General features: G+C 36.7%; 2 protein-coding genes across 3 annotated transcripts; one reads left to right on the top strand and one right to left on the bottom strand.

The window, feature by feature from the left end:
* Window positions 1-26,847: 26,847 nt before the first annotated feature.
* On the top strand, window positions 26,848-29,932 carry LOC113297735. The gene is made up of 2 exons (XM_026546313.1): window positions 26,848-29,205; window positions 29,310-29,932. Exons 1-2 carry the CDS (start codon window positions 28,714-28,716, stop codon window positions 29,427-29,429), a joined length of 612 nt encoding a protein of 203 aa, XP_026402098.1. The 5' UTR covers window positions 26,848-28,713; the 3' UTR covers window positions 29,430-29,932.
* A 982-nt stretch (window positions 29,933-30,914) lies between these two features.
* Window positions 30,915-35,907, bottom strand: LOC113297734 (xylose isomerase-like). 2 transcript variants are annotated; one of them, XM_026546311.1, is made up of 21 exons: window positions 35,769-35,907; window positions 35,420-35,487; window positions 35,209-35,316; window positions 35,039-35,113; window positions 34,830-34,959; window positions 34,639-34,730; window positions 34,161-34,211; window positions 33,676-33,752; window positions 33,542-33,596; window positions 33,361-33,462; window positions 33,054-33,105; window positions 32,867-32,912; window positions 32,732-32,787; window positions 32,508-32,559; window positions 32,341-32,420; window positions 32,129-32,199; window positions 31,987-32,027; window positions 31,756-31,855; window positions 31,586-31,657; window positions 31,416-31,493; window positions 30,915-31,184 (listed from the first exon to the last, which is right to left on the bottom strand). In XM_026546311.1, the coding sequence occupies exons 2-21, from the start codon at window positions 35,477-35,479 to the stop codon at window positions 31,149-31,151; spliced, it is 1,434 nt and encodes a 477-aa protein (XP_026402096.1). In that variant the 5' UTR covers window positions 35,480-35,487; window positions 35,769-35,907; the 3' UTR covers window positions 30,915-31,148. The 2 variants fall into 2 exon arrangements, with proteins under 2 accessions (XP_026402096.1, XP_026402097.1); XM_026546312.1 differs by having other exon boundaries at window positions 35,765-35,900.
* Window positions 35,908-69,135: the final 33,228 nt, after the last annotated feature.

Here is a 69,135-nt window from a genome sequence, read left to right as displayed (position 1 = left end):
TGATGAATTTTGGGAGTTTCCATGAATTGAAGGAGTTTTCATGAGTTCAAGGAAGCAAAAGATATTAAAATAATAAAACAAGGGCGTGTGGGACCGTGGAAGGCATGACTGGCCGGCTAGGGCCCGGTCCCACAAGTTTTTCTAATTTTATAATGATTTTATGAAAATTCATGAATTTTGAGAAATTTGATGAATTTAGGGAGTTTCCATGAACTGAAGGAGTTTTCATGAGTTCAGGGAAGCAAAAAATATTAAAAACAAGGGCGTGTGGGACCGTGGAGGCATGGCCGGCCGGCTTGGGCCCGGTCCCACGAGTTTTCATATTTTTTTAATATTTTTAGGTATTTTTGATGATTTGAAGGGAATTTTTCCTAATTTGAGAGAAATACCATGAAATCAAGGAATTTGATGAATTCAAGGAAAACTAATAATAAAATAACAAAACAAAGGGGCGTGTGGGACCGGCTAGGGCATGGCCGGCCGGCCAAAGCCCGGTCCCACAAGTTTTCATAATTTATATTATTTTATTATTATTTGATGATTTGTGCAAAATACCATGAAATCAAGGAGTTTTTTCATGAAATTAGAGAAATAGTAATAATAATAATAATAAAATAATAAAGAACAGTGGGTGTGGGGAAGGTTGGGATCAAGGCATGGCCGGTTGGCCAATGGTCACGCCCCACACTCCTTTCCTTAATTTTATATTATTTTTTATGGATTTATGGAAGTACCATGAAACCGAGGAGTTTCCTCGAGACGAAGGAAATTTGATAAAATGAGAGAATTTTCATCAAATCATGAAAAATAATAAAAATGCATTAAAAATATAAAACTGGCGTGGGATTGACCACGACACGGTCGGTTGGTCGTGTGTTCGTGCTCCCAGCACCCTGGTCAATATTTTAATTATTTATTATTTTCTTCTCTATTTTGCATAGGTTCATCGTTTCGTTGTATTTTTGAAATACTCGTTCGTGCGGTGACTGTTAGTGTATCATCGTTGAATACACTTTCACCATTTGAATCGAGGCTTACTTAGAGGTAGCTCAAACACCCGGTTGTTGATTATTTATTATTAATTGTGGAATTCGATGGAGAATAATTCACAAAACTGAGCAATAAGATGTTTATTATTAATTCATAGGATCAGCTGAGGATTCGACTACGAATTCAGAATAATAAAGTGAGCATTAACATTCCATGGGATCGTAGATTCGACCATAGAATCGGAGTAATTAAGATTTATCTATTACCATTTATGAGACCAGTTTTGGATTCGATCATGAAATCGGAGTAATGAGATAATATAGTTATTGCTATTCTATGAGATCAATTCGTGGATTCGATCATAGAATCAGAACAATTGTTATCGCCATTCCATGGGACCAGTCATGGATTCAACCATGGAATATGATCAATTAGGAATAATTAACTTTGTGGCTCCATACTGTAGAGCAAGATATCTAGGAGCATTAATCATCCCGATATGAGCTTGTCGGTAAGTCATATCCTTTATATAGTCAGGGTAAACTTGTTGTTTGTTCTTGAAGACGTTACCGGATTTAAAGAGCACGAGCAAACCACGACTTGATGAATGCTTCAATGTCATGATTGGAGCATCTTTTGATGAGCATAAATTGGTGTTGAACCGCTGGTTTGGACGACGAGTCCGTGGTCGATTAGGATTCGCGGGTCGGGCCCAATAAGGAAATCCTTAGAAAATTAGGTTTTGGAAATAAAATTGATATAAAAGGGATTAATCCTTTTTTTTTCCTCCACACACGGCCAGCACCTTCATCACCTCTCCATCACCTTCACGTCAGCAGTGAGTGGAGGAAAATTTCTTGCCGGAGCTTCGCTGCCGTCCGACTGCCGACGCCGGCCAACTTCCGGCCGATTCGCCCAGGTGCGTTTTTTTTTTTTTTTTTTTGCTGATGTTTATGATCCTCATGAGCTGTTCATGCTTTTATCATGATGAAGTTATATACATGTGTGTATATTAGTGTGAGTTTTATGAAAAACCCTCGTTTTTGAAAACGTATGTTCGTTCGATCGTTAGTTTTGAAAACTAATTATAATCCCTGATTTAGGAGAGATTTTTTTTTAATATGAACCTAGGTCCAGTGATAAAACTTAGTGTATGAGCTTTCATGTATACCAAGGTTTCATCATAAAAGAAGTGAATTTTCATGAAATTGGAAAAATCCTTCGTTTTAAAGACAAATAATGATGACACGAAGGAAAATATGTATGATGAACTTGTGTCCAGTGATAAAATTTTTCTTATGAGCTTTAATGTAAATACAAAACTTTATCATATGTATGAGATGTGAGCTTTCACAATATTTTTTGAAATAAACCTTCGTTTTAAAGACAAATAACGACGATACGAAGGAATTTATATATATATATATATGTAGCCGTGACATATATTGTGTAAAATATGATGGTATATTTTATTTGCATGAATTTGTTTTCATTAGATAAAATTCTTTGAGAATTTATATATGCAAGTTGCATTAATTGTTGTTTTTTCGAAAAATCAGAAACGTGGGTTTTGAGGAACCTTCGAAGATAGACAATATATTTATGATGAAATATTTTATTGTTTCAAACTTCATAGGTCAGTTTTGTGAATGTTCACATTATGGAAATTGTGTCTGTGATTTCATGAAAAATCACTTTCGGAAATTAAATAAAGTTTCGTTCGTTTTTGCAGTTTTCGAAGAAACGAACGATTTGGGGTGTTAACTCTAGCATTACTATCACTATTGTTAGTGGAAGTATAAAAGGTAAGAGTTAAGAGTTACCATTTTTTGCTGATGTTGGTTTGTTTACATGGTAGTGATCTTTGATCTTCCGGTTCCAGAAAATGTTGACCAACAGTAACAACAATTACGATTACTGGTATTCCTTTTCTTCCTCTGGATATTCTGATGAGGATTCCGACGCTCCTGTAGAGAAATCGAAGGCTAGGTTTACCCAGAAATGGGCGAAGCCTAATGTTCCTTTGGCTAAGCGAAGAGTCTCTTTTGCTGAACTCGAAAAGAAAAGAGATGAAGAAAAAAGGAGGATACCCGTCAACGTGAAAAAGATCGCACCCGGCGTAAGAGACAGAGGGTTGAGGAGAAGCGTCAATTCTTGGATGGGGTGCCTTCTGATTCTGATGCTGATGCTTCTGAAGGAGAGATCGCATGGGAACCATCCGAGCTTTACATTAAGCCTGATCGATATGAAAGAGAGCATCGGAGGACGATGAAGAAAATTGAAGCTGAAGCTGCAGCAGAAGATAATTCGGATTCAGATGATGATGTTATCTTCCGTCCATCGGACTTCACCAATGATCCTGATAGTGACTCTGAAGAAGATGATTCCGAGAAGGACAGTAACGATGAAGCTGACAATTCGGATGAGTCAGACGAGTAGTTTTACTTCCATCTTCTTATAGATGGTAGAGCATTCCCTTTTTAGTCTTCATAGTAGATATCTTTCTTTTGACTGTTTAAACGACTTTACTTCAATTAGACTTTTCTTCTGAATGATGAACATTTTATTAACGTCGATTTCTTCTAATCCATGACATGGACCGATGCCCATATATCCAAATTCATCATGACTTGTCGATTTTCATGAGAAGTAACATAACACACGGCCGAGAATTCATGACATGTACAAGGTGCGTGGCCTATCCTTTGACCCGTGATGTTCAGTCCCCAGTGTGTAATTTTCCTCCGTGTCTCCAGTATCGATCTTTGAAGTCTAGGGTTTCAGTGGAACTCGTAACTGAGTTGACTACATAACTATCGCCTGATATATATATATATATCCTCAAGAATCCAAATCTATGATCCACACAAATATTTCTTCCATTCCTGAGTCAGTTTCATCGTGCAGAGAAGTTTTGATCCTACCTCCTTGTCGTCATGTCGAGCAATAGCATTTATTCTCAAGATGATCTTCAGTCGAAGCGTGAAATGGTAACGTCTATCTCAGTAAGTTGTACACTTCTTCTTCTCCTTTCTTGTCCCTGTTCGATTGTTGATCACAAGAAAATGATTTGTCGTAAGACTGTAAGAAGAATACTACTCCTCATAATGCAAGTCCTAAGCGGACTGTTAGAGATCCTGCCCGGTATGGATCGGATCGTGCTGAAGCTGGATCGTATGTAAGTAAACTTATGACTCTTGAGATTCTACTGAGTCCCGGGATTAACACTCTTTCATTTCATCATAGGCGGATGTCCGTGTCATCGTCGACGCTAGACGAAGAAAGAGTGGAAAGTCCGTGACCGTGGTTGAGGTCGAGGAAAGCAGCAACCAGGCGTGTGAATATTCTGCAGGATCCGTGGAGACCGGAGACGGTGTCCATGCTCGTGAATACCCAACCGCTGGACTTTTATTTGAAGCCCCATTGATTAATACCTTCCCAGACAATGAAATGGTCGGCGGATTCGTGGTTCCCAAATGTCATGTATCTCTGTACACCAAGATCTGGAAGAAGTATGGTCATATTGCCACCAAAGAAGTGTGGAAAGGTTTTCTTCCAACCCTTTTAACCACGGTAGCGGGGTTATTGCCGATCATCGAGGAAATGAATCAGATGCACTTGCGAGACGTCAAAAACCATGAGCTGCACCAATGGGATGAAATGATCTCGAATTATGAGATATTGCGATTTAATGTAAGCTGGATCCGTCATCGTCTTGAGATAATCAAGGTTCATAAGGCGGCAGAGGCTGCTGATGCAATTTCCATGAATGCAGCTTTACTGGATGAGGAGAGGATACTGGCTCTGGAGTTAGCAAGGGTTGAGAAAGCGGTCGAAGATTTAAAGGAAAAGACCAAGATTTTTCAGAAGAAGCTTGATGAGGCTTCTTACAAGAATTATCCGTTGTTGGATGGTTTGCTCTGAGTGAGCATTTGTGGTTGTTATTTTTTGAGTAAACCTGAGTTTCTAGTTAGGTGAAACAATTGATCGTGGTATGAACGAATTTTGCTCATTTTTAAAATGTTTAATGAACAAAGGAGCATTCGCGTGCTCTTTGGAGTAATGAAATTACATTTTTGAAAATACTTGAAATGATGAAGAGGTAGTTTGTTTCATGGATCAGGCATAATAAGCTTTGATCCATTTTCCATTGATGATGTTTCCTTCCTTTCCTCCATTGATTGCTAAAATTTTGTAGTATCCGCTAGACACTGCTTTGATAACAATATATGGCCCTTCCCATTTTGGAGAGAACTTAGGAGCGGACATGTCTTGTTGAATGTGCTTTGCCGTCTTTAATACCAAATCTCCTACTTGAAATGTTCGAGGTCTTACCATTTTGTTTTAGGCTCTGGAGATTCTCTGTTTGTAGGCTTCCACATATTTTTCCACCTTGGTTCTCCTTGATTCCAGCATATCTAGCTCAGCGATTCTTGATCTGGATATTTCGGCCTCATCCCATTGTACACCACTGGATGCTGCAATCCTGGCTGAGGGAACTTTTATTTCTGCTGGAAGTATGGCATCGACTCCATAGACAAGGGAATATGGCGAAGTACCGATCGAGCTCCTTGGTGCAGTTCTGTAAGCCCATAGAGCCATGGGTAATTGCTCATGCCATGATCGAGGATTGTCATGAATCGTCCGACTGACAATCCTGACCAAAGTCTTATTGGTACTTTCTGCTTGACCATTTCCTTGTGGATAGTAAGGCGTGGAGAAGATTTGTTTGATCCCATATTTATTGAGCAGCTTCTCAACATCTTGATTGGCAAAAGGAATCTGTTATCTTTGATGATATGTTTAGGAACTCCGAGTCTGCATATTATGTGCTCTTTGATGAAGGCGGCAATCATAACTCCAGTGGTGCTTCGAAGAGGAATAGCTTCGACCCACTTGGTGAAGTACTCTGTCGCAGTGATGATGTATTCATGTTGTTTTGAAGATGCTGGATTGATCTTCCCAATAATATCTAGTCCCCAGCTATAGAAAGGCCACGGACTATTCACAAAATTCAATGGGAGACAAGGAGTGTGGATGAGATTACCATGAGTTTGGCATTGGTGACACCTCTGAACGTGTACGGCCGCATCATCTTCCATGGTTGGCCAATAATATTTCTCATGAATTTGACTAAATAGTTTCTTCTTTCCTTGATGTTCTCCATCATTTACTTCCTTCAGGATTGTAGGGATTTCATGTTCGGCTAAGCACCTTAGTAAATTTCCACCAAAGCTTTTGCGGTATAAGATCCCATCGAGATGGACAAATCACTTAGCTTTCTGAATGAGTTTGACTGCTTGCTTCTTTTCCAGTAGTAGTTCATTTTCCCGAAGGTATTTGATGTAAGGCTCCCTCCAGTCCCCAGTGTGGTGGATCGTCAAAACCTCCAAGTGATGAGGAGGTGTTTGGCAATCAGGACAAGATCCTTGTAAAGCTCTCGATTGAGTCTCCATGGATGGCCAGTAGTACCCCATTCTTTGAAACTTTCTGTAAAGTGTTACCACTAACGTTTGCCCACAGACTTCCTCATGTATGTGTTTGAGTTGTTCTTCCGCTTCGTCGCTCCCAAGACATCGTGATAGAGATCCATCAGGGTTTCAATATTATAGCCCTCCATGAAGCAAGAAGTAGTTTTTTAATTCCTTGAGGCTGACTTGGCCTTCTGAAATAGAGCTGCTCAATTCATGAATGATGGGTGCTCTCCAATCGTTCGCTGGAATGTCTTCGATCTGAGTGAGACAAGTTGATGATACCGTACGTCTCTGTACAGTGATTGTTTTCTGTGCTCCTTCGAATTGTAGCTTGGAGGTGAGAGTTGCTAGGCAATCGGCATGCCTGTTGTTAGTCCTTCCAGTATGGACGATCGTTGCGTCAGCAAAATAGGTCGACAGTCGCTGAGCTTCGGTTCTAAATGGAGCAAGTGTGATTTCTTTGAGAGAATACGTTCCATTCATCTGGTTGACCAATAATTTTGAATCTCCCCTTATCTCGAGGTGTGTTGCTCCTGCTTGCTTGGCCAAGGATAATCCTAATAGGAAGGCTTCATATTCCGCTGAGTTGTTGGTGCAGTGGAAATCCAACTTGAACGAATGTGAGAAAACTTCACCAGATGGAGAAACCAACACTATGCCCGCTCCTCCGGTGTCACTACTAGGGGTGGCAGATCCATCAAAGTATAGAAACCATGTTTCTTCCTTGATGACTAAGATGTCTGGGAATTCGCCGGGTACTTCTTCATGTAGTGTTGTTGTGTCTTCCCCTGGAAAAGCAACGAGCAAGTCTGCGACCGCTTGACCTTTGATGGATTTAGGTGGAGTGCAAGTTATGTCAAATTCTGACATCTGGAGTAGCCACTTCGCTGGTCTTCCTATCAAGGCTGGCTTTGATAGCAAGAACTTTATGGGATCAGCTTTGGAGATGAGTACGACCCTGTTAGATAGTAAGTAATTTCTGAACTTCTGGATTGCATGTACCAATGCCAGGCATGCCCTTTCGTCCTTTGGGTATCGGAGTTGAGCATCTCTCATTATGCGGCTGAAGTAGTAAATCGGTCGTTCGACGCCTTCGTCATCTTTCTGAGTGAGGAGTGTGCCGAAGGCGACGTCACTGGAGGCTGTGTAAAGAATCAGAGCTCGTCCCTGCACTGGAGACCTCATGACGGCCGGTGACAATAATATATGTTGTATTTTATGGAAAGCTTCTTGTTGAACAGCTGTACAGGTGAAGCTTGCTTCTTTCTTCAGCAGAGGCATGAACGAAGCAATGAGTTTAGCTAATCCAGGAATGAAGCGTCGAATATAATTTACCTTGCCCATAAAGCTCTGTAGTTCCTTCACGGTACGTGGAGGAGGCATTGTGGTAATAGCTTTTGGCTTGTCGGGGTCGACTTTGATCCCTTCAGTCGTGACCAGGAATCCTAAGAATTTTCCGGAAGAAACTCCGAATGCGCACTTTAAAGGATTCATTTTTAATTTGTATTCTCTGCATCTTTCGAACACCTGCCTTAGAACTTCGAGATGAGATGCTCGAGTCTTCGATTTTACCACCACATCATCAACATAGTCTTCTACTTGCTTGTGCATCATGTCATGGAATATGGCAGTCATGGCTCGTTGATAGGTGGCACCAGCATTCTTTAATCCAAAGGGCATCACAGTGTAGTGAAAATTCCCAATGGGAGTACGGAACGCAGTCTTGTTGGCGTCATGTTCATACATCTTGATCTGGTTGTTCCCACTGTAGCCGTCCATGAATGAGAACATACCGTGACCGCTGGTTGCATCGACGAGCGTGTCAATGTTGGGTAAAGGGAAATCATCCTTCGGACAACATTTATTCAAGTTCCTGAAGTCGACACAACATCTGATTTGACCATTTTTCTTCTTAACAGGTACCACATTTGCTAGTCACGTTGGATGAAGAATAGGTTTGATGAACCCTGCTGCCAACAGTTTCTGGATTTCGACCTTGATTTGCTCCTCGACTTCGTGTCTAAATTGTCTGGGCGGTTGTTTGACAGCTTTGGAACCAGGGACGATGTGCAGGTGATGGGTGACGAGTTTTTCATCCAGACCCGACATTTCTTCGTACGTCCAGGCGAAGACATCTTGATATTCTTTTAATAATTTCACCATCTCGGTCCGTTCCTCTGGTGATAGCGCTGAAATGATCAGGATTGGCCTTGGATCGTCTTCATCCCCAATGTTGATTGTTTTAAGATCGTCAGTAGTAGAGTCAGTGCCGTCCTGTAGTTGTTGTGGGGCATCTTGGACTTCTTCAAGTGATTGCTCACTCTGACATGATTCTTCATGGTGGGGAGACTTTTCATCGTTCTCCCCGATTAATTTCTAATCTTTCCGTCGGCGATAAACGACTCTCCCTTTTACGTCTCGATCGGTCGTGAAGTTTGTCCCTGGAGTTGAGACTTGATCATTATGGTGTTTAGTCGGTGTAGTAGGTGACTTGATCACTTTAGCAGCTGAGGATGACGGATCGTTATCATCCTTCTCGATAGTCTTCCATTTTGGAAGTGGAGTACTGTGAATCCTGTTTGGAGGTTCCGGGATGCCTTTTTGAGATTCAAGGAACTTAGTATCATAGACGGGAGCATATGGAGATGATGAAGCCGGAATGCGAACGATCTTGTTGTCGAGCAGGGCCTTCATGCATTGATGGTATGTTGAAGGAACCACCTTATTATCATGGAGCCATGGGCGTCCCAGTATTATATGGTAGTCAGGTTCTTGCTCGATCACATGAAACTTCGCTTTCGATCGAATCGTCCCCACCCTCAAATCTATGTATGCATATCCATATGTATGGCTTTGACTTCCTTCAAATCCTGTCATTAGGATGGAATAGCGAACGATTTTACCTTGTGGGAACCTGGCCATCCTGAGAGTCTTCATGGTGACAATGTTGGTAGAAGCACCGGTGTCAACAAGAGCTCTTCTAAATTCGGTGCCTTTGATGAAACCAGTGACATACAATGCTCGATTGTGTCCTTCATCCGTCATGCGATCTTCTTCTCCAAAAGAGATGTTGTCGATCGAATGCTCAGGTACTAGGGAGACTTCTTCAACTGATGGTGTTGGTGGCGTTATTTGCACGCTGGATGATATCTGGTTGAGTGCTGAAAATGTGTCTGTGCGCTGATCCCTGGAGAAGTGCAGGAGTTCACATATAATTTCGATCAAATGTGTGACCTCTTGTTCCACCGGCTTCTCGTATGTGGTGAAGCTGTTGATTCGAGGGTCAGATGACGCTTCAGTCCCCGGTGTTGAGACTTCTGGAGCAGAGGTACCGCCTAACTCAGATGGTAATTTGATGAGAAAGTCGAGGATGTGGTTTATCGTCTCCTTCATCAGGTCCATGTTCCTGGTATATACCTCTAGGATTTGAGCCAACTCTGCCAAAGTCGGGACCCCTCTGCCTTCCATGCCGCCAGGTGTAACATGAGGAACGTTTCCGTTTGAAATATTCTGATCTGAATTAGTTGAATTAGTTCTAAGACCAACCATCTTGTGAAATTGTGAGATTGCAACCGAGAGAATGATCTCCCACTGTGGTCGCCAATCTGTAGATGGGGGAAAACGATTTGTTGTTTTTTAAGGAATTGAGGAGACGACCGTACGGAGGAGACTCCTCGGACCGATAGAAATGTTAAACCTCACACAGATGTACCGCTGCAAAGGGGTGCTTTAGATTCGAGAGATCAAACTGTAGTACTCCGGCCTAAATCAAGACAATGACCGTTCCAGAGTAAATTCGGTCACAAGAGAGGATGGGTTGATCTGTAGGAGGGAAGCTGAGAAATGTGTGGAATCAATGGTAATCAAAGATTGTGGGTGTGTGAATTCTGAATGCAATAAGCTCTGAGTGATTGAAATTTCTCAATTGAGAGTAGTTGCTCAATTGATGAGTTGATGATCTCGTGTTGTCAGTTTGACGTGAGATTGATGATACTGATGATGATTCAATCATGATTTAGAGACTTATTTATATTGCCGGAATTGTAGACACCATGATTCCATTAAGTATGACAGTTGATGGAATCAAGGAGTGGGGAAGTGGAGATCGTGTTTGAAACCAGTTGCTCAACGTGTGGAGACTTGGTCGATTTTCCACCCACTACCTCGTGAATTCCTTCAACTGATTTCACGACTTGCTCACATTCCATCGTGTGTTTGAACACACGTGTCGTAGACCAAAAACCCTAAGTGATATCCCCCAAGTGACACGATTGACGTCTCGTGGTTTGTTAGTCAATTGATGACTTCGTGGTTTGATGGGACGATGAGTCCATATAGTCGTTGAGTTGAACATGATGTTCTGAAACTCATGAATTGAACATGTCATGAGACGGAGGTATAGTTCTTACGATGAAGTGAGCAAGTATTGCTCATTAGATGGATCGTTGAATATTGATTGTTGAACCAATATTGAGCAAATATTCCTCATCTGAGCAAGTGCTGCTCATATGATGAATTGTTGAATATTTGATCGTCTGAGCATGTGTTGCTCATATGATGGATTATTGGCAGCGTACCAAAATATTAATTAGAATACTGGTCGATGAACCGAGCATAATTAATGAAATTAATGACCATGAGGCCGTCGTAAAATTATTAAGGTTGGAATCTGGAATGATGATCTTTGGATTCAGAAACCCTAATTTGATCAATTGATGATCAATTCATGGTTGTCAGAATTTCAACCATGGGACGAAGGAGGGAGCGACTACATGGGACCGTGGATCAACCATGTAGTGTCCATATGCTCACGTGAGCAAATACAAAGAACTCCTGAAGAGTTGACGATTTGTTGGTGGAAGAATGATTAAATGCTGGTTTAATCATTTATTCAAAAAATGCTCGTCTGAGCCTTAGGTGAGAAAACCTAATTAATTATGACGAGGCGAGGGACCGACCATGGAGTCATGAGACCGGCCCTGGGTTATCTTGTGACCGCATGACGATCACTTCATGAAAATCCAAAGTGTTTGGGAGAGTTTTGGACCTAATAAGAGCAATTATGCAAATTAGGTCAAAACTGTGAAAATTGATGGGATCGGATTCCGTGAGCCAAACAGCCAATCTTGGTCGGTCAAGATAGCGTGCTCGTGTCCCCAACGCGTCCGCGTCTCAGTCCTGAGAATTTTGATATTTTTTGGCGTGCAATTGAGCATCCATTCGAGAAAATATGCCAAAATTAGGGTTCTGACGAAACTGAGGAAAAACACCATGAGATGATGAAAAATAATTATAAAATAAGGAATGAGGAGGCGTGGGACCTCCGTGGTCAAGGCATGGTCGGACGGTCGTGACCACGGTCCCGTGGTGCCTTTTCCTTAATTTTATAATATTTTGATGATTTTATGAAAAATTCATGAATTTTGAGAAATTTGATGAATTTTGGGAGTTTCCATAAATTGAAGGAGTTTTCATGAGTTCAAGGAAGCAAAAGATATTAAAATAATAAAACAAGGGCGTGTGGGACCTTGGAAGGCATGACTGGCCGTCCAGGGCCCGGTCCCACAAGTTTTTTTAATTTTATAATGATTTTAAGAAAAATTCATAAATTTTGAGAAATTTGATGATAGGGAGTTTCCATGAACTGAAGGAGTTTTCATGAGTTCAGGGAAGCAAAAAATATTAAAAACAAGGGCGTGTGGGACCGTGGAGGCATGGCCGGCCGGCTTGGGCCCGGTCCCACGAGTTTTCATATTTTTTTTTAATATTTTTTAGGTATTTTTGATGATTTGAAGGGAATTTTTCCTAATTTGAGAGAAATACCATGCAATCAAGGAATTTGATGAATTCAAGGAAAACTAATAATAAAATAATAAAACAAAGGGGTGTGTGGGACCGGCTAGGGCATGGCCGGCCGGCCAAAGCCCGGTCCCACAAGTTTTCATAATTTATATTATTTTATTATTATTTGATGATTTGTGCAAAATACCATGAAATCAAGGAGTTTTTTCATGAAATTAGAGAAATAATAATAATAATAAAATAATAAAGAACCGTGGGTGTGGGGACGGTTGGGATCAAGGCATGGCCGGTTGGCCAATGGTCACGCCCCACACTCCTTTCCTTAATTTTATATTATTTTTTATGGATTTATGGAAGTACCATGAAACCGAGGAGTTTCCTCGAGACGAAGGAAATTTGATAAAATGAGAGAATTTTCATCAAATCATGAAAAATAATAAAAATGCATTAAAAATATAAAACTGGCGTGGGATTGACCACGACATGGTCGGTTGGTCGTGTGTTCGTGCTCCCAGCACCCTGGTCAATATTTTAATTATTTATTATTTTCTTCTCTATTTTGCATAGGTTCATTGTTTCGTTGTATTTTTGAAATACTCGTTCGTGCGGTGACTGTTAGTGTATCATCGTTGAATACACTTTCACCATTTGAATCGAGGCTTACTTAGAGGTAGCTCAGACGCCCGGTTGTTGATTATTTATTATTAATTGTGGAATTCGATGGAGAATAATTCACAAAACTGAGCAATAAGATGTTTATTATTAATTCATAGGATCGGCTGAGGATTCGGCTACGAATTCAGAATAATAAAGTGAGCATTACCATTCCATGGGATCGTAGATTCGACCATAGAATCGGAGTAATTAAGATTTATCTATTACCATTTATGAGACCAGTTTTGGATTCGATCATGAAATCGGAGTAATGAGATAATATATTTATTGCTATTCTATGAGATCAAGTCGTGGATTCGATCATAGAATCAGAACAATTGTTATCGCCATTCCATGGGACCAGTCATGGATTCGACCATGAAATAGGAGCAATTAGGACTAATTAACTTTGTGGCTCCATACTGTAGAGCAAGCTGTCTAGGAGCATTAATCATCCCGATATGAGCTTGTCGGTAAGTCATATCCTTTATATAGTCAGGGTAAACTTGTTGTTTTTTCCTGAAGACGTTATCACTCTATACTAGCAGAGCAAGATGTCTAGGAGTCGTCCATCTCGTGATGCTATATAGAAATAATCACTGAAAGTATTCAGTATTCATGAGATATGTCGTTGTCCAGTCGCGAGACTACATATCTACATGTACTCTGAGAGAAAGTACTCTCCGTTGAGAATTCGATGAGAGACCCGTGTCTCGATACTCACGTCTGATTGCTGAATCAGAGCTTCGTATAATTATGAGTATACGAATTTAGCCCTTGTTGAAAATCCACCATCTACAAAAAGAAACGGATATTTTCACGTGTTTGTGTGAGATTTATTCCAGTTTATCAACATTCTATTTATGTGTCCATTGCAAATTTAAAAATTAGGGTTATGACCATAGTATATTAATCTTTTGAAGACAAGAAATTAGGGTTATGACCATAGTATATTAATCTTTTGAAGAAAAAAAATTATCCCAATATATATTGCTATTTCCAATCATATATAGATGTAATTTATGGTGTTGACCAATATACAAAAGCTAAATGAGAATTTGGGCATGGTTATAGCGCTTGGCTGGACGGAATTGTTGCGCACGGATTTGAGTAGGTGTGAATTACCGAGGGAATTACACCAAAAATAGAAATTTGTTCAGAGAAGATTAGGCATGGCGAATCATGGAGAGAGATACTTCAGATACCTACAGATTTGGCAAGAGTTTGGCCAAGGCATGCACGTTAGCGAAGAGTACATGATTATGATCTACTGTAAGATAAAGCATATATATACTCAATCAACATGGTTGTGTTTACGCAATTTTTTCGTGCTATTTTTCCGTATTTAGATAAATCATACTATATACTAAAATCAATGTGGTGTTGTATGCGTATATGAGAATATATTTATCAATATGGAAACTGTTATATTTTGTTTATTTGAGAGTGATATGCGGAATACAAATAAATTAGGTAATTGGAGATAATGCTCCTAACCTAAAAAAATTAGGGTTTTTCTAATACATATATATATATATATATATATATTCTATTAATTAAAGAGGTCGTACAAACCACACTAGCATAAAAGATAGATTGATATATTAGACGAAAAAAATGAGTTCCAATAAGAACAATACCAAGAGCATTAAAACAATTCCAAGGATAGTAATGGTTGTCCCTAGAAAGCTAAGGATCACCATAACTATTGATGGCGTGTGTAAGGTTCCTCGCATTCCCCTGTTAGATGAAGTTCAAGCTCATGTTGACAATCTTACTCTTCCTGCTTCTGCTTCTGTTGAAATGGATAGTGTCCATGCTCCCATTCCTTCGAATGAGCCTGTTGGTGAAACTGTGTCTGGCACACCAGAATTACCCAGGGAGACACCTCTAGAAAAAAAAGTACTTGAAGTTCCAGCACATCCTGCTAACGCTACAACACGAGTACCAGATGCGATGGTTAGGGCTGAACATGGTTTCGGTTTTCCGCTGGAACCGGACCGAACCAGACCAATTAGGAAGAAACCAAACCGAACCATTTACTAATGGATTGGTTATGGTGTAGAAAGTGGAAAACCGATAGTGTTGGTTTTGGTTTGGTTTGACCTCTAAAACCGAACCAAAAACCATTGGAAAACCGATTAATTTTTAAACTTAGTTTTTACCTTGATTAACAAGTATTAGATTCTACCCATTGATTTAGAGGATAAATAGAAACCCTAAATCTAATATTTCAGTATGATATTCTCCCTCTTTCTCTTTCTCCTTCTCTCAGTCTCCTCCCTTCTCCACCCCTAACTACAACAGTCACTGCTGCTACTCGACTTTCTTCTTCCCTTCTTCATTCTTTTTTGTTTATCACTAACTAAATTAAGATATATTATATATCTTCTTTTGATCTCTAGATTTAGAGTAAGCTTTAACTATTCTTGATATTTTTTTATTAATTTTTTTTGTCTGTAAATTTGTGTAAACCAATACTATCGGCAACTAGGATTTTTTTATCTGTAAATTTGTGTATCTTTTTTTTTGTTTGAGTCGTTTGACATAACTATTGGTTAACCAAAAACCACTGGGACAAACCGAAACCGGATGGAATCATTTAGAAACCGAACCAATGGTTAATGGATTGGTTTGGTTTAGATTTTTAGAAACCGATAGTATTGGTTTCGGTTTTGGTTTGGCTAGAAACCGAACCAAAACCGACCATGAACAACCCTAGCGATGGTTTTAGTTGAGCAGATTATCAAAGAAACTTTCGAATAATGTGGTTTTTGTTTTTTAATATTGAGGATGTTGGCATTATTTTGCTTCGTTTAGTTTTAGAATGAATAATATAAAAATATTGGTTCTTTAATATATGATCGTGTTCAAATTCTTTGCTTGATATTTTTTTGTTAATCAATCAATTTTCATTATCTTAACTCGTCGAGTCACAGTTTTCCATAATATATCTTATATAAACATAATCCCTTATGGCAGTTATCAGATTTTTAATTTTAATTTAGGCACAACCAAAATGGAAGAAATATAGCATTAATTTATGGAAAGACTGGACCACAAGGGATCTTGCCACCAATGCCAAATTTGGGTCAAGCCGTCCCAATGTGACAGACATTTTAGAAACAAAAAATAATCTTCACTATATTATTTGACAAAACAGAAGAAGAGGAGTACCAAAGACATCTATCTTTTCTTTTGCATGTACCCAACAAGGCCGCACAAGATACTCGTTATGGCTACCTAGATCTTCTTCTTTTGCAGCGCACAAAAAATCAGAAGAAGAGGAGTACTGAAGAGATCTATATTTTCTTTTGCATGTACCCAACCGCACAAGATACTCATTATGGCTACCTACATCTTCTTCTTTTGCATGCGCACAAAAAATAAGGGAATCATTGTGATGATTGACAAAAATGAGAAACTGAGTAATGATGATTGACAAAAGCAGTAGCGTTGTGATTGACAGAACACTTCTTTTGAAGAAGAGAATAAACTCCAGAAGGTCACACAATACAGGCTCTTGTTATAATACTTCTCTTTCAGTCACACATAACAAGAAGTCCCAAAGTACAACTACCATATGAATGTACCCCTCAAAGCCAAAAATCAATCATAGGAATGTTCCATATATATACTCCTAGTATTTAGTAATGGGTCTGGTATTTAGGACAGGGTCCCACTAGAATATTCTACACAGATTGTTAAAGTAGAAAAGATCATAGACCAAAAAATACCACTGAAACTGGAGTACTTAAGTTATTGTTGGAGTACTAGCTAATTCCTTTGTTACTAGTGACTTGGATAGAGTACTATCTATTCCTTACTACTGAGTCAACTGCATTACACTATTTTATTCACAATTCACATATTCTTAGAAGTAAAATAATAAATTAATAATATAGTACTAACTAGTGCCTTGGAAGATCATATATGCTTTTTTGGTGCAATTTTTGTTTGATTAAAATCCCAATTCATAATCTTAGAAGCAATTCTAGCTAGCTCTTACAATTAAATTTGTATTAAAAGAACCGAGATCAATATTTATGTTTTAAAATACTGGTCGGTAATATAGGATTTTATCATGTTTGTGCCTTTAATCTGGACGAAACATGAAATATCAACGATACATATATATGAATATCCGATAATATCGCATTATTGGTCGTATCAGACCGATCTGCTGATAATATTGGCAAGGATGCTTGGGGATGTTAGGTTATCAGGTGAAACTAGTTTATTTGATTGGTCGGAATTATGAATTCACGAACGACTATGATTGGCTTCATCGACAAGACTCGATATCCAAGTTTTTTACCAATGTCTCTCTTGGACATGGTTTATTCAGCTAAACCAAATTTTATTTCGATGTCACGATCTTAGAGAGTATAGTTCATCCAAATATAAGTTTCCGAGAGTATTTCCACCAAGATAAATTGATTGATGGTAATTTTCTATTTTTTACCGATGTCACTCATGGACGAGCTTGTAAACCAATTTATATTTCGATGTCACGATCTTAGCAAGTATTTATCGTCCAAATCTAAGTTTACGGGGAATACCTCCACCAAGATAAATTGATTGATGGTAATTTTCAATTTTTACCGATGTCACTCTTCGGGAATATGCTTCTAAACCAAATTTTAATTTTATGACAGTTATCAGCGATAACTGGAAGAAACATGATATATCAGCGTCACTCTTGGAGGAGCTTCTAAACCAATTATTATTTATTTCGATGTCACAATCTTAGCAAGAATTTTTCATTCAAATCTAAGTTTCCGGGGAGTATTTCCACCGAGACAACTTGCTTAATGGTAATTTTCCATTTTTACCGATGTCACTCTTACACGAGCTTGTAATCCAATTTATATTTCGATGTCACGATCTTAGCAAGTATTATCGTCCAAATCTAAGTTTACATGGAGTATCTCCACCAAGATAAATTGATTGATGGTAATTTTCCATTTTTACCGATGTCACTCTTGGACGAGCTTCTAAACCAATTTTTATTTATTTTCATGTCATGATCTTAGCAAGAATTTTTCGTCCAAATCTAAGTTTCTGGGGAGTATTTCCACCGAGACAAATTGCTTAATGGTAATTTTCCATTTTTACCGATGTCACTCTTGGACGAGCTTGTAAAGCAATTTATATTTCGATGTCATGATTCTTAGCAAGTATTTATCGTCCAAATCTAAATTTACGGGGAGTATCTCCACCTAGATAAATTCCTTGATTTTAATTTTCCATCCACTTTTTTTTTATATTGCTTTTTATTTATTTTCCATAGCCGCATACTTGTTCACTAGCCAAGTTTGCACGTGGCTAAGCTAGAGGTAAAGTGAAAACGTGTGTCACGGTATAAAACACGAGCAAGGAAGGGAGACTGGACAGTACCGCTTTTTCGTTTCCAAGTCTCTCTCTAAACTAGGGTTTCAATATCAAAAACTAAAAGTTTTAGTATCAAACCAGACAAAATGACTGCTCTTCTAGTAACTTCCTTCCGATTTCTTCTTCTTGATGGAGACAAAGAGATTGTTGGTTATTTTGGTTGCGAGGTTGTTCCTTGTTTTGGAGATATTGATGATTATGATGTTGTTGACGATGAAGAAGACGAGGACGATGAAGAAGAGGAAGACGATGAAGAGGATGATGAGTATGATTTTGAGGATGATGATGATGAGGAGGATGAGGATGATGATTTAGATGATCCAGAACACTTATTTTGGTTTGGTCCAGCGCTTGAGGATGAAGATGAAGACGATGACGATGATGTTGATGATGACGATGATGATTGGCCATACAAAGATTTGGTTACGATTGTCGACAGCAGCAATGACCACATCCAAAATAACCAACCAAAATAACCAACCAAAATAACCAACAATCTGTTTGTCTCCATCAAGAAGAAGAAATCGGAAGGAAGTTACTAGAAGAGCAGTCATTTTGTCTGGTTTGATACTAAAACTTTTAGTTTTTGATATTGAAACCCTAGTTTAGAGAGAGACTTGGAAACGAAAAAGCGGTACTGTCCAGTCTCCCTTCCTTGCTCGTGTTTTATACCGTGACACACGTTTTCACTTTACCTCTAGCTTAGCCACGTGCAAACTTGGCTAGTGAACAAGTATGCGGCTATGGAAAATAAATAAAAAGTAATATAAAAAAAAAAGTGGATGGAAAATTAAAATCAAGGAATTTTATCTAGGTGGAGATAAAATCAAGGAACAAAGAGATTGTTGTTCCTTGTTTTGGAGATGTTGATGATTATGATGTTGTTGACGATGAAGAAGACGAGGACGATGAAGAAGAGGAAGACGATGAAGAGTATGATTTTGAGGATGATGATGATGATGAGGATGAGGATGAGGATGATGATTTAGATGATCCAGAACACTTATTTTGGTTTGGGCCAGCGCTTGAGGATGAAGATGAAGACGATGATGTTGATGATGACGATGATGATTGGCCATACAAAGATGTGGTTACGATTGTCGACAGCAGCAGTGAAGAAGAAGGGGATTATAACTGATCTAGTCCTCTGTTTTCATGGTTCTGCTATGCAAGAATGGAATTCAATCACATCTTGATCCATCATCTTTTGTTTAGTTAAATATCTTTTTAGTTTTTGTGTTATTAGTGTAATCTTTTTTTTTTTTTTTTTTGATGTTTAATTAGTCTGTTTGTAAAGCTGCTTGGAAGTATAGTTTTTGTGAATGTTTAATATTTACGAATGCAATACTTTCTTTAGATTCCAAGTGCATATGTTGTTTAATTTCTGTTCATTGTTCATCTGTTGGAGTATCAATCTTTTGACAAAACAGAATGAACGAGTAATGTGTTTAAGGGGGCTTGGTGTAGAGATTTGGATGTTAGGGTTAACCATGATTTTGTTGTGGGTTTGTTGTTAAAGTGATAGGATCATGAATATGATAGGGACTGTATATTGAGTCTTGTATCCGAGAAAATAGCCAAATTTTTCATAAATTGCAGTGCCAAATCTGACAAACTTTACCCAAAAAAAAAATCAGAATTGAGAGCACAATTGAACAGTAGGCCTAGGACTTCTACATAATTGTGCTTACACATTAATAAAATTATCATACTAAAAATAATGTAAAAAACTTGAATTTAGTCAATGCCGAGTGCTCAGCCATTAATTTGTTTGTCTTGGTGGCTTCCCATGTTATAATTCATTATAATCATTATCCAAATGTTCACCATAGCTTTCCTCAAATGCATCCCAAGAAGCAAAACCCTTAGGAGGAGGATCATTTTCAACATGGATAATTTTCTTATTATGAACTAATTCCCATTCTTCATCGACAAAATCTTCTAGTACATCACCAATGCTTTCCACAAAGTCATCCCATGAAGCAAATCCCTTCGGAGGAGGAGGATCATTATTAATAAGACCATTGGCAGGAACAACACATTTCTCATTAGAACTCATCCTCTCAATTCCTTCTTTCTTTTACTTACGAACGAGGTATCTAATTTCTTATTTCTAGGATCCAAATCTAGCTAAATATAGTGTTTTTTTTCCCTATACATATCTAATATGCAAATCTAAATATAGTGGGTGGGTTATGTTTACCATGAATATAACAAACGAAAATCAAGGTGATATATGGAAAGTGGGATTTTGCGGATTTTGCGAGACCGATCAGAAAAATATTGCATTTAGGATTGTAGGATTAGACTACTGATTGTCAGTTCTAATTAGACGCCTATAATCTTGTCGTAACCCTAAAGATATCTCTAAATATCCTGACACGTTAAGCATTCATGTCAATGAGATAGATAGTACACTTGTTAAAATTAAAATTTTACATTCCTTATTTAACAAAATACTCCTTCCTTATTGAATTTCAGACGCAACTTTTCCTACTACATTATTACTACAATAATAATTGATTTTTTGCAAAATTCATAGACACCAACATTTGTTGATCATGCACGGTTTACCAGGGTTTACGCGTTTTTCATAGAGCCAGCACCTGTTGACAGGCATTATGTGACGCTGGTGTATTGCAATATCTTGAACTGCAGCATGGTTTGGCTCATGTCTCATGGTTTATTTTTATGTTGATGTGAATTGTACCCTGATTTGAGAATCTTTTGGTGATTATGAACATATCAATTGCATGCTTTATGAACATCTCAGATTGTAGATTCAGACTGTAGGTGATTTAAGTTTATGAACATCTTAGATTGTAGATTCATACTAGGTGTGTATATGCCTCTCCATCAAGTGAATTAGATTGGATAGAGAATAATGCTTATTTTGTTTCAACATACCACGGTTGAAATCACAAAGAGAAATCGAAAAAAGACAATTGCAATTTTATGGGGTTAATAGTTTTATCTGGGCATTCATATGAACTACTCCAACTGGTAGCATAGGGAACTTTGAAGTTATAGAGATAGAATAATATATTAGTACATGAATGCTTGAGAGAGCAATGAAAAATCTTACCAGAAATGCAGTGTGGTAGCTGAGAGGAAATTTTGATAGCACACATAGTCCAGGAGTAGGATCTTTTAGAAACCAAATTGCAGATTCCCAAGTTATTTATAGCGTTCCAATGCAACGGATTACCAAAGAAATTTTGATTATAGGTGTTTAGAAGATTTGCAGAAATAGTTTTGGAGAACCCAATAACTTGCAGAACATGCAAGTCAGAATCTATTCCAGAGAAATCTAGGGAATTAATCTTGAGGTTTTTGGGTGTACTTTTTGGCCACACTTTCAACTTGGCGTGTTTATTTAAATGTTGAGTAGTTCAACCAATCTAGTATTTTCAAAACACTAATCAAAAACATCTAAAGATGGGAAGCTTTGTGGATTGGTATGTTATCTAAATCCTTCGAGGTCATGCGTTCGAATATGGGCGAAAGATTTTTATTAATTTTTTCAAAACGAACTTTTTAGCCACACTATAAAACCGACGTGTCTATAGAACGTACACTATGGACACACATATACTAGCGTGTCCAAAGAAGAACTTTTAGGCCACACTTTCAACTTGGCGTGTTTATTTAAATGTTGAGTAGTTCAACCAATCCAGTATTTTCAAAACACTAATCATAAACATCTAAAGATGGCCAGCTTGGTGGATTGGTACGTTATCTAAATCTTCGAGGTCATGCGTTCGAATATGGGCGAAAGATTTTTATTAATTTTTTCAAAACGAACTTTTTAGCCACGCTATAAAACCGGTGTGTCTTTAGAACGCACACTATGGACACACATATACTAGCGTGTTCAAAGAAGAACTTTTTGGCCACACTTTCAACTTGGCGTGTCTATATATCCTACACTATGGACACGATATACTGGCGTGTCTATAAATCGTACACTATGGACACACATATACCGGCGTGTCCAAAGAAGAACTTTTTGGCCACACTTTGAATTTGGCGTGTCAATCAATCGTACACTATGGACACGCATATACTGGCGTGTCTAATGAACCAACTTTAAAACCACACCTTAAATGGCGTGACTAACCTTTTGGACACGCCACAACTCCCTAATGTGGCCATAAACTGGTCTATAAACACGCCCAATACCTAATGTGTCCATAGACTGGTCTATAAACACGCCCAGTCAAAAATTTGAAGTTAACGTGACTAAACGGTTGAAATTTTGACACGCTAGTAGCCCTGGCGTGGCTGAAAGCACTTATATGAACACGCCCATTGAACATTGCGTGTCTATAAGGTAGAAGTATACCCTATAGACACGCCAAAACCAAAAAGGCGTGACAGGAAAATTTATATTTGGCGTGGCTAAAGGCCATTTTTGTACTAGTGTTGGCACATAATACAAGATGATGTAGTGAATGCAGTTCAATTTTGCTGGAGAAAAAGATTCATCCCAAAAGGCTTAAACTCAAATTTCATAGTTCTGCTTCCTAAAGTTGAAGGTGCTAGATCTCCTAATCAGTTCAGACCAATTGGGCTCAGCAATGTAAGTTTCAAAATCTTTACTAAGATGATTAATTCAAGAATGTCTACTTTAATGCATAAACTTATTTCTCCCCAACAAGTTGCCTACATTAAAGGAAGAAACATCCAAGATCAAATAGCTCTAGCTTCTGAGATGGTAAATGAAATGAAGAAGAAAAGGAGAGAAGGTAATATTGGGCTAAAACTGGATATTTCCCAAGCATATGATTCTGTCAGCTGGGACTTCTTATGTCAAGTGTTATTGAAATATGGTTTCTCAGAATCTTGGTGCAAGTGGTTGTGTACTCTGTTTGAATCTGCTAAGTTATCTATTATGATTAATGGAGGGCCAAATGGCTTCTTTTCAGTTGGAAGGGGTCTTAGACAGGGATACCCATTATCTCCAACTTTGTTTGTTCTCATGGAGGATGTGCTTAGTAGGAATATTTCAAAAATAGTTGAGGAAGGAAAGATAGCTCCAATGTTGATCAGAAATGGAATTCATCGCACCCATATGTTCTTTGCAGATGATGTCTTCATTTTTTGCAATGGAGCAAAGAAGAGTATTGATAATTTGATGAAGCTGCTGGAAAGTTACCAACTCAGTTCAGGGCAAGTAATCAATAAAAGCAAAAGCAAGTTGTTCATTGATGGAACTACTGAAGAAAGAAAGAGGTACATTCAAAATTTGATTCAAATGGACTGAAGTACTTTACCTGACAAATATTTGAGAGTTATTCTTCATGATCGGAGAGTTAGAATTTCCACCATTTGTCCCATGGTTGAATTAATGCAGAAAAAGCTTGCTTCTTGGAAAGGAAAGCTACTATCTTTTCATGACAGGTTAGTGTTAATAAAATCAGTGCTATGTAGTGTTCCCATCTACAATATGTCAATTTATAAGTGGCCCTCTTCAGTGATTAAGACCTGTGAAAAAATTATAAGAAATTTCTTATGGTCTGGAGATGGAGAAATTAGAAAATATACAATTCTTTCTTGGAAGAAAGTTTGCACTCCTTATAGTGAAGGTGGCTTGGGGATTCAAAGGCTGGAAGTCTTTAACAAAGCTCTACTTATGAAGTTATTATGGAGAATCATGAATTCTGATGCAGAGTGGGCACCATTTATAAAAGAAGAGTATCAAGATAAGCATGGACTGTGGAAGAACAATTGACAATTATCTTCCATTTGGCCAGGGCTAAAATGGGCTTGGTATCATTTAAAGGAAAATATTAGATGGTCTTTAGGGGATGGAAGAAAAGTCTCATTATGGTTCGACTCTTGGATCAATGATACTCCTCTCATTGAGGATATTGGGTACACAGATTATGTGAAAGAGCATATGCATATGAAAGTTGCAGATATAATCCTTGATGGAGAATGGTGCATATCAGGAGAAATCAGTCAAATTCTTTCAACCTACAATTTGCCAGAAATTAGAGCAGAGCATGACCATCTCATTTGGAGAGGTGATATAAAAGGTATTTTTTATCTTTCCTCGGCAATAAACATTATCAGAAATAAAGAACCACAGTTACATGGGCATAATTTTATATGGAATTCTTATCTTCATCCAAGCATTGCAAGCAATTTGCGGAGAATAGTTCAAGACATTTTTGTTGATAACCAAAAAATGATTAAAAATGGATATGATATGGTCTCAAGATGATGCATTTGTGAAGAATCTCAAGATAACACGAACCATCTCTTATGGGAGTGCAAATTCAGTATTGAGATCTGGAATTGGGCATGCTCTGTTTTTAACTTTACAAAACCAAAATCTTTTGAAGAAGTGTGGAAATGTGCTAGAAACAAAAGTCCTCTGGTTAAAGAATGTTGGATCACTACAGCCAGTACTATTATCAAGGAGCTTTGGTTTCAGAAAAATAAAAAGATATTTGAACAAGTCAGTCCCAATATTCAGAATTTCAAGTGCAGAATCAAGAAAACTGTATGTGAGGGGGGACTTAGAATGAAGGGAAATAAATGGGATCAAGCTTATGACAATCAGATAATTCTATTCTTCAATTTGGGTCCAAGGATGATAAGATTTCAGAACATTAAAACCTGTTATTGGATTCCTCCAAAAGATGGTTTTATTCTTTTTTGCTGTGATGGTGCTTCTTTTGGGAATCCAGGGGCTGCTGGTTTTGGAATTGTAATTAGAGATCACCTTTGCCAAGTACTGGGAACCCTATCTGGTGGAATTGGTGTTGCATCCAACTACATAGCTGAAGTATATGTTGTGATCTGTGCAGCTGAGCTTGGAGTGACTTGGGATTTGAAGAATATAATCATTAACTCAGATTCTAAAACATTAATCAATGAGTTTGCTGAGAATAAGATGCCCTGGTTTGTCAGAATAAGATGGCAGAAGGCTGTGAAGAAGCTTAACTCAATAACATTCTGTCACTGTTTCAGAGAAATTAATTTCTCTACTGATACAGCTGCAAAAAGAGGTGCCAAACTAGCAGCAGGGAAAAGGCATCTGCATTATGGGAGGCCTAATTTTATGACAAGAATTGAAATGCCAAAACATTGAATACTACATATTTTGTTAGTTTTTTAGCTAGTCTTTCTTTGATTTTGTTTGTCAGCCTATGAAGTTGGCTTCTTTTCTGAATTACTTTTAATCTTGTAACTTTACCAATTTTTCCTTTCTAATAAAAAGTTTATGTGATTCAGAAAAAAAAAAAAAAAAAGCCAGAAAATATCATCGACCGGACCAGGAGAATGCATGGAGATATCATAGATATCCTCCAAAGGCATGTGTTGAAGAACGGCACACTGAGAAATTTTATGACCGAAACGAGATCAATAAGAGCAGAACTTAGAAGGAAGATTATGGTAAGTGAAGATTAGCTCTCTAACCGGGTATTGCTCGACCTTAACTAAAAGATTCATTACAAGGGGTTTTTTGAATGTTCACCCATACAAGAACTCTAGGTTCACAGTCAAAACTACCTTTTTCAACTCGACTAACAATACCTATTCTGCTAGTAATAAGACCGATACGTTCTCCAAGTCTATGTACATGCCTTGAGTTTGAAATACTAGCCCAAAGAGGAATCTCTTTAACTACTTCAATAGATATTTGCATTCCCTGGAAAGCTGATCTTGCAGACATAAAATTGTCATATGGATACCAAGGGTCGTTCAATGCTATCCACTTTAGATCATCCGCAGTACGAAAGTAATGATAAAAAGATTGGGATCCACTTCATAGATTTGAAAACCAATATTAAGACCCCAAAAATGACGTAGAACTCCTATTATATCTTCAATTTTATACACCTCAGTTGAGAAAATCCTAGCTAAGATACTATTGTCTTTAATGTCAAACTCCCTCATTAAGGCTGGAGGAGTTGGTAAAATTCCAACATTCGTGTAGTTAGCATATCTTTGAGCCATAGAAAGGCCACTTAAATGTTTGTAAAGATTGTAGTTACTCATAATGGAATAAAGATGAAGTAAAGAAGAAATCAGATCAGTATTCAAAAACCATCAGGGGAAGAAAGAAGAGATGATAAGCAAAGAGAGAAAGGAGCTCAGCTTAGGAAAGACTTAAATGATTTGTTTGCTTTTAACCAACAACAAAAATTCTCGGAAAACTAACCTTAAACAAAGAAAAAAGTAATTCAAAATAATTCTTCGCCAATCAAATTTTGACAACACTAATTAAGATAAATCATGCAAAAGGTGACAGTTTTCTATGAATTCCTAGGAATAAGCATAAAACACACATTAAATTGTGACAAGAACCAGTCGGCTGGCACAGAGCAGCAGAGATTAAATGCACAGAAAGGAAAATTTCATACGTTTTCTAAACTAGGTCAACAGGCAGAGAGGTTATAGAAACCTAAAAGCTATGTAGCCGCACCACTCAATAAGAAAGAAAGAAGTTTAGGGAACATAACATTGATATTCATTTTACAATTCTAATGGTCAAGACTTAAAAGGTGAAAGGAGCCACTAGAAGTCTATATTAGCCTGTATCTAATAAATGGAAACTAAGTCACTAATCAAGCCAATACAGAGATTTGAAGAACACAAGAAGATAAGACGTCTGAGATTAGAGAAAACCAAACGTAAAGAGATTTAATGACATTAAAAGAGAGGAGAAACTCGAGGATTACATTGTACTATAAAATTCACTTTCCCATATCAATACAACACCACATATCAAAATCAGAAGAGAGAACAGAAAAAGTAAAAGATTTTTTAGAAAATGGCTTGTAACCACTTTAGAATTCCATTAGGGGTAACAGTTTCTTCTACTAAGGTGGTTCGCTGTCAGGAGGGAATACTCCACCGCATGCAATACTATCGGTGCAACGTTGTAATCGAGAAGCATTCATGTATCCAGCACAAGCTCAGCGATTGGATTTATGCAATCTGATCCGGGAAGAGAAAGAAAGACTAGGGAAGCAAGCTATTAAGGATCTCCACACTAGGCTAGCCACCGGTGTTCCGGTGACTGCTAATTATTTTCTAACAGAGTATCCTCCCGGAATGGACTATGCCTATGCGCATGAGAAATTTGCAATATACCAGCAGGAGCGAAATGGCGGACTAATAGAAGTGGATGATTCACAAGAAGAAGAATAAGGAGAAGAGACTGGATTAGAAGAAGCTTCTCATGATCTATCATTTTAGTTTATTTTTTCGTTCAAGTTTCCTTAGTATCTAGTTTGTTTTAATTTCAAGGTTACTAGTTGTTAATGTAGTCTGTGTTTCAAAATCTAATGAATATGGATATCCTTTTACTTGTTTCGTAAAATAACATGACAGTCAGCAGAATCAAATTTTTAACTTTATCAAATGGTATAAGCCTACTTAATCAAATCACAAATACAGACTACCTTGTAAAATTTATGCATAAATTCATCTAACAATGATGAGGAAGAAATAAGAACAAAGACACAGGAGCTAATAGCAGCAAGTATAGGAGTTAAAAGATAAGCAGACAATAAGTGAACCACAAAGTATATGAAACATGAAAGAAGATTATGCAAGGATGAATGAATTAGGACAGAGATGTATGGTATGAATGCAATAAGGGGATCCCATATTTTCAGGCTTCAGGGTTGAGCAGAATCAGAATTAACAATTGATGTTATTTTATCCCATTTCTTGATCCCCATCTGGCTTTGGACGAAATCCAGATGGGGGAATTACCCAGCGTTCATGACAGTTGAGGAGGAATAACAAAGAAGAAAGGAAGAGAAGATGAAGAAACATAGTCGTTGGGGGAGGAGAGAGGGCAGAACAAGAAATAATATTCTATATTTGTACGTTTCTCTCACCAAAAAAAAAAAAGTTCTTTTGTATTATTGTTCTCTCTCTTCTGTATTATTATTCTCTCTCTTGTGAAGAACAAGAAATTAGCTAAACAAGGAGTAAAGATGCGTATAACTGAAATCGAAGAAGAAAATTCAAATGTTAAAAATAAGGTTAGTGATTCCTATACAAAAACTAAAAAAAAAATATGATCAGCTACTCTAAAAATTTCTTTGAGGTGGATCAGATATGGTTTTGGGGTTTTTTGGATTTGATGTTTTTTGTTTTGTTTTGATCAGAGGGATTTGATGTTAATGAAATATATTGGGTATAAAAACTAATGCTTTCTATTGATATAAAAATATTTGTGGAAAACAGTCATGCCTAGGACTTGTTTGCAAATGACTGCGAGGTTTCTTGCAGTTGTCGGAGGTTCGAGTTTAAGGGGATTCTCTGTAAACATGCACTTAATATATTAATCCTTCATGGGATTGACTTGATACCTGACAAGTACATAAAAAGAAGATGGAGGATAGATGTGAAGAGGTCCCATTCAAGTATGAGAACTAATGTAGGGGTTTGGAAAAATACCGTTGAGCGTGATCGTTACAACATCTTGAACATTCTTTTTAGTGAGGTTGCAGAGAGAGCAGTAAACTCGGAACATGATTTCAATGATATTAAGTTATTGTTAGACATGAAATTGGAGATGCTAAAGAAGTCTGAGATTGAACCAAAGAGTCCTTCCACTAGTGAGTGTAATGAAAGGGAAGAGAAATATTCTCCTGAAGCCTTTGTGGATGTTGTAATAGATGATTGTATACTCGATCCAAAATATATAAAGCGTCCAGGCCGACCACGAAGTAACACATATAAAAACACATGGAAACATAGCAAGAAGACAACTTGCAATGATGTGAATACATGTAATGAAGATGTACCTGTAGCTATTGATGTGTCTGCACCACCAACTAAAAAAAGAGGCAGACCACCATGCAGCAAAAATAAAGAAAAAAAAACTACCAACTCGAGAGGAGACGGAAGTGTGCAGGTAAGCCAGCCACTTTTCTCGTGAATAATGTTAACTTACTTTCATTCTTTCGTATTTATCATTTTTTTCACAATGTCATAACCAATATGGTTGGAATTGTATAGGTTGTGTCGCAACAAGAATCTAGTGGATTACTAGCACAGCCGGCTCATATGTATCCACCAAATGGACTACCAAGAGATCGTATGTATCAAGCTAATGGAGTAGCACAACAAGTGCATTGAGCATATGTACCATCCTTGGAAATTCTATCCGCATCCGCATCCACATCCACTCCCTCATTACGGAGGACTGCTAAATGATGTGAGTTATTTTCACGTGCAAGGGTCAGCACCAACTTTCCCACACGCAACGCTTAATATGCAGATGTTTGGAGGGTAAGCAGAAAAAAAAAGAATCATCCAAAAACTATGAAGTCGCGTATATTTTGGTAACCATGCAGCTCGAGCGTGTTCTGTAATTATGAAAATTGCTTTGCTGCATACGTCGCTTAATATTTTGGTATATATGTATGTGTGTACATACAAATACATTTTAATGCTTTTCAGCTTCTCGGCAATGTTGTCTGTGCTTACAATTGTCATTTTAGATCTGCAAATGATAGCATCGGTGTTTAAAAGATCTAAAGGTTTGATTAATCCCCATTTTTCTGTGATTCGTTTGAAATTCAGTGTCACCGGGGTGAATTTTAGACATAAAATTCAGTTGGATGTGCTTGTTCATAAGGGAATGTGTTGTTTCAAATTCATAAGAATGTCGCCAACTTATCAGTTGGTTGTTAATTCAGTAAGAAGAGAGCTAAAAAATTGATGCTCATCTGCTCTTTTATAAGCTTGAATGTATATGGAGATACCATTTAGACTATAGTCTCGTTGAAAGGTTGAAATCACAAAATTGATGCTCATCCGCTCTTTTGTAAGCTTAATTAACAATTTTCCATTCTCATTTAGATAATAAGGCAAACACCTTGTAAGCATAACAAATAAATACTTCTACTCAGTAAAACACAAAATTTAAATGAACCCATTTTTTGAACTATCGGGTAACGAGTAGAACGTGAATACAAATTCAAAATTAGCACATCAATCAAGTTGGTTGATATAATAATCATTCATTTATGCCAATAGATTATACCACATTAACCTTCTTCGTTACAGATATTGAAAATGGAAAGAAAAAACTACAGAGTGAAGGGAAATTTGAAGAAAGAATATAATATGTTCACAGAGATGAAGGAGAAAAGGGTCTCTGAAGGAGAAAAGGGAGATTTGAGATGATGAATTATTTCAATCCATCCCAAATTTTAGAAATTCAGAATTTTGATGTTCCGCCTAGCTTACGTGTCTTCCTCACTTTGGTTCTTTTCTTTTCCTCACTTTGGTTCTTTTCTTCGCCACGCAGGACGACAGCTCATCACTTTGGTTCTTTCCTTCGCCACATAGGATGACAGCTCATCAGTGAGGAAAGCGGGGAGCATTAAAGCTAGTTGAATATTGCCGGACTTATATGTGCATTTGAAGAATAGAAAAACTTGAACACTAGCAAAAAGACTTGCAAGAAAAATTGATATACCATAACTTGGTAACTCACAAGTTCATCCCGTCTCAGACTACAACTCCCGAAGGCATACAAGCCAAATGACCTAACCGATTTGATCTTCGATTTAAATCAAAGATGAAGATCGGTCTGAAACTCACATGGAACAGCTATAATCGAAATTGAGAGACATTTGAAATAATTTTCAACTTGGAACTTGTTCATATTACAGTATCACCATTTGGTTTTCAATAATTCTTCAAAACAGACTATAACAGTAGTCGGTCCATACATATTTATTTCCTTCTTTTTCAATGGGTTCACTTCGTTCAGCAAACCTCTACTGGCTAAGGAGAAAAAAGAAAGACTGGTAAAAGAAGAACTCTGTAGTTAACATAAGCTACTTTCTATAGTGCTGATTGGAAAAGCATTTCAGCCAATTCCTGCAAACAATAGAAAACATATGCACCATTAGACAACCCCATTTTATTTCAAGTATAAACTTTTCAGACAGTTCAGACTATTAATCATTAATACAAGTTCCACTTTGAATTCAAAATAAATAAATTACACAATTATGATAAACATATAAATGAAACAAACAAGAATAGAATAATATGTCGCTGTTTTCTGTAATTTGTAAATTTACAGGTGCAATGCATGTTCAAAGTTACCTGTTTTGCAGAGCCAACCTTTGGTTCTCCCCATTCCATTGCCTTCTTCTCAAGTGCTTCAAAATCAGCCTTTCCAGCCTGTTTTTTTTACGGAAAACACCAATAAGCCAAACAACAACAAAGAAAGAAAAACCGGAAGGGAATATCAAAACTACTATGACGAAACAAACCTCTATCTGGGCACCAATTTCTGTGTCGAAGCTCTCATACCGCTTACGAACAAGCTCAGTTAGTGATCCGTCCTATTCCGCAAGAAAAACCCAGATCACAGTGAGCAAGTATATTTTATAGAATAGCAAAACAAGGAAATTCGGTAAGATTTAAGAGGGGTACTCTCGACCTCAAGCAGCTTGGCAACATTTCGAAGTCCGCGGGCCAATGTATCCATTCCTGAGATATGAGCGATGAACAAGTCTTCGACATCGGTACTCTCTCGTCGTCTGCAATGCATATCAATAGGCAAATTAAGTTCTTATCTCAAAAATATGTTTATCCACTGTGAATTGAATGTACTCAAAAAGGAGGCAATTGCTCATCCTTAATCGATTAAAAACTGAGATAAAAAACCAACAATTTTGCGTCGAAGTTGAATCCTCCTGGTGCTAATCCTCCCTGTTAAAGAACCCAAAATAAGAAGATGATGCAGGTTACCGACGCACCTCTCTAACGGAGTACTCATAAAGAATTAAAGAGTTTTATTGGTATTTTCTTACATTCCTGACAACACTGAGCATAACCAGAGTTGCTTCTCCAATGTCAGTAAGGAACTGATCAGTATCCCATCCTGTATATGTAACAAAGTGAGTCTTCCGCCTACTTTATCCCTTCCCATACTTAATTTCAACTTGCATTGCTCTTATAAAAACTTGATATAATCGTAAAATCTTTCATTAGCCAACTCTTGAAAGAGTGGGGAAATGTTTACCAATCTGAGGATCTCCAGTGTTTGCATCAATGTTTCCAAGCATCCCAAAATTTCTGGCGGTCTCAAGCTCATGGTGGCAGCTGTGAAACACCCAACATTATTCATGTTATCAAGATGAGGGAGAAGTAGGAATTTTGCAAAAAGTTGCAAATTTTTGAATGACACACCTGTGACCAGAAAGTGTAGCATGGTTGCACTCAATGTTCAGTTTGAATTCACCTGCAAAAAAAAGTTGATGCCAAAAATTTAGCAGTCTATCCATTAGTAGGAGTCACTTATCAACTTGAATGTCACTCTGAAGTTTTCCGATAAAATTCAATAGGAACATCGGATAACACATCCTCATACAAGTATACAATGGAATCGACTTAAAAGTTAGGGGGGGGATTACCAGAAAGTCCGTATTTTAGTAGAAATGCAGCTGTAGTTGCCGCATCCCAGTCATACCTAGAATAAAATTGTCCATGAGAGTGACAACATGACAAGTAGAAAAATCAGAAAACAGAGCCATAAGTTAAACACATACTGGTGCTTAGTTGGTTCTTGAGGCTTTGGCTCGATCAGTAAAGTCCCTGAAAAAAACACAAATTCAATCCCAGTTCTTGATAAAAGACTTTTTAAGCTTATCTTTTCAGATTAGTCAGCAACAATAGAGCATGCAAGATCAATTAAACCAACACTTAATCTAAGGTAAACATTCCAAAATTTGTTACCTTTGAATCCAATCTTTTTCTTCCAGGCAACAGCACCTTCCAAAAATCTTGCCTGCCAAAACGAAAACACTCATCATGTTATAGGACCAAATGAGAGAGGAAAGGAAGAATAAAAACCCAAATTAACATATAATAGTCCAACGAGAACAAACAAAATGCATTTAAGTGATTACGGCTAGAGCAATATAGCAGCCTACAGTTCGGCCGAACAAATAACTTAGTTGATACTCGCAATCAAAATTAACAAACAAAATGCACGGAATAGATGTTGAAATTAAGAACAGAGTGAGATGTATTGAAGCCATACCAAATGATCAAGCTCTCTTTTCATATCGGTGTTCAATAAAGTTTGATAACCCTCGCGACCACCCCAGAAGACATAATTTTCACCACCAAGATAATGTGTGACCTGAAAAATATAGAAACTAGTATAGATTATGCAAATTCAAGGACTCGGAATTGGAATGCATATAAAGGTGAATGCGTACCTCCATGGCTTTCTTGACTTGGGCTGCGGCATAAGCATAGACACCTACATCGGAGCTGCAGATAGTTTCGTATAATAAGGTTAACATGATAGTTCTATAAACAAGGTGGAAACAATAGACTAGTCAAGATATACCTAGTAGCAGCACCATGCATGTAGCGAGGATGCATGAACAACTGAGCTGTGCCCCACAAAGGATGGATTTTGTTTCCCTATATAGTTAGGGGTTTCAGTTAGAGAACTTAAACTTCAATTCACAACAACAACCAAGCCTTCAATTCACAGAATAACGGGAATACAATGTTGATCTACTACAATAAATACAAAAGTATAAACAAAGAACAATTTAAGTTTTTCATTTTAGAAGTTTTAAATGACAACTTGTTAGGCAAAGGTAGAGGTGCTAATCTATTTTTCAAAAAACGTATTGACACTGGAGAAATCTAGGCCAATTATAAGGGAAGCCAAAAAGCAAGGCGCCAAACAATAGCTACAAAATTTTCTTAACAAAGCCGCATGCCTTCAAAATAGAGGAATCTCATTTAGATGCCAATAACAGGGGACGCTGAAACTGCAGTAAAAGAAGAAGCTTGGTTATATATTTAGATTCTGTAAATTACCTGAAGCTCTTTTGCCAAAGCGACCACTTCATCCAAATTTGCATTGGACTCCTGATACATACAGCAAATGAAGTTAAACATCGTTAAGACTCAAGACATTATATGGAAAAAATTAAACTCTGTTAGAAGTTTCCTATTATACGAGACTCCTAGCTTAGGTTTAGTTTAGCAGTCCTTTCTAGTGTAGTGATTTCCTAGTTTAAGGGTTTCTTCCTAGTGAAGTTACTTAGCTATATTAATAGTTTGCAGTAGGAGTTAACCTAAGAATCATATGTCACTCCATTTACATTAAGTTTACCTATCAACTCTCTCCTGTGTGTATCATAAGCAGATTTTATCCACCCTATGAATCAGCTGATTATGTGAACTCATATTTAGGACTTGAGTAGAAAAAAATATGAAGAAACTAGAAAGGCACTTCCAATCCAATTGTTAAATACAAAAATATAACAGTAACACTGCAATAAACAGTACTCACCTCCAAGGTTTTTCCATCTGGGGCAATGTCCCTATCATGAAAGCACCATAAATCTACACCAAGCTTCCGAATAAATTCAAAGTTTGCTCTCACTGTACCATTCAGAAAAAAAATAGTGTCAGCTGTGTTGGTCTAACACTTGGGTTATTTCAAATTCAGAAAACCCGAGTAACTTTACAAGTTGATCTTACTTCTTCTTTTGGCCATTGCCAATGAATTAGTACCGTCTTCCCATGGCCAGACCTTGGTAGGTGCACCAAAAGGGTCTCCTCCTGTTCCACGGAAAGTGTGCCAAAAGGCAACACTAAATCTCATCCAATCCTATAGTAATAATGCACCTTTGTCAGAGCACAGTCACTAAAATAAGTTTAGATTTTCTTAACAAACTAAGTAAGCGAACCTTCATTTTCTTTCCAAGAATCTCTTCCTCCGCATTGTACCATTTAAACGAAAGTGGGTTCTTGCTCGAAGGACCCTAGACACCAAACAAGAATAAACATCCAATAGAAATCAATTTCCAAACATCATACAGACAAAGTCCTTATCTTAAGGTGGGTTAAAGAAATGTACCTCATACTTGATTTCAGGAATGCCAGGGAAGAATTCCCCCTTCCATTCACCATCACTGGCACATTCCTTTCCAAGATCAGCAGGACAAGTAGGAGGACTACTAGCAATCTAGAATAACCCATTACAACAAGCATCAAAATTAGATAGGAAATCGAAATAACCAAAAAATAAAACAAAATAGTAAAAAGCAAGCTGGCTAGCTATGACTTACAACTGCAAGTGTGATCACATTCAAGCACACCAAACCCAAAATAATATCCTTAATCTTCATTTATATGTCTGCAACACAATTGTTAGGGTTAGGGATTTCCTATCTACCCAAACAATTAGGCCCCAAAAAGCAATTAAGTTATCCTCTCTTTTTTTTTTTTGGCATATCAATCTTCTCATGTTACTCATCAAAAGCACACAAAAATACATATCAGAAATTGAGCTTATAGTGCTATACATACCCACTATTTGCTACAAAGAGATCGATATTCAACAACATAAAACAATGATCAACCCAAAACAAAAATAAAAATGAGAGTTCTTTCAAAGAGTGGGTTTTGCTTACTTACAGCAATGCCTTAGTTTGCAGAAAGAGAGAAACTTCAATGTTGGAAAACTGAAGTTCTTGAAAAATGAAAAGAAGAGAGAAAGATGATGAGATAGTGAGATCACACCGTAGTTTTATATATAAAAGAACAAATATTTGAGAATGACGAGGTAATATAAATAATAACGAAGGTTTGAGTTTTTGAGATAACTACGTCTTCGGTGTTTATCTGATGTAACCGACTGTTATGAAGTAAAATACACACTTCGTTTCTTTCGGTAACATATGGCACTGTTTCTGGATAAAGTTAAAACATTGATTTAGGTTCCATGCATGGCATGATTTTATTGGTGGGAGAGCTGGAGTTAACTAGCGCTCAAGTCTATCTTATCGAGATTAAAATGATGATTTCTGTTGGGGTATTGGATATGAATTGAGTACAAATATTTATCCGTGAAAAAAGATAAGGTTTACACGTATAAATCTTGTTCCCGAGAAGAAAAAGAACGAAATGATTTGTGTACGAGTCCAATATCGTGGGCACTCTTCTAGAGCCTAGTTAGTAATTTTTTAAATCATTCCTGAATGATTCACGAACGTATCCGAATTCCGAACTGACGGAAACCGAATAATATTTCCAAACTAATTGACCTAGTTCCCAGATTATATGGACCTCACGAATGATTCGCGAACGTATCCGAATTGATTGATTTCAAATGATATTTCCGAACTAGAACTCGAAACCTAATTTGAACGCCCGACCTCGCTCTCACATAGGTAACTCTCTGACCAAAGTTTTGTTGATTGGTTTTTATTTGATTTTGTATATACTTTATATTTAAATATAACTATTCAGTTAAAATTTTCTATTGGTAGTTGTTTAACCAGTGTTTTGTATGTTGATTTTTGTTTAAAAGTTTATAAACTCGTTTTATAATACATTTATGCGATTAAATTGTTTCCTTCTTGTTAAATAATCACGCAAAAATATTTTTTCCATGGTATAAATCATATACAAATAAAATTAGTCTCGTAATAAGGTCATAATACTTATCAATTTATCATATATGTAAGCCGAATTTTAAGTGCCGAACTCACATTTATAAAACGAATATACACGTATGTATGTCGTTCCGAACTACTGTCCGAACAACGAACCGTTGACCGGATTTTTGTCCGAATCCGACCTATCCGAATCCGTATAATTCCCGTATGTATGCCGTTCCGAACTACTACCCGTATCCTGAATTGCTAACTAGGCTCTGGAGAGTGTGCAAACAAAATGATCCTACGAGATGTTTCAATGGTAACGTGGTGTTTTTTTTTTGATGCAAAACAAAGATAGTATTTCATAACTTGAAGTTTAGTACATAACTCAAGTTGACTGACTTTTTGATCATCCCTGACCTAGTTAGTAAGTTCGCGAATGATTCGCGAATTTTTCCGTATCACGAATTTTACCGTCTTATTCGCGTACGTTTGCAACTCCGAACCCAAGTCGCGTATTATGTGGCATTCCCGGATTATTCGCGAACCGTTCACGAATTTTACGTATTCCGAATGATACGTCCGCTTAATTCGCCATAAATTCTTTAGCTTTTACTTTTCAAAGACTCCACTTTTTGGGCTTTACTGCCTTCCGAGCATACACGACCGAATATTAGACGTGTTGTAATTTTTATGAAACAAAAACGACTGAAGAGATTTGAAGGTGAAGGTGAGAGAGATCTCAAACTCACTAACCAAGCATCTAAACCACCATACGACGTCCTCTTGGATAACTAATGTTGTATATATTATTAATATCATCATATTAAGTTTATTTTTTCTTTAAATAACTCACACATATGCATAAAAATTGGTCTATGACCTTATAAATACAAATTATTTGTTATATATAGATACCGAATTTTCAGAGCCGAACTCACATTTATAAATCGAATTATACACGTACGTATGCCGTTCCGAATTACTGACGAATCACGTCTCGTTGACCGAATTTTGGACCGAATCTGGATTTTACAAAACCGTATAATACTCGTACGTTTGCCGTTCCGTACGTTTGCCGAATCCCGAATTGCTAACTAGGATCCCTGATGGCAGTTTTAAATATGCCTGGGATGTTATCAAGATAAGTAAAAGACTGCATGTGAGTCCTAGACTCATTAGCAATTACATGAGCTGCATTATTTGCTGTTCTTTTAACAAAATTAACCGACATATAAGTAGCATAAGCCTTATTTCATCTACAATTCCTTGGTTCATCCACTGAACTGAAGGATTGGCTGTCTTGATGGAGTTAATTACATTGGCGCAGTCACTTTCCAAAATAACTTTGTTGTAGCCGCAATCTCTGGACCATATGATAGCTTCTTTCATGGCCAGACATTCAGCTTGCTCCGGGTCTATTCCTTCATTGAAGTATTTGCCTCTGATGCCCGTGCAGTGCCCTGTCGAATCACGTATAATCAGTCCAATACCAAAAGAGTGAGTATTGTAATCAAAAGAAGCATCCATATTTATTTTTAATTGGTTGGACTATGGAGGAGACCAAGTTTCTTCCATCCGTTGGGTTTGATTTTGCGATACTGAATAACATTGCTTCATCATATTGTGAATTTAATGCACTGTATATATTAGATTCTGATTTTTATTTTGAAAAACTTTTGCACATCTATTTTTCCATAGTGACCAAGCAGTAACCATAAGCTTAAGAATCCAGACTTGTTTCTCATGCTTATTTATTGTTAAACTACTATCATTCTGAAACCAGCTAGTTATCCAATCGACAACTTGTATCTGTTGTGTTTGAAGAACCTCTAAATTTATGTTCATGGCCAACCAAACTTATCTAGAATGGTCACATTCTATAAGTAAAAGTTGTAAAGTTTTTGTATGTTGTGAACATCTGGGACATACTGTGTTAATAGAAGGATTGTAAGAATTCAGCTTTTGTTTTGTTGGGACGATTCCTCTAAGGCACTTCCAGATAAATAACTTCACTTTATGAGGGGCCTCTGATTTCCAAAGTTTCTTCCAGTTAATTGATATAAAACTTCTATTGGTTTGATTCTCCCTTGTTAAAGCTTTATACGCCGTTTTAACTGAAAATTTTCCAGTCTTATTCGGCTCCCAAACCAGTTTATCAGTCCCCTGTTGAACTATCTGCATACGCATAATCAGTTCAGCTATGTCATATGGGAATAAGGACCAGATTAGTTGTTCATTCCATCTTTTAGGGTTATTGAACATTAGATCAGAGACATACACTATCCGAGCAGGTTCTTGAAAAGTATCACGAGGTGTCGGGGGACCAATTAACCCTATTATCCACTTGTCAAACCAAACTAATATTTTTTTCACCACTTCTAACATCCCACCTATGAAACTGCTTTACATATTGAAGACCAATTTCTATGCCCTTCCAAATCCAAGAAGAGTTATTCGGTGATTCTAGAAGATATAGAAAACTACAGTAAGGATAATACTTAGCTTTCATGATCTTAACCCAGCTATTCCTCAGTACACAATCTCCAAGCTAGTTTAGTAATTAATGCTAGATTAAATTTCTCCAAGTTTCTGAATGTCAGGCCCCCTTCATCCTTAGATACACATAGAGAATTCCAAGCTAATAGATTTAGTCCTCTGTTTGATTTATGTCCCCACCAGAATTTCCTTTGAACTGAATCTAATTGCTGAATTAGATTATTCGGAAGCTTAAAGTTTATCATGTAGTGAGAGGGAATTGAGTTCAGCACTGACTTAACCAAAGTTGTTCCTGCAGCTTGGTTTAAAGTCTTTGAACACCATCCCTGTAATCTGTTTTCATAAGCATCTTTAATTGAGCTAAAAGACTGGCATTTGGATTTACCTAGAAGGATAGGTAACCCTAAGTACTTATCTGAAGCACAAAGTTGTTTAACCCCCAACTGGTCTCTAATAGCCAGCTTAGCATCTTGAGAAATATCACCTGCTATGTAAGCTAATGATTTGGAGAAATTGATCATCTGACCCAATAAGTTACCAAAATCCTGAAGACATGTTTTTACCTGGTCAATACTTCCCTGATCCGCATGGAAAAACAGTATAACATCATCAGCAAATAGCAGGTGATTTATAGATATTGAGTTCTTGGCCACCTTAATTCCACACAATTATTCTTTGCTTCTGCATGCAGTAATGATCTAGAGAGGTATTTCATTGATATAATGAAAAGATAAGGGGAAAGTGGGTCCCCTTGTCTAAGACCCTTAGCTGGAGAGTACGGCATACACAAACTACAATTTAGTCTTATTGACAATGTTGTTGTCGAAATACACTGATGGATAATGGTTCACCAGTCTTGACAGAAGCCTAGAGACATAAGCATGTTATTTACAAATGCCCATTCTATCCTATCAAACGCTTTTGACATGTCTAATTTAAGAGCCACTAGACCTTGATTTTTCCTCGACTTTTAATGCACCAGCTCATGCGCCATTACAATATTATCATTAATGAGTCTTTGTGGAACATAAGCTGCTTGTGTAAGGGAGATTATCCTATCCATGAGAGGCTTCATTCTTGTAACTATTAGCTTAGAGATTATCTTGTAGATGATATTGCACAAGCTAATTAGCCTGTAGTCATTTGGTGTCGATGGATGTCGTGTTTTAGGAATCAGACAAGTCACTGTGGGATTTATAGAGGATGGCATTATCTTGCTGTTGAAAAACTGTTGGACTAGTTGAACAACATCATTTCCTACTGTTGACCATTGAGTTAAGTAGAACCCCGCCTGGAAACCGTCAGGCCCTGGAGAATTCCAACTAGGCATAGACTTGAGGACACCTAAAATTTCTTCTTCAGTTGGAAGAGACAATAATCTCTCATTATCAGCTTGAGTAATAATTGGAGAGATAATGTCAAAAGAGCTAACAAATAGTTTTGGATTGGAAGATTGAGCAATGTAAAATTGACTCCAACTCCTTATTAGTGTTATACCATTGACCATGTTCATCTCTTAATGCCGAAATACGATTCCTCGATTTTCTTCTATTTTCTAAAGTATGAAAGTATGTCGTGTTATTATCTGAATCTTTCAACCAACTATCTCCCAATTTTTTATGCCAAAAATCAGCTTCCACTTTTTTCCAATGATTCAACCTTTGTATAGTGACATTAATCTTACAAGAGATATCATCAGTATACGGTTGAGATTGTAGAGTGGACAGTTGCTCTCTAAGATGCTTTATATGAAAATCGATACGACCAAAATGATCTTTGTTCCATTTTGAGAGTTTATGCCTAGCAAAACCAAGTTTTTGAGATATATTCATAGCATTGGCTGAGCAATTCCAAGCATCAACTATGATGGCTGAACAATTTGGATCCTTCAACCAACATCTATAGAATTTCCAAACATTTCTGGGCTCACCATTTCAGGCTCAGTGCACAGAAGAATGGGGCAATGATCCGATCCTATGAAAGGAAAATGTTTAACTTTGGAATCATGGAAATCTCTGATCCAATTTGATTATGCAGTGTCAAGTCTAATCTAGCTCTCTTAGGTCCTTGACCATTTATACGACTAGTCCAAGTATGGTGAGATCCAGTATAACCCAAATCCATTAGTCCAGCACTATTAATTATACTGCAGATCCAACTATCCATAGAATTAGCACTAGTAGAAGCATCTGAGTTTGAAATATGAAAATTTAGGTCTCCCGAGACCACCCAAGCTTGAAAAATAGTTTCTCCTAGATCCTTAAGAAATTCCCATTGCTGTTTTTTGAGATCATGGTGTGTTGATCCATAAACACAAGAAAGCAGTCATTCATGTTTTGATGATTTCGAAGTGATAATAAGATGAATCATATTATCCTTTCTACACACAATGTCATAGGGAAAACCATCTTTCCAAAGTAATGTTAAACCACCGGATAATCCGATAGAACTAACAAAATGAGAATTGGGGTAATTAAAAATCTGAGTGAAAGATTTTGCTTTTTCCAATCCCATTTTGGTTTCCATCAAGAAAATGATATCTGGATCATGAATTCGAATAATATCTTTCAAATTATCTATGGTTTCTTTACCAGCTAATCCTTGGACATTCCATGACAATATTTTCATTTTTTTAAGAGAGTTATTACTAATTGAAGAAGACCACAGGATAAAAAATTGAAGTCCTAAAAATCTAAAATCTAAACTGGAAACTTTAATCCAGAGTATAGATTGAAAAGCAGGCAGATTGAGATTTAAATTTAAACTAAAAGAGTTAAATACCTGGCCATCAGTGCTTGATTTAGTTGCCTTACGCCTTTTGGAGTGGTTTTGCTCTGAAACTGTTCCATGAAATGAGGGGTATGAGTTAGGAGATGGTGAATAAGCATCCAGACTAACTCGCTCACTTCCATAAAGATCTACATTATGCTCAGTAGAGTTATAACTTGAAAGCTCATCTTCAATTTAATTAACCAAGTCTTGAAGAGGCTGCTTGAAGACATTATCTGTATGGAGTGTGTCTGGATTTATTTGACCAGCATTAAAATCATCAAATGGGACATCAAATTCACCTAAAGCCATATAAAATTTAAGTAACTCCATATTCGACCCCTATCCACTTTCCTGACCCATTGAATCATTAAAAATCTTCAACTGTTGCTCCACGTTTTCTTCAGACATATTTCTTAATATATTATCTCTTCCTAGATTTTTGCACTCAGTCTGATGCATGTAGTTAGAACTAGGACCACCCTCTTCAAATCTGATTCTCTTACCTTGCCTTTTAGACACCTTATCTTGTTCTAAATTATTTTTTATTTGGACTTGTATTATTCCTTGAGAGTTACAGCTCACAGTAATCGGTGAAGAAGAATCCAAAGGAATGTTTCTAATATTATTGTCTTTATCTTGTTCATTCAAAGAGACTGAATCTTTATGGACTTCTACATTAAATTGCAACTGTTAGAGCATTGCTCGGTCGAACTCGCATGCGTTTCTATCTCAAGCATGTTTGTCAATATTAGTGATCAAAACTATATGTCTTGATTTCTAGAATACTTATTACTAAGTCTCGGTCTAGGATAGTTAGGAATAGTTGAGCTCCAGACTCTATGGCGATTATCTTGCAAAGACGAAGAACTACTCAAGGAACCAGTGGAACTTCATCCGACCAAAAGGTATGTGGAAACTTGAACTCATCTTGTCACTCAAAAGTCTATCTACTCTATCTCCTACTCTTGAGACAAAAGTCGTATAAGTATGATAGTTTTCATACATACACATTTGCTATTTCGAGCCGAGTTTACTCGCCTATCTTTTTCTCGAAATACGTGTTGGTAAGCTTTTGATTTAACCGTCTTCATCTTTACCCGTGACGAAAGTCATGATGAAGTTTCAATCTTGAAAATAGCTTTGATGAAGATAGTCGATTCTTTATGTCTAACGACTGTTATAACATCATAGAAGAATGTTTCAACGATTGAAATGTAGAGTTGAGAACATGTAACCACCTATGGATGTAAGCATATAGTGTGTTCGCACATTAGTGTATAAATCCATGTGCCGGAAACCAAGTGCGTGCATATGTATGCATGCGGTATTGGTAAAGGAGACAGGTTGGGAATGCGTACCCGTACGCGTACTGGCGGAAATTCACGTCCGTGAAATTCTGCTGAGTTTGAAGTTTACGAACTCAAAAACCAATCACCTTAGTTACGCGTACTGGCGGAACTTTTTCACCCGAAAAAGTCTGCTGAGTTTGGAAACTAAAACCAACTCAAAATCCGGTAGCTAAGGTACGCATACCCGTACGCGTACCCAAGCAAGTTATTTCTCAAATCGGTAGTTCATGGACTTAAAACAATAAATTATAAGGAATGCAATCTTTGCAAACCGTGGGTATATTTTTCATGAATTGATTCAAATGAATCAAACCGATTTTATTTCAATTGTGTCTATGTATAAAGATCTAAGCAATTGAACAACTCTTGAACTAGTTCTTATGAGTCATTTGAACTAGTTATGAGAAAGATGAATACGGTTAATATGAAAAGCACTCATATGGCTAACCATTTGTGAACCAACCAATGTACACGTTTAGGTACGGTTACTCAAACCTAAATGAATACATTTCATTTGTGTGTGACAAGCTAAGTTTCGATCTAACGGTTGAAAGATATTAGCTTGGATAAATCAGTTTTTTCATATAACGGTGATTATTGAATGCTTTGTTACCAAGGTAACTTAGATTGCAAACTGTGATTTGAAAACTATATAAGGAGACGTCTAGCAATTGTGTAAAACTAATCCCCACACCTCTTGTGTGATACTAGTTGGTTTGCTAGAGTAGATTCTCCTTTAATCGTAGGTTTCTTCTCGAGACCCTGTCGATTAACGACTGAAAGACTTCATTGGGATTTGAAGCCAGGCGAAACTACTTCTCTTGTAGTTGAGCGATCTGATCTTGCCATTTTCTATCGTACGAGTTCAATTGAATAATTGACTTGAGATTATATCTCCGATAGGGCAAGATAAAAAGAAATCACAAACATCTTCGTCTCATCGTTTGTGATTCCACAATATCTAGTTTTGCTACCATACGATTTAGATTATTGTGAGTGATTGATAATACTAGACTGTTCTTCGGGAATATAAGTCCGGTTTATCAATTGGTTCTTGTTCACCTTGATTTTTATCAAAAGACAAAACAAAACTTTTAGGTTTATCTGTGGGAGACAAATTTATCTATCCTTGTAGACTTTTATGTGTGATACAGATTTGTTTATTAAAGTCTTCGACTTTGGGTCGTAGCAACTCTTGGTTGTGGGTGAGATCAGCTAAGGGAATCAAGTGCCACCTTAGTTGTGGTGGCTTAATACAGTGTGGTGTTCAATCTGGACTAGGTCCCGGGGTTTTTCTGCATTTGCGGTTTCCTCGTTAACAAAATTTCTGGTGTCTGTGTTATTTCTATTCCGCATTATATTTTGTTATATAATTGAAATATCACAGGTTGTGCGTTTGTATCGATCAATTGTGAAATCCAACCTTTGGTTGTTGATTGGAAATTGATTGATCCTTGGATATTGGTCTTTGGTATCATCAAAGTATATTATCCTTGTATTTGATAAAGACTCGCAGATTTCTATTTGCTTGAGTAAAATCAAATGAAGAGAGAAATATTAACTCCTCGATATACTTTGCTCTAGATTGAGTCTGACTGTCTAGTTGATTCTCTAGAAAGTATATTAGAGTTAGTCCATACAGATTGCTAATCGAAATATTGGGTGTGGTTGTTAGACCCCCGCATTTTCAGCAACAAGTTAAGATTTGTATTTTCTGCATGCATGCAAGTACAAGTAGGAGCCATGGATCTACCTTCATCATTTTGAGTATTTTGAGCAGTCTCCAGCTGATTGTCTCCAGTTGCATGTTGATCCACTTGCTCAGTAATTGCATGTTGATTTCAAGATTTAACTCTTGTATCAGGGTTAGTCCAAGATGGCGGATCCAGTATAGAAGTAGAAGACAAATAACTTCTCTGTTTCTCAAGCAGATAAGAAGCAATGGTTTCACACTCAAGTTCTTTGTGATCAATTGTATAACAGAAACCACATAGGTTAAATGGTTGTTTCTCATAAAACAATCTTTTCCAAACCTCTTCTCCAGTAGCATTTTTTTACCCAGAAACCTCTTCAGAGTGGATTTCTAACATCCAAAAGAACCAGAGCTTTTTGAACTTTTCCTTTAGGAACAACACAGTTTGGAGGATCTAGCTCGTTCACTTCACCCATAGCACCTGCAATACTATTAACAATATTCGGATATGCGAAGCCAGGTTGCATGTTGTACAGACGCATCCACATAAGCTGTTTAGTTAAATCAACTGAACTTCTTGGGATTTGAGGGTTCCATGGTTCTAAAGCTAGTAGATCACCTTCCAAAAACCAAGGTCTAAACTTAAGAACAACTTCATATTCATCTTGAGTATGAAACTTTATGAGATATCAATCATTTTCCTCCTTTTTGATAAAGATATCTTTGCTTTTTGGCAAAGATTTTTAAATTCTTTATCTAAGTCACTGACTGAATACACCTTAGAAGTACATACCTTACCCAAAAAGATAAATTTAAATTGTACTGCTCCCTGTAACAAATCTTCAGTAGAGATTTGTGGTTCCCTTACAGCTTTCAACCTCTCAGTAATCGATGTACCTTCCATCTTTTGTTGGACTTGTATCAACTTAGAGTCCATTTTAGAATAACAAAAGAAATAAGTTGAGGTTTGGTAGAAGAGAACGAGGAAGAGAACCATTATTAACAAATTGTTGCCGCTAATTCCCAGGGTGAATGTTTTACACCATTAGAAAAGTTCTTACAACTTATTAACTTAAATGGATTTAATGAGAGTCGGCTAGCGTGTCTTGAAACCCTAAAAAGAAGGCATGAGCATAATATATCCAAATCTTCAATTCCCACTACATTGATATCAGTGACAAAAGGTGGTAAACATATCAGCGCGTGCTCTACAATCATCAAAAGTGGAGCCATAAAACGAAACATGGAAAAAACTAGGAAGATTAGGAAAAACCACTCCAATCCTCTAGCAACCTTCAAGCACCGAACCCAGGACCTAGAGAAAAAAGGTGAGAGATATCATTATAATCAATTAATAACCATTAAAAGGATTAAGGAAGTAGGTAAGGTGGCATGCAATAACTGCAGATAAAGATCAAAGATTAAAATCCGCCTGTGAATTTTAGCGAGTCACGTCGATTTTTTTGTCGAGTCTATCGCCGAGTCATGCTCCTATCCTCCCTTCCATATGTATTTTAAGCATAATCAATGGTAACGTGATGTGATTCCTACGCATAACCCTCTTTTGAGTTCCTATGGGGCTGGCTAACCCACTCATTTGTTATGCCAGTTGGCCTCGTAAATTGGCGCGCTATGATGGGAAAAGAACTAAGTGAGTGAGTCTCAACCGCATGGTAGAGATTGCACCTATAGTCTCTACCGTTCGGTTGATTTTAAATCTCTCACGGCTCTTTCTTCATCGCTATAAAAATGTGACATTCTACCCCAAAAATTACACCAAATTTTTTACACAAAAAATTTATATCTTTTCTTGCAAAATGACAAAGTTTGAATCCCAACTTGACTTGGCTACCCAACTTGATTTTTCAGGAGTGGTGCTTAAAGCCGCTGTTAGTAAGATATATGACGGTTATAAAGAAATAGGTAAAAACCAAAGAAGTCTACAAGTTTTGGATATTAACCAAATCAAACCTCCAACTAAGAAAAGACAAAGAAAAGTTCAAGGCAAGGAAAATTTGAAGGCAAATTAAATTATTAAAAAGTTAATGAAAGATGCACTAGTTTATATTAATAATATCTTAAAATTAAACTTTGATAATAACTTTAAATCTTGATTACATCTAAATGCATCATACAAATGTTACTATAAATGCATCATATTTGGGCAACACCCTAAAGATAAGATAACAACTATTGAATCGAAAATCTTTTCCCACTCTGTTGCGCCATTCAACCCAACACATTTTCTCCACATCAAATTCGTTTTGACCATTTACTCGGTTTCGATTGCCTTCAATAAGCGCAGCAACAAGCAAGATCACATCCTTGTTGATTACTCCGAAGCGATGGCACAAAGTATTTGCATCTCGATTATTGAGGTTCGATGTTTCTACTTGAAATCTCTGAAATATGTTTTTCCATAAAGTATCTTGTTGTTGTTCTGCACCATTAACCATATATTCAGTAACAACAACATAATTCCTTCAAATGGATTCATCTTCAGCTAAGCTAAATCTGCGACCTCGAACTGACATATTGAATTTGTGGAGTGAAAGAATGAAGATTGAAGAAATGGTGTGACTTGAAATGAAACTGGATATTGTATTTATAGGGTGATGAAATGATGATTGTTGGATGAGATGCAGTGGGCGGCTGAGTTTACACCTCCGGCGGTCTACTCCTGACCGGCCGGTTTGTATTACACCGAGCGGTCGAGTCCACTTTGCCAGGCCTGTTTGCCACTTTGTCATGCCCATAGTGGGTGCAAAATTGGAAAACTCATGGCTTTGCCATTCCCATAGGAACCGACCTGATGGATGTGAAACCAAAATTTCCTTGATTGTAGGGTCTGAAAAATTCACCAAAGTCAAGAAGCGCAACATGGTGAAACTTCAAGAAATAATGCTTCTAAAAATTAAAAGAGGATGGTCACCTCGTATGTAGTGTGTAAGTGTTCAACCACGGTTTTACATGGTTATTTACAATAATATTTGACTATATTTTATATTTATAAATTTTTATATACCTATTTATAACATATCAAATCTTATATTTTACAATTCACCGCCAACCATGAAACGCTGCTTCACGATTCAACCTACGCATCGCTTCTCAAAAATAGAATATAATCACGCTCTGTTTCACGCTTTCAATACCGTGCTAAAACCTATCGGTTGGGAAATTTTTGAACCATTTATTATTAAACTAAATCTTTTTATCCTAAACTTACATAATGGTGACTAGAATGTTTACATCCTCCAATAGAACTTCTAAAACCATAGGATGGCTTCAAGGATGTCTAAATAACTACCATTCACTTTATCCTCATATTCACTTTTAACATACCTTTAAAATCTTGTGTGGCCTAAATTTTAGGAACTTTTAAAAGTCTTGTTTGAGATGTTCTAATGGTTAGTCTAACCTAATGTTAATTGTTTATTAGAAAAAAAACTAAATTTTAGTTCAAATAAATTTTAAAATAGGTAAATGGTTTATATCTATCGTAATATATGTATTTTACTAGGAAAAGAAATTCATTGAAATAACAATTAAAGAACACCAAATTGGGGGATACATGGATTAATTGGGGAATATGTACCGACATGGTTTTTTAGTGCTGCCGACATGGTCGATGGATTTCCGGCATTGAAAAAGCACGCCGGCACATATCCCCCAATTAATCCATGTATCCCCCAATTTGGTCTTCCAATTAAACTACAATGTCTTTCTCTAAAGAGGTTTTTAACCAAATAAAAAGATTGGCATCAGCTGCTGATCTAAATAGACTATTGATAGCATTATAAGCTTCCATCGCTAATAAGTGAGTCGTTATTTACTTCTATTAGAGCATAGCCACATTCCCAAGATCTAAATGAAGAAAGAAAGTTAAATTATCCTTAATAACTGAATTCATCGCCTATTTCACCGTTATAAATGAACCATGCAGCGCATCCACCATATTGATGTTATCCCCCTCTAGATGTAGATGCTCAATGTTGTTTTCTTTAGCCCAAATGTCTGTGTGCATAACACTGCATGTTCCTCGCTAAAAGCGGTCATATGAATGTTTGTTGCTCCTTTGCATTCACCTGCATAAGATCTCATGATAATTCCGAGTCCACATTTGCCACTAATATCTTCAAAATTGACATCAAAGTCGATTTTCACATAAGGACTAAATGAACAATCCATCTATTGTTCTTATCATCCCTATAATTCACAGTCTGGTTATATTGTATACCATTGTAGATAGAGTTTCTTCCCAGTCAGTAATGTAGTTTTTTACATGCAGAATTAAAAGGGGACAGTCATGGTATTGTTTTCAAACACTAGCATACATCTGTATTTCCATATATGCCAAAGTAATATCCCAATAAATTAAATATATTTCTACGTCTGTTCATTTCCACCTGGTAGTATCATAAACCATTCCCTAAACTAAGCAAGCACATTTTTATTTTGAATTATGCTAAATAAGTCAGGATCAAGAGACATCCATATCTCTTTAGCATAGTTACAATCTATAAAGAGGTGTTGGATGGTTTCCGAACAGTTCATGCAAAAAGGACAAGAGTTGTCCACATTTCTTATTGATACGATCTCTAACCAGTAAACATTCTTGAATGCATTTTCATAAGAAAAAAAAAAGAATCTTTTGAGATAGTTTAACCTGCCAAAACCCGTTCCAAGTGAAATGTAGAGGGATTGATGAAGAACGAGAGTAATTCTCATTAAAGAAAACAGAAGAGTGAAGTCCTCTTTAAGTACAGGCTGTGTTAATCTTTACAGACTGTCAAAGACAGCACATAGTTGTACTAACAGAAAATACTAAAGGCACCCAAGATATACAATACAAGCACTCAGAACAGTTATAACAGAAATAACTATATTTCATTTCACTAGCCCCCCTCAAGCTGGAGAGGATGTAGAATCTTCAGCTTGTCTCTGAGAAATGAAAACCTGGGTGCAGAGAGTCCCTTAGTGAATATATCAGCATCTTGATGAAGGGATGAGATATAAGTAACCTGCAATTGCTTGGACTGAACTAATTCCCTAACAAAGTGAAAATCTATAGCTAGATGTTTCATCCTGCTATGAAAGACAGGATTGGAAGATAGAGCATTAGAACCTTTGTTATCACAATTAATAATGGGAGGTACTTGTAAAAAGACATGTAAATCTCTTAGAACTTGACAGAGCCAAAGTACCTCTGCTGCAGTAGTAGCTAGAGACATGTATTCTGCTTCTGTGGAGCTTCTAGAGATAGTTGGATGTTTCTTAGATGACCAGGAAACTGGATTGAAGCCAAAAAAGATGCAATGTCCACTAGTTGACCTTCTATCATCAGGATTACCAGCCCAGTCTGCATCTGTGTATCCTTGGAGAGCAGTAAAACCCTTAGAGAAGAAAAGACCATAGTCAAGTGTTCCCTTAATATATCTCAAAACTCTTTTAGCAGCAGTAAGGTGAGTAGTTGTTGGTGCTTGCATGTGCTTACATATTTGATTTACAACATAAGAAATTTCTGGTCTTGTCCAAGTGAGATACTGAAGTGAGCCAACAATAGATCTATATTCAGTAGGATCAGTTAGTAAGTCACCATCTGAAGCTGATAACTTTGTGTCAGAGCATGGAGTATTACAAGGTTTGATTCCCAGAAGATTTGTCTTGTTAAGAAGATCCACTGCATATTTGGTTTGACAAAGAAATAAACCTTTGAATCTTCTGTGTACCTCAAGACCAAGGAAGTAATGGAGATCACCTAAATCCTTGACTGGAAAATGAGTACCAAAATAGGATATTAATGAGGTACAATGTGAACTGTAATTTCCTGTGATGATAATATCATCAACATAAACCAGAACATAAGTGAGTTTAGAACCAATTTTCTGCACAAATAGACTGGAATCAGCTGGTGAAGGAATAAAATCAAGACCCACTAAAACATCAACTAGTTTCTCATGCCAAGCCCTTGGTGCTTGTTTGAGACCATAAAGGGACTTATGAAGTTTGCAAACATAATCTGGATGTTCAGCATCTTGAAAACTAGGTGGTTGTGTCATATATACATCCTCCTTTAAGTCACCATGAAGAAAAGCATTGCTGATGTCTAGCTGAGTAAGTTTCCAACCAAAATGTACTGCAATAGATAAGACTAATCTGATGGTAACAGGTTTTACTATAGGGCTAAAAGTATATGTATAGTCAAGACCTTCAAGTTAATGAAACCCCTTTGCTACTAGCCTAGCTTTGCGCCTCTCAAGAGTACCATCTGCATTATATTTGGTTTTAAAAACCCATTTGCAACCAACCAAATTTTGTGAAGGATCAGGTGGTACCAAAGACCAAGTACCTGCATCCTGAAGAGCTGTGTATTCAACATGCATTGGATCTAACCACTCAGGAATTTTAGCAGCTTGAGAATAGCAAGTGGGTGTGGTAGATGCATTAGTAGCCAAATAAGTTGTAGGAATTGGATGTTTGGTGGAGAGTAAAGATTTTGGTTTGAATATGCCATGTTTGGATCTGGTGAGCATGTTATGAGTATTTTGATCATTAGAGTGAGCAAGCACAGTAGTAGTAGTGACAGGAGTAACAAGCACAACTGAAGGAGTATTTGTAGTAGTGGTTGTAGTGGAAGAAATAAGAGTATTGATATCAGTGGCAGCAGGAGTAGAATATGTATTAGGTATGAGAGTATCAAGTTTAGCTGTAGACATATTGATAGACACATTTTTGTGTCTAATTTGATCTCAATACTATATATTGTTGGCACTCGATTTTGTACTAATTTTGTTATTTTATGTATTTGTAGGTATTTTTTTGGAAATAAATATTTTTGGAAAATTCGGCTCGAAAAGTTGATTTTGGTACCCGGAGGACAAGTGTTATTCGGACTCTCGCTTCAGGATAAGGGGTAACCTAATTACTAAGGGGCACCCCCAGGTCACCCAAGGCATCTGCTATTCGGACACCTATACAGGATAGGGGGAGGTCATCTTCTCAAAATTCAAAATCAATTTTTGGCGGGAAAAGAAAGTTATTCTCTGGCAGATTTTTGGTTCGTGATTTGGAAGTATTTTAGCGAGATTAAATCGCTGTAATTCTTCGGAAAGGTTTATTTGGGCTTAACAGTCGTCATACGGGTGTTGGTTTCAATCCAAATTGGATAGTTAATCCGAGAGAAGAAAAACAGGGAAAGCACGTCACATGGAAGATATTCTCGGGATTTTTAGCTATCTTTGGAATGATTTCGTGTGTATACAGCGTGCGTTACTTCATCAGAGACGCGTAATAAACATGATGGTAGAATGTCAACACCACGCAGACGCGTGAACAAGGTAAAGAAGGAAATAATTACGTAACTCTGGTAGAAAATATTTTCCGAGAATAAAACTCATTAGTGGAAGATTATTCGAATTGATGGCGGAGATTTGGAGGTGCTGTGACTATATAAATGCTTCTGGGATGTCATAGAACGGTCTGTCGAGAGTCGGGAGGAGAAGAGAGGAAGCTGCAGAGGAATCACGAATTCTCTCTGCTGCTGCTGTTGTTCGTGATGAAGATGAAGAACATGAAGAACGGACCAGCAGTAGCATTCGTTTATAAACAGTGAAACGACTCGCGAACGTGGGTCGTAGGTGTGGGTCTTAGAGATACAGCAACAATAGCACTTCTTCTGTGTCGTTCATTTTGGACGCTTTCTGTGGGTCGCACATCCACTGTTTTATTATTTCATCTCCATTTTCATCCTTGTAAAAATCCTTTGAGCAATAAATAAATACTTTGAGCGTGTTTTTATCATGATGAGCTAAACCCAACACTGGGACGACGGAGGAGGTCGAGTTTCATCCATGTGGTAATTTCATTAATTCTTTTATTTACTTTTTGCACTAATTTTAATTGAATTAAGATTTTAAATTAATTACTTGTGATTTCATTTGATGGAGTATGATTAGTCCTAGGGATTTTTGATATGCCATGCTTAAGAAATACAAGTAATATTTTATAAAATCTATCTTGGCAATAAACTAGAGTTAATATTTGTTTTGTTTTGAACTATAATCGCCTAGAATTAAATTCTGAACCACTTGAAAATGAAAAATGGCCGAATCTTTAGTCCCATTACTCTTGCCCATATTGTTAATATTTTTTGTATATATTTTTATTTTTAAATCTTTACAAGTCCGAGCAACGAACCTTTACTACCACTTTCAAAACTATAACAAAATGGCGCCGCCGACGCGGACTTGTATATAGATTTATTTTTATTTTTTTTAGGTTTATTTTTTATTTTTTATTATTTGTTCCTTTTTACTTTGTCTTTTTTTTCTTTGATTTACAGGTTCGAAGTGGAGCACTAAGGACTTGTAGAGGAAAAAGCTTAAAGCGAAAAGCGAAAAGAGAAGAAAAAAGGACAATTTTAGGATTTAATTTTTAATTTTTAATTTTTTTAGAGTGTGTGACGAAAACTGTAATTTTAATTTTTTTTATTTATTTTGGACTTTGGACTTTAAACAATTGGACTTTATTTTTTTTAACCCTACGGAAGGGTATTATTAAAAAAAAAAAAAATTTATATAAACTGTGTGCAGGGAAGGACAACGATTACTATATCGTCTCGGCCCCTCGGGTTCGTACATGATATAGGAGTCGTGGCCCGAGTCGACTTCAACGGTTCATCCCCCGTCTGGTACGGGAGGTAAGTCCATCGAAACACTCGCGAATCTCCTGTAAGCGAGTTACTGTATTCCTTAAGGTGATTCATTGATTGAGGACGAATTTGGATTGTTTTTAAATTCCTAGTAAAGGGCAAGGCCTGGCCAATACAAGATAAGGGTTCGGATTTCATCACCGCTCCCTTCTTGCCCGCCTTAGGAAAACGAAACCTAACGCGAACCCAAGCTTAAAATTTGGAATAGAACGAGACCGATAGGGTAACGAGCTTAATAGGAAACTCGTTCGAAAAATATTGGTTGCTCTTTAAGCACACTTAAAAGTTTATGATGGTTTCTGTGAGTTGAATGCGTGACTGCGCCGCCTTGTGATAGCAGTGAGGCCTTGGGTATCAAAGCTCCACTGAGCTTCCCTCGCCTCAATTCAACTTACTTTGACTCAGATTGATTCCAGAGGGGTTTGCTCAAATTTCAACGAATTCCCTTTCGAAAGATAGAAGCTGGTCTAGAAACAATCTAAGTGGAGCCATCATGCTTTTTGTTTGCTAGAAATCTTTAGGTTTGTTTTGGTGGAGTCGAGTCGGCCTTGTTTGTGGTTGTGTAGAATTCCCTTGCAATTAAGAATGTCGAACTGGTATGATAGACACCAATACAATGAGTATCGACCTGAATTTGAATATGGACATCATCAGTTTTATGACCATGGTGGGAATAGTAGTTGGGAACGCCAACCTTTTCAAGGTTATGGTTCATACCATAGTGAGTCCAATTACTATCCACACACGAATTGGTCTTACGAGCAAGAAAATCAGGAATATTATAGTACTAGTCATGCGTTTTTGGAAAATTACTTAAAAACTAGTCCTGATTATGACATTTCTAAACCTGTTCAATCTCTAGAAGAAACCTACCAACAAATTCGAAGGGAGTATGAACGTGCAGTTAGTTCAAGAGAAGAGAGTACACAACGGTCTAAGATATTCAATGAGACTTGTGAATGTATAAGTGTTACGCTCAGTGAAATTCAAGCACGTTTAGAGGAAGAAAATGAACAGTTAGCTAATGCTGCTCGAAATAATCTAAATTTCCAAAATAGTGTTTCCAATTCTACCCTTGATATCAATAGTGAATATTTTCCCAATCTAGAGGACGAGGTTAGAATAAAAGACACTACTTATTTAGATAAGGTTCAATCATCTTTGTACTATTATGATGATGAGGATAGTAGTAATGAAGAATCTGAAATATGTAGGCATAGTGATCAGGAATCTATTAATCCAATTGAGCTTTATAATGATTATATTATTTCTAGTTCAAATCCAAATAATTTTTATGATTATTCACCTATTCAAAAGGATGAGGATTTGATTAGGGATACCACCGTTTTAGACGATGTAGTTTTTTCCTTTTGATTACGGAGCCGATAGTGGTTTAGAGGAAGGAGTTCATTTCGAAAATACTGTTTTAGAGTCTAGCGACTTAGAAACATTAGTCTTGGAAGAAGAAGATAGACCCGTAGAGATGAGTAAAGATGCACTACCTGATAATAAATTAGAAGAATCAATTGACCATTTTCAAGAATCTAATGATCCAGAAATTAGGGAGATTATTACTAGTCTATCTAGAGACACTAAAAACTCTAAGTTTGGGGGTGATTATCACCTTCATAGTGCCTTACCTTTAACTCTCAGAAAGTCCCTTCACTTAGGACTTGATATCTCTGCCTCGACAATTTTACAAGATTACCTTCATACTCGTTTTCCCGAACCTAATGATATCCAGGAAGAAGTTCAGTCGTTAGAAACCCATCCTCTGGTTGATGTGGTTTGCCCAGGCTATGATCCCCAGATTGACTTTGTTTTCCCACCAAATAGTTTTCTTCCAACTGTGGGAACGTTTATATTCCAAATGTGTCGAATATTAAGTTGTGAGACTAAACCTAAATGCCTTAGGAAATTAGAATCGACACATTTGCTTAAGAATGACCACTATTCTCATTGTGGTCAATTTTGTAAGTCATATCTGATTGACTTAGAGGATCCGCAATTATTTAGGTTATTACTTTGTGATTCCAAGTTCTTATTTGAGTTTTTCCAGACTCTAAGACCTAATAATTTGGATCCAACCTATGAAGAAACGCAGCCAATGAAAATATTCTATTTAGACCCTTTCATAGAACCTGAACCGCAATTAGCGATAGTTTTCAGGAAACTAGGTAAGGGCATGCTTTTCTTGTCCATTTTCTTGGTTCACTGCAGTTTCCTATGGTCAGCTCTTTTTGGTTTTGAAGACCCACAGTTATTTCGACTGTTACTTTATGGTTCGAGTTGACCAATCCTTTTCTAAGTCTGGCTGAAGACTTTAAACTTAGCACTTCTTGGGAGGTAACCCAATCTCATGCAACATGGTAATATCTTTCCTTAACTCTTTTTCTTCAAGTGTAACAGTTTTCTTTCTCCTTTCATGCTTTTAATTTTCTTTAGAACATTGAGGACAATGTTAGATTTAAGTTTGGGGGGGGAAGAAACTTTTTGTTAGTTTAAGTTGCAATAAATAAACTCCAGAGCCTAGAAATTTACGCCTATTAAGGATAGCACTAACCAATCTAAGTGGATGGAAAATTTTTGTTTTAGGAGTTGAGGAACCAATCTGACTAGATGGAAACATCTATAGAGTCTATTCATAAAAGCACAGAGCTCAGGTGTTAGAAATAACATGATAGTTTCGCCATATCTCGTCGAGTCCTTTTCACTTTCTATTTTTAGTTTTCTTTTATTTCAAGTGATTTGGTGGGGCACACGATTCAAGTTGTTACCTTTGCTAGGGTGAAATAGAGACTGAGTTATCAAAAAAAAAAAAAAAAGACCGGACCAGTTAGACCAATCGGAATAAGTATTAACACTTGGATAGCAATATGCGTGTGTTCTCTGTTTCCGTCGCCTAAGCAAGCGTGGAATGCAGGACCCGTGGGAACTATCGTGTAATCTGCTGACAAGAAGCATGCGCTTGGATCAAAAGATCTATTCATGCCGTTAAGTTAAAAAAAAAATGGTTATTGTTATGTGTAGTCAACTGCTGGTTCCCTTGTATTTGCCAGTTTGTTGATCTAGATTTAAGTTATTGACCACTGGTTCCCTTGTATATGCCAGTGTGTTAATATTAGTCAGACCGGTATTCAGTCATTTAGGTTAGGTTCATCTTGGCAGAGGCCTTCAGACAGATATGGGAAACACCGTTCACTTTTCAACCATCTACATTTTTCTTTTTCCATCTTCTTAATCTTTTCATGTGATTAGTCTGACTCCGAGTATGATGTCCATTGTGAAACTATCTTAGTAGAGCTCTGTCACTTATATGAATTTTAGTATGCTTGAGTGCAAACTCGTGTACAGCAATTGGAATTTCGCATCAGGGTTCTTCCTCTTAGAGTCAATAATTGTATGCCAACCAAGGAGGTTCTTTAGTGCTTTCCAAGGTTCTGCGTAGATAGCTAGGGTCTGGAGTATTGGTTTTTGTGGGTACACCTCTGATAAACCCACCCGAGATTAACTCGGTCACTTTTCAAGAATAAATTTTGCTCGAGGACTACAAATAATAAGTTTGGGGGTATTTGATAGAACATTTTTGTGTCTAATTTGATCTCAATACTATATATTGTTGGCACTCATTTTGTACTAATTTTGTTATTTTATGTATTTGTAGGTATTTTTTTGGAAATAAATATTTTTGGAAAATTCGGCTCGAAAAGTTGATTTTGGTACCCGGAGGACAAGTGTTATTCGGACTCTCGCTTCAGGATAAGGGGTAACCTAATTACTAAGGGGCACCCCCAGGTCACCCAAGGCATCTGCTATTCGGACACCTATACAGGATAGGGGGAGGTCATCTTCTCAAAATTCAAAATCAATTTTTGGCGGGAAAAGAAAGTTATTCTCTGGCAGATTTTTGGTTCGTGATTTGGAAGTGTTTTTAGCGAGATTAAATCGCTAATTCTTCGGAAAGGTTTATTTGGGCTTAACAGTCGTCATACGGGTGTTGGTTTCAATCCAAATTGGATAGTTAATCCGAGAGAAGAAAAACAGGGAAAGCACGTCACATGGAAGATATTCTCGGGATTTTTAGCTATCTTTGGAATGATTTCGTGTGTATACAGCGTGCGTTACTTCATCAGAGACGCGTAATAAACATGATGGTAGAATGTCAACACCACGCAGACGCGTGAACAAGGTAAAGAAGGAAATAATTACGTAACTCTGGTAGAAAATATTTTCCGAGAATAAAACTCATTAGTGGAAGATTATTCGAATTGATGGCGGAGATTTGGAGGTGTTGTGACTATATAAATGCTTCTGGGATGTCATAGAACGGTCTGTCGAGAGTCGGGAGGAGAAGAGAGGAAGCTGCAGAGGAAGAATCATGAATTCTCTCTGCTGCTGCTGCTGTTCGTGATGAAGATGAAGAACATGAAGAACGGACCACCAGTAGCAGTCGTTTATAAACAGTGAAACGACTCGCGAACGTGGGTCGTAGGTGTGGGTCTTAGAGATACAGCAACAATAGCACTTCTTCTGTGTCGTTCATTTTGGACGCTTTCTATGGGTCGCACATCCACTGTTTTATTATTTCATCTCCATTTTCATCCTTGTAAAAACCCTTTGAGCAATAAATAAATACTTTGAGCGTGTTTTTATCATGATGAGCTAAACCCAACACTGGGACGACGGAGGAGGTCAAGTTTCATCCATGTGGTAATTTCATTAATTCTTTTATTTACTTTTTGCACTAATTTTAATTGAATTAAGATTTTAAATTAATTACTTGTGATTTCATTTGATGGAGTATGCTTAGTCCTAGGGATTTTTGATATGCCATGCTTAAGAAATACAAGTAATATTTTATAAAATCTATCTTGGCAATAAACTAGAGTTAATATTTGTTTTGTTTTGAACTATAATCGCCTAGAATTAAATTCTGAACCACTTGAAAATGAAAAATGGCCGAATCTTTAGTCCCAGTACTCTTGCCCATATTGTTAATATTTTTTTGTATATATTTTTATTTTTAAATCTTTACAAGTCCGAGCAACGAAACTTTACTACCACTTTCAAAACTATAACACATATCAAGCTCAGAAATGGAAAAACGAAATGTAGATGTAGTAAGTGTAGAGTATGGAAAATAACTTTCAAAGAAATTAACATGTCTAGAGACAAATATTTTTCCTGTTACAGGATTGAAACACCTATGCCCCTTTTGTTGTTTACCAATAAAGATACACTGCTCACTTCTAGGAGCAAGTTTAGAAGTTGTATATGGTTTAAGCCATGGAAAACATAGACATCCAAAACTTTTAAGGAAAGAGTAGTCTGGAGGTTTATGAAAAAAAGTTTCAAATGGAGATGAATATGAAAGTGATTTTGTGGGTAGTCTGTTTATGGTGTAATTAGCAGTGGATAGAGCTTCAGACCAAAATGAGAGAGGAAGAGAAGATTGAAGCAAAAAGGTCATAGTTATGTCAAGAAGGTGTCTATGCTTAGATTCAACAACACCATTTTGTTCTGGTGTGTTAGGACAAGTAATTTCATGATTGATACAATGAGTAGAAAGAAAATTTTGAAGTTCATGATTGACAAATTCACCTCCCCCGTCAGTTCTTATGCATTTTATCAAGCGAGATAGAAGATTTTCTACTGAAGATTTGAAATGCAGAAAAACAGATTTAAAATCAGATTTGTGTGTAAGAGGAAAAACCCAACAGAACTTAGAAAAGTCATCAATTATATTAACATAATATTTGTGACCAGACAAAGAAGTGATAGGTGCAGGACCCCATACATCAAGATGTAACAACTGTAAAGGTGCAACTGAAAAACTAGTAGAAATGGAAAATGGTATTTTGTGGATTCTACCTAGTTGACAATGGACACACATAACAGGCTTAGAAACAACATTGTCAAGATTTATTGTTTTACAAACTCGATTGAATGACTCAAAAGATGGATGAGCAAGTCTTCTATGCCATATTGCAGATGAAGCTTTGACACAGGACATTGTTGTAGGTAAAGATGATGTTGATGGTTTGTAGTTGAAGATGGGATATAAACCATTTTCACTGGGCCCCTGAAAAAGAATCTTCCCTGTGTGAAGATCCTTAATACAGAAATCAGAGTAAGTGAAAGTTAAGGAACAATTATTATCTTTGGCAAATTTGTTAACAGAAATAAGATTTTGTGAAGCTTGTGGAACATGAAGTATGTGATTTAGATAGAAAGTATGATTAGGAACTGAAATTTGAGATTTCCCACAATGCTTAATGGACATACCTGCACCATTTGTTGTACCAATAACATCAGCACCAGAATAAGAAGTAGATGCTTCAAGATTGCCAACATCAGAAGTTAAGTGATTATTAGCACCAGAATCTATGTACCAGGGATTTTCACCAAAAATATTCGATGCAGCAAGCATGGCACGAATGTTTCTTGGAGGTTGACGACCTTGATAAGCAAAATTCATGCGGTTCCAACATTCAGTAGCATCATGACCATATTTTCTACAAATTTGACATGTAGGTTTATCTCCAGAATAAAGATCAGAAGGAGGTGGTCTTGCAGACGGATAAGTTGGTGGTGGTGTTGAAGAAGGAGTTGGTAAAATACCAGAACCAGATCCATAACCTCCATAACCTCTACCAGAAGAAACATTATTATGAGTACCACGACCACCACCTCCTCTAAAGAAATGTGTACCACGACCACCACCTCTTCCAGATGGTCTGTAAGTAGCAGAAAATGCTTGATTGCTATATTCAGCAGCAAATGCCATATTGCTTGATTCAGTAATTAAGGACTTGTTTCTTTCAGATACAATCAATTCCTCACTAATCAAAAGATTATGAAGTTCAATACTAGACACATGTGGATTTCTAATTCTAATCGAAGTAGTGAAAGCATTGTATTCTGAATTCAAGGCAGATAATGTAACAACAACAAGTTCATCATCTGTGACTTTAGATCCAGCGACAGCAAGTTGATCTGAAATCGATTTAATCTCATTAAGTAGAGCAGAAATAGTTTTATCACCTTGTTTGAGAGACATGAGTTTTGTGCGTAACTGAATCGAATATGTTGAAGACGATCTAGTAAAACGTTCTTCAATACTTTTCCATAGTTCATATGAAGTTGAAGATCCTGTGAAATAAGGAATAACAACATCATAAATTGTGGAATTTATCCACAGAAGAATTGTCGAGTCTTCATCAATCCAGTCTAAGTACAACTAATTTTCAATTCCATTAATTTCGTTTCTTGGAGATATATATTGAGAAGGACATGGCATTGATCCATCAAGATACTTCATAATTCTGAATTTTCTAATCACAGGAAGCATAAGTGATTTCCATGTTAAGAAGTTATCATCTTTCAATTTGAGATGAACAATACTAGTTAATTGGTGAACAGGAACCCTAGAAATTGAGTTAGAAGTTGGATTTTCCATTGTAGATGTAGAAGAGGAAGGAAATTCTTGAATCATAAAAGATTGAGGTTGATTTGTAAAAAGAAAACAGTCAAAGATTGAAAGAATGAGAAGAAAAAGAATCAAGAACTCAAGAAAAAATCTTTAGAAGAAGATCCATATGGCTCTGATATTGTTTTTCTTCTCATTCTTTCAATCTTTGACTGTTTTCTTTTTACAAATCAACCTCAATCTTTTATGATTCAAGAATTTCCTTCCTCTTCTACATCTACAATGGAAAATCCAACTTCTATCTCAATTTCTAGGGTTTCTGTTCACCAATTAACTAGTATTGTTCATCTCAAATTGAAAGATGATAACTTCTTAACATGGAAATCGCTTATGCTTCCTGTGATTAGAAAATTTAGAATTATGAAGTATCTTGATGGATCAATGCCATGTCCTTCTCAATATACATCTCCAAGAAACGAAATTAATGGAATTGAAAATCAGTTGTACTTAGACTGGATTGATGAAGACTCGACAATTCTTCTGTGGATAAATTCCACAATTTCTGATGTTGTTATTCCTTATTTCACAGGATCTTCAACTTCATATGAACTATGGAAAAGTATTGAAGAACGTTTTGCTAGATCGTCTTCAACATATTCGATTCAGTTACGCACAAAACTCATGTCTCTCAAACAAGGTGATAAAACTATTTCTGCTCTGATACCATAGAGGGATTGATGAAGAAAGAGAGTAATTCTCATTAAAGAAAACAAAAGAGTGAAGTCCTCTTTAAGTACATGCTTTGTTAATCTTTACAGACTATCAAAGACATCACATAGTTGTACTAACAGAAAATACTAAAGGCACCCAAGACATACAATACAAGCACTCAGAACAGTTATAACAGAAATAACTATCTTTCATTTCACTAAAATGATTATTAGGTTAGGAATTCAAATCAATTCTAATATTAAGGATACACCTGTAAGTAAATTTTACACAAAACTACTCATTATTAGACCGTCTCCGTCTAATCTTATTCATTCCATGAAACGAAATCCTGATTTGAGTAATTTGTCTAACAATCTGCTCATCAAAAAAAGTTCCAAGCAACTCTATATTCCAAGTTTTAGTTTCATTATTCATCATATCCTTCTGTTTCTTTTGTCGGATTGTTCGGTGTTGTGCTTGAATGACACGTTCATATTTCTTTACATTCTCTAATTTTCAATTTTAAACCCATCGTAACCTTGAATTTTCAATTTTAAACTCGTCGTAACCTTAAAAAGGTTTCTTTGTTATTTTAAAACAAAAATCACTTACCCTCCTAATACTAACAAACCATCTATTATTATCAATTGTGCGGCCTAGTTTAGGTACCCACTTATGTTTCCAGACACTAATCCTAGAGTCATTGCCTGCTTCCCAACAATAATTGGATTTCACAATCTCTATCCCCTCCCTAATTCCTCTCCAAAACTGGGAACCATGAGTCGTGAGGTCATCAGCAAGAGGATCAAGGTTCATGAAGTATTTATGTCTTAGGATTATAGCCCATGGAGCATCAGGCTGCTCTAAGGGCAATTTCTATGTCAATTAACAAAATAAAATATTTATTGAGTCAGGTGGATGGGCAAACATGATTTTGCACTATGGGAAAGCAGTGGGCGGGGGTCTTGGGATGATTAAACGCGAGTACGAAGTGGAGCCGCTGGCGATTGTAGAACAAATGCCGACGGACATGGTAAAACCGCTGGCGGGTAAACTAATGGCTACTTTTAAACGGTTACCGAAACGGCTAGTTTCTACCCGCTATAAATACAACTGGAGTTTGATCTCACAAATTCACAACAATATTTTATCCAATCAATCTTTTCTTAATTTCAATTGCTTTTGATTTTCAACCATGAATCCCGATTTTGGTTCTTCTGAGGAAGATATGGAGATGGATTAAATGTTGTATGAAGAAGAGGAAGATATGTATATGGAGTTTTTGCGTCAAATGGATGAAGATGTAATTTAAGATAGAAGGAGGCGAAATTTTATATTGCAATTACAAACAGGGATGATACCAAAGCCATTAGATCCACATGAAGTTATGACTAGAAGATGGACGTGGCGAGATTGAAATTTTTACCACGATAAGCTGATGCATGATTATTTTAATCATGATTGTGTCTATTCCGATGAATATTTTTAGCACTGATGCAAAGGAATATTACTGAGCTTTGTCAGGTAGAACCTTTATTTAATTATCATTATGATGCACGACATGTACGAGGCTTTAGTCCCGAACAAAAGGTCACTGCGGCCTTCTGTATACCATGTTACAGAATACCAGCGGATTCCACAGATGATTACATCTGTATTTGGAAAACAACCGCCTTTAGGTATCTCAAATTTTTTTGCGAAACAATAGTCGAGCATTTTGGTCTAACTTTTTTAAGAAAGACTACTCAGGAAGATGTTGAAAGAATCACTGCTGAAAACACTACGAGGGGTTTTCCAGGAATGCTAGCTAGTCTTGACTGCATGCACTGGACGTGGCATTCCTGTCTGGTTGAATGAGCAAGCCAATACAAGGGTCATTATCCAAAAACAACTCTAATTTTGGAAGCTTAGGCTACTTATGATTGTTGGTTTTGGAATGCTTTTTTTGGACTCCCGGGTTCAAATAACAATCTCAACTTTGTATAAGTCACCATTGTTTGAAGATCTTAAGCATGGGATCGCGCCACACTGTAATTTCACCATCAACGACCATGACTACTCAGGCTATTATCTAGCAGATGTAATCTATCCAGAATGGTCAACTACGGTTCAAGCTTATCGTCAGACAAGTTTTGGACCGACGACTGCGAAGGATAAGAAGTACTTTAACAACAAATGAAATGCAGAAAGGATGTTGAACGCGCTTTTGGCATACTGAAAAGGAAGTTCGCCATCATTGCTGGGCCAACCCGCTTTTTTGATCTTCAAGAAATGAACAAAATTATGTTGACTTGCATCATTCTGCATAACATGGTCATCGAAGAAACCAGACGTGATCCAACATGGATTAGTTTTCCAGATGAATATTTGAGGCTGAGGCTTGTGGTGCAGCATGGTCGTCCTGCAAGAGAATATAGACTTGACACTGACAGAATCCAAAATTGGGGAATCTATGTAGAACTAAGAGAAGATCTAACTAAACACTTTGGGCTTTAAAAGGAGCAAGAGACGATGCGCGGGTGCGAGGCCGAGGCAGAGGCAGGTAGATGTTATATTTCAATATAATGTTGTTTATTTTAATTAATGTGTTATTTAATTTAAAGTTGTTTGTTTGTCAATTTAATGATTTTTATTTTCATGCAATAAGACTAAACTTAAAATAAAAATTAATCAATTATATTAAAAGTAATTTTAACTAAACCATTACATTTAAATTAAACTAAAATACTAAACAAGAATTAAAATCAGTTACATCTAATCATGAAGGTATTTATTTTCTTCTTTTTCCGAGGCATCATCAGCATCGGCTTCGTCTTTTTCCACATTCTCATACTTTCCAGTTTGTTGGGGGACTTGTTGTTCCGCCATATCTATGTCCATACAACAAGTTGTCGTGTATTAAGTGTTGAAGTGGTTAAGGAGAGTAGCTTGTTTATCTTACAATCCATGTAGTATTGTTCTCGCGAAAGACGACTTTTTCGAAGTTGCCTTATAGCAATGCCACGGTCCCCGGTTCTATCTGCTTCTATCTTTATCTTGAATTCCTTGTGCTCAGTATAGTTGAACTCGTTTGAACCTCCTTCTAATAATGCTCGTTTGGGCTGCGTCTCTCGCTGCTTTTCCAGCTCTCTAACCCACTCCTCTTCTTCTCTTGACGTTGGTGTTAACGTCTTGATTGGAGTTGTGTTGTTCCTGACTACTTTGAGACCCGGCATATGGAGATCAAGTTCCTTTAGGTAAGGAAGTAGGCCCACCATTATAAAAATCCTGCGAGATTGGACCATGTGGTGATCTTTCAGGCACTTGATTACCTTCCAGCAAGTATGGATTAAACTGGTTAAGCACCCTCGGAATGGTGAAACACGTTTCATGTTGGAAACCAGTTTTGTGGGATCTTTGCTACTCTTCCCGACATCTTCGTTCCACATCCGGTTCACCATCACCATTTTTTTGTCACGCCACATTTGCATGATCAAAGTTACGTATTCACTAACGGTTGCTGAAAACTGAGTGAAAACGATGAGACAACCCTTCGGCATCACGACTATTGATGTTACCGGTTTTTTCACAAAATTCTTGAAAAATCTTTCCATAAAAAGTATTCTTTTCTTGCTGACAACCATTGATTTGATTTAATGTAAATAATATGTAATTCCTACAAATTGATTCGTATTCATCCATCGTATACTTGACACCACGAATTTTCTAGTGTTTCTTCGTTGTGATTGTTGTGTCTATTATTGTGTCTGTTGTTGTGATCATTTCGATGAGGATGCCATATTTGTTAGAAATGGAAATTATAGAGTTTTTCTGGTAGATTGAGTTGATATGAGTAGTTGTGCTTGAAATGAAGGAAAAGTGAGTATTGAGATGATATGAAATTGTGAAATTTTGAGGTAGATATGAAGAAGGTGTGAGTTTTAAGTTTGAAAATGATATGAATTTATAGGGAAAGGAATAAGAGCCGTTGGATGACGAGATTGGAGAGTAGTCGTTGGCGGTTTTGGATAACCCGCTGGAGGATTTATGACGGCCGCTGGCGTATGTTGAAAAACCGCGCGGTTTTGGTTCACCCGCCAGCGTGTTTGGTGTTGCCGCGCGGTTTTTCATTAAGCGCGCGGGTAATCTACGACCACACTCAACAAACCACCAAATTTATTGGTTTGCCCATACGTTTTTCAAGTTTGTTGAGTCCATAGTGGGAGAAAAACGAACAAATATTCCATAGGAATTCCCCTAACATCCTCCAAGCTAACCTTGTTAGCAAAGAAATGTTGAAAATGTCAGATGCTTTAAAATTCAGACCACCAATTTTTCTGGGAATCACAACATAATCCCATTTTATAAAAATTAAACCCTAGAATGGTGATCTTGATTCCAAAGGAATCGCATCTGATAAGAATCCATTTTCCTAGTAAGACCTTTTGGCATAGGAAAATATGCCATATGATGTGAAGATAAGGTTCCCAGAACAGTTTAGGACATAACCACTTTACCAGACGAACTGAGATGTTTGGGTTTCCAAATACCCAATTTATGTCTAAATTTACCAAATAATGGCTTAAAAGACTCCATTTTGTTCCTATGCAGAAGTGAAATCATCCCTAAATATTTATCCTGCAATCATATTCTTTTAATGCCCAAGATGTTGGCAATGTAATTTTTAATACTATTATTAGTCTTACAACTAAACGCTAACCCTGATTTCTCAAAGTTAATCGATTGACCAGACAAACTGCTAAACTTTCCTATTATATCATGCAACATTCTAGCTTTACTAGTCCTAGCATTAAGGAAAATCAGACAATCGTCTGCAAAAAATAAGTGACTTATAAGTGGACAATCGGTTGTGACTTTTGTTATATGTAAAAGACCCTTACTCTCAGCCGACAACAAGCATTAGGAAAATAATTCCACATTGAGAATAAAAAGACACGGACTTAGAGGGTCTCCCTATTGGAGACCCCTCTCCGGGTAAAAGATATCACATGTTGATATATTTAGCAACACAAAAGTAGAGATCGTTGAGATATATTGTTCAATAATCCTGCAAAGATCCTCAATGAAAACCGATTTAAGTAAGGAATAAACTAATAACAAAACACCATTCAACACGCTCAAAAGCCTTAGACATGTCTAATTTAATAGCCATCAACCCTTTTTTCTTAACTCCATTCTTTTTCATAGTATATACCAATTCATGTGCTAAAACTGTATTATCAGACATTTGCCTTCCTTGCATAAAAGTTGCTTGAAAGGGATAAATGATTCTATTCAAGATAGGCCTAAATTTATTAGCTATTATTTTCGACAAAATCTAATATGAGGTGTCACATAGATTTGTTGATCTAAATTCAGAAGCATTCCTAGGACAAGTAACTTTAGGGGTTAAAGAAATAAAATTATGATTATATTGTTTAAGGATATACTTTGAATGGAAAACAACTTGCACCATGTGAATAGTATCATTTCGCACAATGTCCCACATTTTCTTGTAAAAACTAAGTGGGAAGCCATCCGGACCCAGAGAGGTCCATGGTTTCATCTTGAAAACAATATATCTAATACTATGAATGACTAACAACCCCATATTGTCCTCACTACTAACACAAGTCGGTATATCCTCCATGAAGTCAAAAGGGATACTGGGTTTAGTCGATTTACTCATTTTAGAGAAGTGATTAGTCAACTCTTTCGAAATTGCTTGCATTTCAGTTAACCAAATGTCCATACTATTTTTAAGAGTCTCTATATGTATTTTTCTTCTTCAATAGTTTTCCCTTTCATGAAAGTATCTAGTATTGTAGTCTCCAGAGGACAAGTTTTCATCTTGTCCTCTTTGACTTTAATAGTCGTGCTCAACTTCATACCAGTATTTCAACTTAGCATTCAAATCCAATAACAACTCAACATCTAGAATATAAAACAAAGCATGGACAAGTAAGGCAAGATAAAGAACGCTCCAGATTTATGTTTGGGAAAGCTAAATCCATGGTTGTGGTTGTTTACAACTTTACATCATTATTGTATCATTAATTTTTTATAATAAATATTTTATTAATATCTTATTATAAATGTCTTATAATTACATCTTAATAAATATACTTTCATTAAATAAATAATAAATTTGGTGATAAAGAAACATAATAACTTTTAAAATTCTTTTCAACCCATTATATTTTTCTAAATATATTTTTATTAAATAGATAATAAATTTATTAGTAATTATATTAATAGAAATTAGGAATGGCCAGGGTGGTGTTTGAGAGTGGTGGTGCATAGAGACGATGACGATAGTAATGGTGGTGGAAAAGGTAGTGGTAATGGGTGGTTCTGGTGGTGCTGGTGCAAGTCAGTGCGGTAGTGGGAAAAGGTTAATTTATGTCGTTAGGACACAAATAATATTATTACAGAAGTTGTGGTTGATTTTTTCGATGTAAAAATATACTGGTTATAAAACATAACAAAATTTTTGCAAGCTGGCCGCAAATTGTCCCGAAAAACAACCCGAGAAAAATCGAACGGTGGTAGGGTAATGGATCTACCATTGGGATAATAAAGGTATTCAGTTGGTCCTACTACATGTTTCACTCGATGGTTTCTTCGAGATATATATTTCGGTCAACCTATCTGTTCTCCATAAGCTGACTTAATAATTAAAAAAACATGGAAAACAATTGTGAGATTATATAGATCCAACACGAAAAAGAAAATGGTTAAAATTGACATAATCTTTTTAACTTATTATGCACAATTGTCATTTTTATTCTTGCAATAGATAATCTAAGGTTGTAATTGTTTCTCATAACTGACGGTTGTAAGGTTGTAATTGTTTCTCATAACTGATGGTTGTGATTAGGATTATTAATTTATCTAACGGCTAAAATTTAATTACCATATTATTAATTTTTCATTAGTTTTTCATATTGAAAATTCTATTAATTTGCCATAGTAGACGTTGCATCAAAAATTAGAATAATTAGATTATTCTATTAATTAATATTTTTATTAATTAATATTTAAATTGGCTAACATATTTTAACTAGACCACAATGGTGGTCGTGGTGGTGTAAAGGAAAAAACGTTGTGGTGTGGTTAGAAATGGTGATGGAAGCTATTTCAGTAACAATAACAATGGTGGATGGTATTTTTGTAGTGGTAAGTATTGGTGAGTAGTGGTGGCCAATGAGTAATTTAGCATCGTCTCACGTATTTCTTAATAAATGGTTGAACATT

The sequence above is a fragment of the Papaver somniferum genome, chromosome 7 (genome assembly GCF_003573695.1).
Source record: "Papaver somniferum cultivar HN1 chromosome 7, ASM357369v1, whole genome shotgun sequence".
Classification (NCBI taxonomy): domain Eukaryota; kingdom Viridiplantae; phylum Streptophyta; class Magnoliopsida; order Ranunculales; family Papaveraceae; genus Papaver; species Papaver somniferum.
Note: the sequence above shows the minus strand (reverse complement) of the source record. Positions and strands in the feature narration are given on the sequence as shown.

Bases quoted from the DNA above. Each gene is read 5' to 3' on its own strand.
- LOC113297735 (XM_026546313.1), top strand. From the start codon at position 28,714: ATGAGAACTAATGTAGGGGTTTGGAAAAATACCGTTGAGCGTGATCGT. The intron at 29,206-29,309 runs GTAAGCCAGCCA...GGAATTGTATAG, and splicing joins GAGGAGACGGAAGTGTGCAG to GTTGTGTCGCAACAAGAATC.
- LOC113297734 (XM_026546311.1), bottom strand. From the start codon at position 35,479: ATGAAGATTAAGGATATTATTTTGGGTTTGGTGTGCTTGAATGTGATC. The intron at 33,753-34,160 runs GTAATTTACAGA...CTAACTATATAG, and splicing joins CTTTGGCAAAAGAGCTTCAG to GGAAACAAAATCCATCCTTT. The intron at 31,856-31,986 runs GTTGGTTTTTTA...TATGCATTGCAG, and splicing joins TTCAACTTCGACGCAAAATT to ACGACGAGAGAGTACCGATG.